Source organism: Leptodactylus fuscus, chromosome 10 (assembly GCF_031893055.1).
Source record: "Leptodactylus fuscus isolate aLepFus1 chromosome 10, aLepFus1.hap2, whole genome shotgun sequence".
NCBI classification, from domain to species: domain Eukaryota; kingdom Metazoa; phylum Chordata; class Amphibia; order Anura; family Leptodactylidae; genus Leptodactylus; species Leptodactylus fuscus.
In genome coordinates, this window is record NC_134274.1 from 8935326 (window position 1) to 9007414 (window position 72089).

Here is a 72089-nt window from a genome sequence, read left to right on the forward strand (position 1 = left end):
TCCTTGTCTTGTCACCCAACTACTGACTACAATGAAGAAACATCATACTTTGTGAAATGGCAAATCAAATTAATTTGATCAACTGCACAGCCCTACCTAAAAGAATGTTGGTATTGATGGTGCATATAGTAGTTCTTTGTATATGGTAGGTCTATGTAAGCTTGGGTTGGTTCTGGTACTTTAATTATGTAGTAAACTTAGTTCTGGTACTGTGAGCCACATTCAGACATTGGTGGAGATATGCATGAGTTTTTATATAAAAACAGGCAGAGAAGTATTGCATGCTGTACTTTTCTTTACATATCTGAAATAGCCGCTGACAAAGGCTCAGCATGGTGCGTTATTTTGTTAACTAGAGATGAGCACATTTTTCAAAAATTAAATTCTGCAGCTTTTCAAAATTTTCCAAGACTATTCGTTTGGATCTGAATTAATTTGCGGTAAATCGGGTTAACCCCTTCTGACATCCATCTTAATAGTATGGTGCTGCTACGAAGGACTACCCGCAAACCACTTGGAAACATAGTGAGCACACACGTTTGACTGTGGCATCCAAGGGGTTAAAAAACCCTGATTGGTGCTGTGTGATTCATTACCACGAAGTGTGAGGAAATCCAGATGTGATACAAATCGAATATTTCCTGAAGTTTGGATCGAATTCCACTTCGTCAGCTTAGATTCGCTCATCTCTATGGTTAACATAGATCACTTCTTTGAAGGTACTCTTAGAACTTTTTCACTAGGGCGAGTATGGATCTTGAAAAGTTTGAGAAACATTTTTACTATAGTTGGATTTTGCCAAGCTGCTGTCTGGAGTCTAAGGGTGCATTCACACTGAGTAAAGGCTAGCTTATTTTGTAGAGTAAAATTACACTTGTAAATTTTGCTATCCCATTGACTTCAATGACATTTTACAGGCATATTTTTACAGGTGTATTTTTTACAGGCGTATTTTTACACTTGTAAAAAAATATCATTGAAGTCAATGGGATAGCAAGATTTACAAGTGTAATTTTACTCTACAAAATAAGCTAGCGTTTACTCAGTGTGAATGCACCCTAAGGGTGCTTTCACACGGAGTTTACAATCCACTCACTCAGACACAAACACGTGTCAAAGTGACTGCTGTAAAACAGAATCCCATAGACTTCAATGTGTGCTGGTGTTACGTGCGCTACACATTGAAATCAATGTGTTTAAAAGCCTCCCATTGATTTCAATGGGTAGCGCGCGTAAGCCGGCAGACATTGAAGACGATGGGATCTGTTTTACGCCGCTCACTCTGAATGAGTTTACGAGTCAGAATGAGCGGAGTGTGAACTCCATGTGAAGACAGCCTAAGGGAGCCCTTTACCCATAGGTCTATATGATCTTTACTCCAGGTTACTCCTGCCTTAGTTGTCCCCAGGATAGCAATTGTGAAGGCAATGTTGATGAAAACATCAGAGCAGAAGACAGAAGGTACACAAAATTACTCAAAGGTGGGGGATCAGAAATCAGTAGTTGATCAGTCACATCCAAGGACAAGAACATAAATCAGAAAGGTAATAGAGATCAGGGATCAGGGCATAAAGCAGTCAAAGCCACAAAACTCTCAGTCAGGGAGTGCTGGAGTTGATCAAGGTAAGTATCACCATTTTAGAGTAAACCAAGTAGTGGGTTTTCACGCTATTCAGATGAACAAAAAGAGAGCAGAGATCTTTCTTTGTGATCCTAATACAGATTTATAAAACTACTGACTAAGGCTCTTGTTGACAGAAACAATTTTGCATGTAGTTTTAGATCACTAAATGAGTGTTAATTGTGCCCCATCTATACAATTTATAAAGCAACAGAAATATTCCACAGATGTTTTTCTACATGTACCCAGAACGCAACTTCTATAGAATAATGAGAGGAAAAAAAAATACAAAACATACTTTGAAGTAATATGTCAATAATTTGCAGAAGGGGAACTATACAGCACCTAACAATCGTGCTTAACATTCAGCATGATTCATAATATATATCTTTTCTATTGGCATACTACATGAAATACAATGCCATTTAATTTAAACTGTAAATGAAGCTTGGTGTGGAGTAGAGAATAATCTTTTTTTGTAAGTGCCGATAAATCCTTTTGACCTTCAATTTATATGCATCTTGTAGCACTACATAAGGAAGGGCAAAACAAAACAAAAGTAAATGGCATTTCTTTCTTTTTTTGCAGGTATTCAGAGCACATTAATTTACATTGCAACAGAAAGAGTAACATAAGTGGCCTCCATTTTCTGGTGAGTTGTATTAATTATCTAGCCTCTAAACATTCTTCAATAAGACATATACATTTTCTTTTTCAGCATTCACACCCAACAATGTAAATGCACATGCTTGAGGGTTGTGTGTAATAACTAGAGTTATAGGAGTATTTCAATGTCTACATCAATAATCTGCAGAATGGGAACTATTGAGATCCTAAGAAAAATACTTAGAATTTTGCATGCCTCTTTTGTTACCATCATAATGTATGGATAATTAGAATTGTTACATGTCATATAACCAAAAGTTTAGCAGGCCTTGCAATGTATACTTGCATACATATTAATTTTAGTCCAAATTTTATCATAATTGTACAGTGTAACTAAATAATAAAAATTAAAATTGTACTTTATAATGGAACCATTTAAAAGGGGTTTTCCCATGTCAGCCTTTCAGCCAGGCTGTATGCAGTTTCGGCTTCTCACTTCCTGTATTTCTCTCCCTCCCTCCTGCTGAATGGGACACACAGAACTTCTGCAGGTCAGATAATCTGCAGATTCTTGCACAAAACAAAGTGTTATCTGTGTGTTTACATAGAGAGATAATAGACTAGGATTTAACAGATAACTGCAATTAGCTGAACGGATTGTCCTGTGGCAAGAGCAGTGAGGGAGTGACATCACTTGTCCTATAGGCCTGTGGTTATAGCAATGCTATGTAACAATGGGGGGAATAAATTCACATACCAGGCAAACAAAGCAGAATTTCTAAAGCAATATATTTAGGAAAAGGCTTCAATTTACATAGGCTACCAGTATAGATTGGATCCTTGAGATGGGACAACCCCTTTAATATTTCATATGACGTAGTGGGAAACTGGAAATTAAAAAATTGAGATTGGGGTGGAATTAGAGAAAAACTGTGCGACTTTCTTACAGGCTTTTTTTTATGGAGTTCAAAGTACATCATTTCAAATAAAGGGAAAGTGGGAGATTTGATTTTGTTTTTATAATTTTAAAAAGTTTTCTTTTATTTTAACTTTTATTAGCTCCCCCCCCCCCCCCAGGCTCCATTCTAGGGGCATGAACAACTATACTGCAGTCTAAGGAAGATTTACTACATAGCCATTGAGGCTTGTCATAGACCAGCTTCAAATCGATTTATTCATATGACCATAATGGTCAGTCATTTATGAATGAGTCAAAGGAGTCGGAGATGAAATGTGGAAAAATACAGGACTTTTAGTCAGTGGTTTGGCCTACAACTCCAGAACCCTGGTAAGCGCTCACTCATACAGTTTCTGAATTAGACCGTTCTATAGTTCAAAACTGCTTTCATAATTCTGCTTATCGGGAAACATTATAGGACAAACGTAAAGAGAAAAAACACTACTGAAGTAGCTGCACAAAGGACATTAAAAAATCTATGCGGACTCGGTCACCGATTTCATCCTAGTACATTAAATAGGGTAAAATTGGCATAAAATTCCACAACCTTATTCACGTTGCTACTTCATTACACTGTACATTTTCTGCCTCCAAATTCAGATGAAAACTCCACAGCATATCAGTTTGTCCACTGTCACTTTTCTATATTGTGGTTTTTGAGAGGGAAAAAAAACCCAAAAAAAGTTAGTGTGAAGCAAAGCTTGCCTTTTTGGAAAAAAGAAGCCGAAACATATACATTTACTCTTAGCAAAACTCCATCAGTCTAAAAGCCACAACATTGATTTGCCACTTTTATAGCATTATGGAGGTTTTTTTGTGGGACAAGTTGTAGTTGGTGAAAAAAAAAAAAAAAAAAAAAAAAAAAAAAAAAAAAAAATGACCTAACCCCCTACCACACCTCAGTCAAAGCAAAATCAACTGCAACCTCAAGGTTCAGTTTTCCTGGTACAGTGACCTAACACTATATTCAGGCTATGGACTCTACTGGTGTTTAAATCTCTTTCCCACAGTGGATGTTTGCGATGTAGCAGACCAAGTCATATAACAAGGAAGCCTTGAAAAGAGTTTTAGCTCATTATGAGGATTTCTTCTTGTTTAGATACACTGCAAATTGCACCTGATCGATTTCCAGCAGTGCCAACACCTCCCACTGTTTCTTCACCTCGTGGCATAGGATGTAATCCTCACCTACCTGGAGAAGACAGGAAACAGACCAGCCAGTTCCTGGGGGAATCTTTGTCTTTTTACATTAATATGCAGCACAAGCCCAAAGCAGGAAAGTCTTCATTAAATGTGGCTTCCTCTATTTTGTCTAGTCATTCCACTATACCCTTTGCAAATATCTAAGCACCTGCAACTAATGAAAAAGGTGATAAAAATCTATAAATCAACATTATATAATTTCGCTTGAAGACCAAGTTCTGTTGCAGACCAAAAAGACACCATGGTCAAAGTACTCCATGCTGAGGTATCACTGTATAGAGATCTTTAAATAGATCACCCAAGTAACCTACAGATTGCAGCTTCCTTCTAATTTTCATATTCTGAGCAGATTCCATATTGTTACTACATCAAGTTTTCCAAGACTCTCAAGTTTAAGACATCAGATCCTTGACTTTTTCTCGTTGCAACTGCTGATAGTTAATTGATTTTACGGTTTATGGGCTCAAGGTGAGATAGTGAACATTAGAAAGAGAAGTCCATGCCCTATACCAATTAAGAACTCAGAAAATACAACAAATCTCTTAAGGGGGAAGGGACTAAGAGTGGGGATACTGTTACATATCTCCCTGTTCCAACTCCATTGTTCTTAGTTTGGCGTGTGGGTGCTTAGCACTTATATCATCTACCTGAGTGTCGTCTTGTGACAAAATAATATCAGCAAATTTCAACAGGCAAGGACCTCCTGCCCCTAACCTGAATGTTTGTTTCTACACAGTCACTGCCTTTAGCATTTTATAGGTTTGACCCAGCTCTCCTTTGATATTCCAATTTTCCTTGACCTTTGAATTGACGTTGTTCTGGGCATGTCCTTGTTTTGACTGAATTCTGACTTTGCAGGTTCTTGATTTTCACTCTTGCTTAATTTTGTTCTAACCCATAACTAGGTCTGAATACCCTCTAATTCAGCCTTTGTTGCTCTTACCTGTTGCCAGCTGGCGAGGACTCTGGACATAATTAGATCCCCCGATCACAGTCCTCAAATTTTCTTGGGGGGGTTCCTAACTAAATACAATTCTCTCCATCCTTTACAAAAACAAATGTGCTTTGTGACAAAATAGCATAACATTGCGTAAATGCTGCGGCCAAAGTCGCAGCATTTTCTAGAGAATCCTATCCACGCGCTGCAAAATAATACATGCATGGTTATACATGGTTATAGCAGCAAGTGGATTATATCTACAGAGATGCCGGCGGATAGAAACGCTTGCAATTTCCTGATATGTATAATTTAAGTAGAAAGTCTGCAGAAGAAAACTCTGCAAACTTTCTGTGATCAGTGCTGTGGGAAAAAAACCACAATGCATTGCCGCTGTGGTTTTCCCACAGAGGTTTGGGGCCTTAGGTGGTGGTTGAGCAAGAAAAAAAAAAGTTATTAACCCCAACTGCAAAGTTAAATTATTACATTAGACATACAAATTAGATTTAGAGCTTTTTGCACATTTATTTAGAGAAATCTTTCACAAGTCAGTGTCCCAGTAATATGGGTTCAGCACTGGATCCAATCATACTGCAATCCTCAAAAACTAATGCGTTAGTTTAGCCATGATTTTGTTTCATTAGAATCGGCACATGCTTCAGTAACTAGCGCTGTCACATCTAGCCCATATAGTTTCTGCACTTTTCCAATCATTTTATGGAAAGTATACAAGTCTGGTCTGTCAAAGCCAAATGACATAAATCTGTCTCATTTCTCACCATTTTGCTAGAATAGATTGATGGGAAAGTATATATATATATATATATATATATATATATATATATATATATCTGCTTCTAAGGCTTCTTGCGTTGCTACAGACAAGTTGTTTTGCTAGAGATGAGAATTTTTCAGAAACAGACATTTATGAAGACACGTTATAAAAATTAAAAAAGGGACTTAAAATCAGGAGTTTGCCTTACCGACTCTACTGTCTACTGAGTCTACAGCCCTGGATTCAGCGTCTAGAGTTGTTTTTTTTTGGTGTTTTTTTGAATGTGTGTGAATGAGTGCTTTGTATACCATCACATGGAGATTGTCACTTAAAATGTTCAAGTCTGTCCAAGCAGCCCAACCAGGCATGTCTGTTCATGTTTTGTTAATTCCCATTATTGTTCGATGAATATGAATCTAATGGTTGGTCATGAATTAAGTGTAGTTGTGACCGAGAAAGAGAATAAAATAGTAAATCAAAATGTATCATCCGCATTTCTCAAAACCATTCCATTTAAAAAAAAAATAAAATTCAAAATACATTCAAGATCGAGGACAATGCACTCGCTTTATCAAGATTTAAGTGATCGGAAAAAAAAAGCCATTCAATTAACAGCGTTAAATGTTGCATTATCTTTATACAAGACTAATAATTTCAATGAAAAAAAAAAAAGGATGTTCCAAGGTGAAACAGTAAAAGCTTTTAAAACGCAAAACTCTACCAAGGTGATAGCCGTCTGCTTATCTTATCTTCTATACAATGTTACAAAGTGAATGCATTTCTAAATACAAGACGGATAAATTATGATATGTGGAAATGTAAATCTGATGTCAGTGCAAGGTAAAAGCATTATTGAGACTAAAACTGTACAAATGGATACGCTAATGTATTAATTTATAAATAAGAAAAACCTTGCAGCAGAGGTCTCACCCTTCATTTACACAACATTACAATAGCCCCATTGCCATATCCTTTATCCATAAACACATATCAGGGTCACATATTTGGACAATGACTGAACATTATTAAATGCATTATTCACATGGTGACATTTACAAAGTTTTGTAGAGCATATTTGAAAGAGAACAAGAGCAGTTTTTGGTGCTTTTACATTTATTTTCTTGCTAAAAAAAAAAAAAAAAATGCACAAGAGGAAGTAGCAGCTACACTGAATGTTGCAGCTTCTCATGTTAGTCTACGAAGCTGCCCCTATAAAACCCAACCATATCCTCATTGACACCGTTCCAAAGGAGGATGGGTCACTGTCTACATCAAAACCAACACACATATCAGCTGTTAGGGATAGTTCACATGTCAAAATCCTGGTCAAAAAAACGCCTCCCATTGAATTCGATGGGAGCCTGTAATTTCCTTGTTCTGTGAGCAGTATTTTACGCCTCGCGGAAAAAAGCATCGACCTGCCATACCTTGACGCGGATTCCGTGGCTGAAACCGCCACAGCGTCAAGGCAATCCCTCTGGACTAGGCCCATTCATTTAGGCCTAATTCGGAGCGGAAAGCCTCGACTGTCGGAAGCCACATTTTGGTCCAGATTCTGACACTGCTTCCAGTGTCAAAATCTGGACCAAAAAAACGTGTGAACTAAACCTTACTATTCCCATGTTTCAACTGGGCATGTGGTGCTGTATCCTCAGGTGCTTCATGCCAATGTGTTGGTCTCAGGCAACCTTATCTTTCCTAACATAACTGAGAATAGACAGCTGGTCTATGCAAGATCCACACACTTTACTGGCCGCCCCTTTAAGCTTTTTGCATCCCTCTGACAGCATTTCTGTAAAGTTTATGGGAGCAGAAAAAGGCTCTAAAACTTGCATTGTGACCTTGACATCCTGTTCATACACAGAATCAGAGTGGCCCTCAGTGCTTTGGAGAGAGCACATAACTTCACAGTGAACCTGTCAGTACATTACATTACTCTACACACAAGCTCAATTTTAAAAATTCAATGGAGTGCATCTTTAGGAGGGAAACCAGTCACTGAATAGTCATTGCTTACACAACAAGCACACAATTCATAAATGCATCCGGTGCCACTTGAAACGTGAACTTGTACCTGTGCCACTTGAAACAAGGATTGCACTTTCCAAATACATTACTCTCGGAATATAAAAATACACTTTTCTATTTACTCTCACAGTACAAACACTAGTAAGGTATTGTATTACTCCTGATCTGTTTTTTTGCATGTGTTCTGTGAGAGAGTGACACACCTTAGGAATGTTTAATTTACAGACGGTGCTCTAGAGATTTCAGCTTTATCAGAAACATGAAGTTGTTGGAATGACATTATTACAATACACTTTAGTTCATTGCAGGAATATACATACAGAACTGCGGCAAACAACAAAAGACATTTCAGTTCCAGAATGTGTGTTTTTCATTTATAAGGGAAGTTCCTCTTATTTTTAAGGCAGCTAATGAAGAGATTTCAGGAAGCCTAAATCATTGGCAATGTTAAAAAGGAGGAAATGATTTCATTTTTTCGGCCTTTGAAGATTTGAAGGGCAGATAAGACTGGATGATACCGCAAAAGGAAGTGAATTCCCTAAATTAGTCATGCACTTTCTTTTCCTTATTACTAGACCTTACAATGTATATTGCTCAGGCTCCCTGGAGAAATAATGGGTTTACCAACATTTCTTTTAAATTATTTTTGAGAAAATAGAGTGAAACAAAGCCAGAGAAGTCTAAATAATAAAAATATCTGTTGAAGACTTCTCATGTCAATGAATTATTAGATCAATGACAAAACATTCTAATTCCTATCTTTTATAATAATTCAATACCTTATACAGGGTTTGACAACTTGTGACAACACAAACATATCAGACCTGTGGATCAGTGGGGGTCACTAACCCTAAAAATATGGTACAGATGGAGATTGAAACAGCTCCCTCCCGTTTCAGCTCGCCCTATAAACATTAACCACAATTCCTCTCAAAAAAAGTTTTGCAGAGAGAAGGAACCAGAGGCTCGGAGCCCTGTCTTAGTCATTGCCGGGGATCAAGACATTTATAACCTATGATGTTTATAATTAACACACACAAATTGGGTGTAAACTTCTTTAAAGGGGCTGCACCACTGGAGACACTTATTCCCTATCCATAGAGTCAGACGGCAAGGGGTCTGATAGCTGGTACCCCCATTAATCAGGAGAACAGAGAACAGGATGTCCCTCCGAGTCCTCCCCGTGAGTGAGACACCAATATGTGTGTGTGTTACCAACACTCCATTTACTTCTATTTTGTAAAATGGGACTAAGTAGCTGTAGCGTCAGAACCACTTTTAAAGCGGTTTTCCCATCTTAGGGCTCGTTCACGGGGGGAGGGGTGGGGGGAAATTTTGGCACAGAGAGTGACGAAGGGAGCCACGTCACTCTCGGGTCAAAACCTTCCACGACCGTCACGGCTTCCCCCTCCGGAGTCGGCTCAAATGAATGGGCTGACACCAGAGGTTGCTGCCGCCAGGCGGAAACCGCGGCTTGGCGAGCCGCGGAATCTGCCTGAAGAAAGGGCAGCTTGCTTTTTTTTCTGCTAGCAGCGACATGCCGCTAGCAGAAAAAAAAAACAAAAAAACAAAAAAAAACACACCCACTAGTGGTCTCCATAGCCTACCATTGTATGGAGGCAGATTTTGAGGTGAAATCTGCCTCCTTGCCCCCGTATGAACTAGCCCTTAAAGTTTTTCCTGTTCTGTTTCTACACCCCCGTTTTCCGCATACTTTCAAGATGTACAGTAACATTCTAAATTCATTCTTGTTCTAAACTGCCCAGTCATCTCTGGATTTACATACAGAGCTAACAGAGATACTGATCAGCACTGTTCTAGCTCTTATCAAGGCTCAGGAACTGAAAGCAATATGCAAAGAGAAGAGAATAACATATGTGTAGCCAGGACCAGGAACTGAATCAATAGCCAATCCGTAGAGCTAAAAGAGGAGGTGGTCTGGTACGACAAACAGAAACCGATCATCAATCAGGATTACCAATGTGATTTTGGGCACGGAAAAAAGAGATGGGGGGGGGGGGGACAAACAAAAGCTTAAAGCTACAAGTTTCAATATGATCTTGGAGATAGGAATACACCTTTAAGGCCATTCAACTATTTGAAACTTTGTTTTTTTCTAGGACATAGTTTACATGTTAACGTTTTACTCATAAAATTTCTCTGCTTTCCAGTTTGTCATATGACGGTTTCCTCTTACAGCAGTATCTTTGCTTATACTTATAACTCTATGCCAGGGGTCCTCAAACTGCGGCCCACGGGCCACATGCGGCCCGCCAAGCACTTCTGTCTGGCCCCACCGGCAGGCGTGAATTCATAATGAAGTTCCTGGGGAGCTCGGGCCAGGCCATGGAGCGCACTTCACTTTACCTATTGGAGGGCACCGCTCCTGATGTCTGTGCAACCTGCTCTGCCTCCGGCCCACTGTTTAAAAAGTTTGAGGACCCCTGCTCTATGCAATGCACAGGATAGACAAGTGCCCACGGGTCTCAATGTAGATCTTTGTTACTAGAGTGCAAAATATTGCAGATATAGAGGAAAGAGGGGCAATATCAAAGCATAACTACTGTACACATTTTTGCCATTCAGCAGTTTGGGAAGATGAGTGACTTACCATGTTAGGTCGTAGTGTTGTCAGTAGTGATATCGCATGCCCTTCAATGAGGCCACCAATTGACTTCAGTGGTAAGATTTGGCTGAGATTTCCACTACACGTCAGCACAGGACTAAGAAGACCGGACCACGCAGGATGGCACCAGAGCACCGTGGAAAGGAGTGTATGGATTTTTTTTAACAACAATTATTTCACTCTCTCTGGCCTATTTAACACTTAAACAGGTTGTCCATTTTTGCCTGAACAATTCCTTTACCGTCAAGTCCACGGCAGCCATTTTAGAATTTTTTTCTTATTTTTCACTCCCATCTTCCAAAAGCTACAACTTTTTAGTTCACAGAGCTATCGGTGGGCTTGACTTTTTTTTGCAGAATAAATGATACTTCCTAATGGCACCAATGAATAATCTATGGTGTAATGGGAAGCTGGAGAAAAGAAAAAAAAAAAAGGGGTAGAATTGTTTGTTACTAGAGATGAGCGAGTAGTATTCAATCTTAGACCTCCCCGCCATAGCTATGCGTGTAAGCAGCCGAACACCAAGGGGTTAAACGCATCGAATATTGCGCTTAACCCCTTGGTGTTCGGCCGCTTACACACATCTATGGCGGGGAGGTATTCGATCGAATACTACTCGCTCATCTCTATTTGTTACTGATCAAGAAACACATCCCACTGATGATGTACCAGGTACTGTACCATAAGAGGGTGCAAGCACTCAATCAATACCTTTCTATGTTATCTTTATCCATTTACGAAGCTAATCACACCTAGGCTGACAATACTACGGCTCAATGGAAATAGTAAAATATAAGTCCAGGAAAAAAAGCTTGCCTCCATGATCACTACTCTCTCACAGAACCTCCAGATATGTTCATGCTTAGTTAAAATTAGTTGCTGACTCCTCATCGAGAGTTCTTTTCATATGAATAGTACATTATTATGGTCATCTCTTTCTATAGAAGCAATGATTGTTGTCACTAATACAGAACTGAAAAAAAACAAAAAAACAAACAAACCAGTATCTGCATTTTTGGATGTGTCCACAAAGGGCATGAAATAAACTCTGCTATGGATGGATTTTGCTGAAGATTCCACTGCAAAATCCCCAAGTTTACATGTGGATATTGTCACTAGTTTGCCATTTATTTCACTCTATGCATGTGAAACCTGTGGTGAAAAATCGATAGAAAGAACTGAGATTTTGTAGATTTGATATCTGCAGGTCCATTTCGGTCGTCATTTTTCCTGTAATGTGTGGATGGGATTTGTTAAAACTGTCACTGTAATATGCTACACAAATCTGGATGTGTGGACAAACCCTTTAGACGCTCATATTGTTTCAATTGTTTACATTGTAGTGTTCAATTTTTGATTCAATACATTGTAAGTTATAAATATATAGCTCATACCCTGACCATGGTTCGAGGTATTATAATGTCTGAGATACAAGTGTTTTAAGACACCCTCCCGCTGCAGTCTCATTTCCTCTGTATTACATCTGTGGTCCCCTGTACTCAAAGTCAGAAATAGTAAGGAATCATAATTCCAATAGAGAGGCAGGATACAGAAAAGTGTATTTTAATGCAAGATTTCACAGAAAGGAGACAAGTCTGTTAAAGGGGTTGTGCAATTAAAAACACTTAAACCATATCCATTGCTGGCGCTCCAATCACTGCTATGGGGATGCAGGTGCTGATGGAGATTACAGTCCCGACAAAACCATAGCAGTGAATGGAGCATCAGTAATTCAAGTGCACTGATGCTCCATTTACATAAAGGCATTCACATGTTAGTCCCGTTTGCCTGATCACCGGAGGATTGGGCAGTCTGATCCGTGAGTTGGACCCTCATCGATTAGACATTTACCCTCTATCCTGCGGCTAGGGGATAATTGTGCTTAAAGGCATCAACTTTTTAATAAAATATATCATAAAATTTATTAAAAGACAAATGTTGTACCTAAACTTTTATATTTTTTGTTACATGAAAAAAAAAATTATGTACATAAAACAAGCAAAAATCTGGAAATATACAATGGAAAAAGTCTGATACTCATTGATGCAGCATTATAAAGTCCTGAGACTGTTCTCAGGGACATAAGCAGAAAATGTACACAAACCTGGTTGGATTTGGACCCCACCTTTAGTCACTTGATGTGGATTAGGCCATTATTTATATATTCTTTGCTGACTGAGGTTTGGCTGAGGACACCTCATTACCTGAGCATTGGTATAAGAGTCATTTACTTCTTTCCACAAGCATTTAAGAAAAAAGTTATATGAAGTATACTATTATACCACTGAAATGCAGAACCAGAAACCATAGCAGGTAATTTTTTCACAAACCTCTTGATGATCAGACAGATACTAAACATGACTTATTTCATTATCATAGAAGAACCAATGACAATGTCAAAAAGTATAATATATTAGGATAATAATGAAATTCTTAAAAATACATACCAAGGTTATACAGGGACAGATCCTAAAAGAAAACCATTGAAAACATATTTTCTCATAAAACCATGTTCACAACCAGACTTACAAACACAATTACAACAGCAAAAGGATGTTGGAGGTGTCGGAAGTGTCAGAGGTGTAGGTCCATTTGCATTGCTATGACTCCACAACACTACACAGCCAGGTGTTAATTGTATTACATGAGATACGTCTGGGGAATGTTTAATATAACAGCTTTGTGTTGGTACAGGAAATTGTTGTTTTTAAATAGGTTAAAACATTAATCACCTTGTCTTTGGTATAGCTGCATCCAGTAAGCTTCACTGGCAATCACGTGCGCAGAAATATACACATCGCCAATGGTCAGTCATGTAGGTGAGCTTTATCAGGAAGTGTGCATGGTACTATGCCAAGAGTGCAAGTCTTATGCAACCAGAGGGACTGCAAATTATCTGTTTCAGTTCATTATAGGTTATATTCTCCAAAAAGGCAATTAAAAAAACTAGGATGATTTGAAAATAATCTGTACAGTCAGTGTACAATTTACTCAACTTCAGAAAAGGCACATACAAAATTTTTCAACAGAATCTTTCTGATTTGCAATGCATGTGGTTCATCTGTCAACAAGCTTTTTTAAACTCTCATTAAAAATGTTTTAGGCTGAGCTGTGAGCCACAAAGACACCGCTGTCTTCACCTCTTCATCAGACATGAATCTTTATCCACATCAGATGAAACAGGTGATATGCTATTAACAGAATCAGTTCACATGCACACTCAATATTACCATCAGTCATGGACAGATGTCCGGTAACTTCTTCATGGGTTACACTTTTTAAAATGTTTTTATTTATGTACATTTTTCTCTATCAGTATGTCTTTGGAGTATGGGAAGAAATCCATGCAAACACAGAACATACAAGCCCCTTGGCTGTCCTTGGCAAATGGGTTACACTTGTGTGACCTACCTTGATCTTCTCTATTCAACCAAAGTTTGTGCACAGTATGGAGAAAGTGTTTTGTTGTAAAGTCTTTGATAAATACCTGACACACCTTCACACCACACACTGCTCTACTTTTGTGCAAATGACAAAATAGGGCAGCTATTTTTTGTTGCACCGCAGACACAAATGACATAATATGTTAAAAACTACACAGCAGTGAATGGGGAGAGATCGACCTCAGAGAAAGCGCTGATAAGACAGTGGTCAACAGAAATTTTAATATAACCACAGTGTGGATGATTTTTGGCTCACCTTTGGAATTTTTACTTTGCGGTTGAACATAGGCCCCTTTTTCTTACCCATTTCTCATCTTGTGTGACTGTGGAGGGTTGTAAAAGTTCTATCTTGTACTGCCCTGGAAAGAGAAAAATGGGAAATCTTTACAACACATCTGACCTTTAGAACATATGAAGCTCTCATTAACCCACCACTGATTGTTTCATAAGCGGAGACTGATGTAGAAGGGAAAGGTGATAGAAGAAATAAGGAATGTGAGCCATGGAATATAAATAACACATGAGCTGCTCTCGAGGATTTCATATACAGAGAATACACATGGATTAAAAACAGGTTAAGTAAATACAACAAGTACTTCTTCGAGACACTGAACTCATTACTCTCGATGACTGGAGAGTTGCTGTAGTGACTGAGTTACTGGTAGCATCGGAGGTCCCCAGAGGTGTGCAGGCCCTCGACAAAACCCCAAAGGTGACAGAGCAATGATATACTGTAACCACTCACAATCTCAGTGGTTGCATCAGTGCTGCAGCACTCTCACGAATTGTAAATGCCAGGGGTTGCTTTTCGACTGACTGTGAATATCTAAATATCATGGTGGATATTATAGCGTCAGTCTTATTTTAAGGGGTTACCCAAGGCCTGAGAAAAACGATAGGTCCTCAATATCACAACCTGCACTGATCAGCTTATAGCACTAGAAGTTATACACAAGGTATACAGCAGCTGAGTCAAGTGATTAAAAGACGAGCTGTAGCTCCCTGACCGCACCACTACAGTATATGGAACTCCATACACTATATACAGTTTCCGGTCAATACATTATAGCAGTGGAGTCTGCGAACTGCAGTTCTGCTCCCACTCACTTGAATACTAGCAGAATTATTTCCCATTCTACCTTGTACACAGTTTTCAGTGGTCCAAACAGGTGATCGGTACAGGCTCTCTGTGTTGGACCCTGACCAATCTGATACTTGTGACTGTGGATCACAGACAGTCCCTTTAAATACTGATGACCTATTCTTAGGATGGTTAATCGACATCAGACTGGAGGGTCCCAGCACCAGCACCGCCATGGATTAGCTATCTGGCTGCAGCATTCATGCAAACGCTGCAGTCTTTCCACGAAACAATCCTTAAGAGCAAGAAATGTGACATCACATGGTTTGTTAGGCAGAATCCGATATTGATGACCAATCTGAAAGACAGGTCTTCAGCATTTCATTGAAAGAAAAGCCTTTAAATTCTGGATACATTCATGCTATAATCTACATTAACCAAATACCCCATCCATCGCAGCTCTTTACTTAACTACCTAACTCAATGTAACTATACTGTATGCAATAGACTGCACTTATTAAAAACACTTAGGGTTCATTTCCATGAACATATAACAGCTTTTTTATTGCCTTCTGTGTATTAGTTTACTGAGCACAAGACTAGATCCCAGCAGGAGGAAGAAAATCCTTTCCCTTGGGAACAAAATATGGAATACATTTGTGTGAGCAATTTATTATTGGGATTCCAATTGTCCAATGTTCTCTTGGGTTCTTTCCCCACATTTAAGTGTCATATGATCACATTAGAGCTGTGTGACTCACCTACACCTGGATAATAATATTAACGGTCTGCTATAGAAGCCATTGTTTGCAGCTTTAGAAACACTATAGATGACTATAGGATAACATTTACTGTATAGGGGAGAAGTATTATATAACATTCTAGGCAGTGGTGCCAAAAATAACACACCAAGATTAATAAGGTGTGAACAAGCCTTACACACTCACAGCCAGCCTGCACTAGCACACATGGAGCCCTCATGGATCCATTCTGTAGAGATGTAGGCACCCCGTGGGCAGCCATGTGGTGCATCTATGAGGAATCACATCACTGTTATGAACTTCCCTAGAAGTAATGTTTTTAGGAGGGGGAATCTCTCCATAATACAATATAGGATGACGCACACTAATATATAGTTGACGTAGCTTTGCATAGGAACCCAACTGTGTTACCCAGAGTTAAATCGGCTGCAAAAAAGGTACAGTATGGTCCTACTATGTTCTGCCATGGGTGCTGTGTTATGGCTCTATATAACACAGAAGTGTATGAGATCTGAGCATATTGGCATTTATATAAATAAATTAAATATCAGTGGCCATGTACCTAGTGTTAGTAGCAAACAGATTCTGGCTGTTTCCCCCCAAAATTAGTCAAACACAGTAGTGGCTTTGGCTGAAAAAAACGCAACAAAAAAAAAGCTGCACACAGAGAAAGCTGACCGTCAAGCTTTGTGTGATTATTTTGTATCTTCAGGTACTTTTGATAGGGGAGAGTCGACATAGTGTCCTACGTAAAGTGAAGCTATTGCCTACCAGTGAAGAATATGCGAGAGTGGGCTTATGTGAGGGGGTCGGGGTGAGGCCGGGGCACACCAGGGTATATTGCGCATATACACAGATGTAGCAGAGCTGAGACACGGGCGGATCATTGCTAGCAACAATTCCAGGTATATACGCAGATCATTGCCGACAACAACACACGGATGAAGTCGTGGGCAAATGTTAGTATCATAACTGTAGTGATGCTAAGTCCAGAAGGATGATTCTGTCCTCAAAGATTTAGATTGCTGCAATTTGCACAGGCGAATACAACTGCATCAATCTGTACCTTTTGTACAATTTTCTAAAGGCTTTTGATTTTAACTGTTCATGTGATTTTTTAATTTTTTTTTTTTTTAATCAGAATTATTGGTAATAGAAATGGCAATTTAGGAAAATAAATTCTTTATTAGATTTCAGGAAGCTAATTCTTATGTTATTGGCTGAATAAGAGGAGCTATGCCTTTTGAAAAGATTTTATGTGGGTCGGCAGGAAGACAACTCCCGGATACTTCAAGGCTTTCTCATTCTATTGTAAAGGATATGCAGATTCTAATCTGCCTCATGGCGACTTAAATATTGGCATAACTTCAGAAAAATTAATTCTACAGTCAGAAGTTTGACAAAATTGATCAATAAGGATCCTCACTGAGGAAATGGCTTGTAGCTCGTGATTAAAAGTAACATGACATCAACAAATACTAATGTTTTATGCCATGGAAAGTTGATGGGGTGTCTAATGTTCTAAACAGGGGATCCAATATTACACTGTAAAACAAAGGTGAAAGGGGACATTTCTAAATTGTTCCTTATCAATACAAAGCAGCCTGACTGGACTCCATACACACAGTGTAGATTGTGGATTACTATAAATTGTATTGAAAGACAAGGACCGCCCACCTGACAGTAAAGAGCCCAATTAGCATATAAAATGAGTACTTGGGAATGGTCGGGGTAGAGAAAAAAAATTCTCTGCACTAGAATAGTTGCATGAGCAGTTATTGGAGAATGCCAAATGCTGGAGATGGTGAAAGATCCTCTTTAATATTTAAGGTAAGGTCACAAAGAGTTTTTGCAGGCGGATCAAAATCTGTTAAAAAACCCAAAAAACAAAAACCACACCTTCCAAGGCTCCCATTTATTTTAACGGAAGTCAGATTCTATCCAATTTTTCTACTATAGGATAGGGGGAAAAAAAAAAAAGCATCATGACCTATCTTCAGACAGATTCCACCTTGCACACCCCATTGAAATAAAAGGGAGGCAAAATAACCCCCCAAAATACGCTAGTGTTTCTTTGCGGCAGATTTGACAAAAACTGCTAAAAATAGATAAGTCTTTTTTTTTTTTCCTCCTATTTATTTCAAATTAATGCAAATTACAATACACTTAAAGGGGCTTCCAAGGAGCTCTATTTTACTTACTTCTTCCACATCTTTTTTCATAGTGGATCTGGAGGTTTTGGCTGGTTCTGACTTTGGATCATGTGATGGGAACCCAGCCATTGGGTCAACTCTGCCACCTTCTTCCTTTCCTGTGTCCACATGTAGTTTCTGTGCTATGGGGGCCAGCTTAACTATAGTCTGTCAGCCCCCTCGCAGCACAGCACAGCTAACTAGTGATGGGGAAAGGCGAGGAAATGGAACAATCTTATGACCCAAGGTCAGAACTAGCCCTGGACCCCGAGAACAAGCTTGAAAAAAAAAACAAAACAACTTTAAGAAGGGAGTTTAATAAATCTCCCTGGACAACCCATTAACTCATTTAATATTAATAAAGTGTATGTTACAAAGGATAATAACTAAGATTTAATTATATTTGTTATTGCTTTAACTAACAATTCATATACAAGGGATACAATATTGATGGTGATCATTAAATGACAAACAGGGCACAATTGCAATGTGACTTTCTAGGCCAGCTCCCTATCAAAGTATTGTTTTTGTATCTAGAAACGCAATGCTACACCCATCATGCTCAAAATTATGATCTCGTGACAACTTTACTTAGAATATGTTCTATTTTATTGCTCTTTGTGCTTTTTTTTGTCCTAAAATATTTCAGCATGTCTTCAGACAAGTAGAAAATAAATCCTAGCCAAATCTCAGACATCTAGAGAATTCACCCCTCCCTGGATTTTAGATAAACAAAACTTTTCTATACAGATTCTGCTGCCCTTACTGTCACGGTAGGCTGATGCCTCATGGTTGCAGTAGCATTGAGAGTAATGACCCTACACGCTGACAGAAATGATTGACAACCAGAAATGCAAGTGAGCCCATATAACAAAGCTGCCAAAAAGCATATGCTTAATATTCAAGACGCTTAAAATTGTGCTTTCGACACAGATGTTTATGGCATAGACTGCTGGAAAGTCCTGCATATTTCTAAATTTGCTTTTTTTCGCTTAAGAAAACTAATCTGCACACTGAATACTGAATATGTTCGTTGACAAACTTTAATTCTCTGTACCTTATAAATACAGAGTTTAAGCTTGACAAACATTTGAGATTTATCATGCCAGTCGTACAAGGCATGATAAAGTTGCAAATTTTTGTTCAAGTCAGGCTTTTATGTAACAATTTGTGACTTTTTTCCCTCTCTTCTTAGTGACAGTCTTTTGCTTTTATTCAATTGCCAATGACTATGACCATGAATGCAGGTTCTTTCTATGGTCTGGAACTTGTTATAAAGCCAGCCATAATTTCCTTATTGTGGCTGAGTTATCTTCTCATGCAGGAACACAGAAACAGACAGAGACTTTGCATGCCCAAGAAGCTAACCCAGCCACAATAACAAAATCACGGCTGGGTTTTTAACAAGTGCCAGGCCATAGAACTTTCTGGCATTCATGGTGGTGGTATCCACTAGTAACCAAACAAGACATGAGAGTCACCATTAAGATAGTTAGAGAAAATCTTTATGGTCGGGGCCTCACATGGTATAAACACTGCCGCGTTTTACAATCACTGCAAGGTGAATGGGATTCTAGCAAATCCCATCCAGACAATAAGGAAAAATATACGCAGTGCACATGCTGCAGTTTCCGGTTTTGGAAATGGCAGCATGTCAATTATACCCACAGTAACACCAGTGGTTTTCATATGAGTATAATGGAAGTAGAAAGTCCATTATATGTGGAGCATTGGCCTAAAACTCTGCAGTATTTGAAATTTTAAAACGTTTTAACTTTTGTCTACAAATTTAAATGTGATTTGGTTTTTGGGAAAACTCCTTGAAGGCCATTAACATAGTCCTATTATCGGGAATAATGGTCAGAGGAAGCCAGTATAAGTGGCCGGGTCCCCACATGGTGTAATTGTCTCGATTTGCCCATGGTGTTTTACAGTCAGAACAAAGTGGATAGGATTCTAGCGAATACCATGTCCACTTTGCGCTAAAAACCACGGGGCGGAAATGTGATTTCTAAAACCAGTGTAGTTTTGGAAATCACAGCATGTCAATTATACCTACGAAAACGCCGGTGGTTACCCCATCAGTATGATTGAAACAAAGTCTGCAGAATCCTTTGCGAAATTTCTGTCTAAAGCTCTGCAGGAAGAACTGCAATGCGTAGTCTCTGCATTTTTCTCCGCAGTACTTTTTTTGCTACAGCACGCCACATGGGGCCTTAGCCTAAAAGTGCAAAATCACCCAACAAGTTTCTTCAAGTTTGTTGGGCTACTGCATCTTAGGCTTGGTTCACATCTGCGTTGGGTATTCCGTTCGGGGAGTCTGCTTGGGGACCCCTAAAACGCATTGACAAGCGTTGAGCTTATGAAAGCACACAGACCCCATAGACTATAATGGGGTCCGTGTATTTTCCACACGGAACATGCGGAGAGAAAAGTAGTTCTTGAAGTACTTTCCTCTGCGCAAGACTCGTGTGGACACCGCGTGGAAAACACACGTACCCTATTATAGTCTATGGGGTCCGTGTTTTTTCATAGGCTCACTGCTTGTCAATGCGTTCGTTATTACGTTCGGGGGGGGGGGGGGGTGGCCTCCCCGAATGGAATACCGAATGCAGATGTGAACCAGGCCTTTTTCTACACATTGCTCCATATAACCTGGGTGGTATGCTGCCAACAAAAGCAAACCATATAGGATGAATATTCACCCCCATATAGCAGAAATGATCTTCTGCATTTTAATTCTGCTAAGGAGCAGGCAATGATTAGGAACGAATGCACCTAGTAATGTCCCTTTCTGATCATTGCCTACCAGGTCCATCTGTGTAAAATAACCTTTAGCCTTATATAGACACAAAATACATTCATATCAATTAGTCCTTGACTATTCATCAGTATATGATTGGTTTTCTTCTGTTTGCCAGTTATGCTTCTATAGTTAGATACAGCAATAAGCAAGAGTAATTTCCTTGGAATGTATGGCTCTCTGTAAGTTCTTATTCACAAGACAGGGTTCTTGGGCCATGTGCTAGACGTTGTATTAACAGCCTGCATACAGCTTCATAGACCTTAAGGAATCTATTCACATGACCGTTATGCAATGGCCTATGTGACCGATAACCTAACATGCCATTTCCTATTATGTTTTCACAGATCCTTTAATAGCTATGAGGGATCTATGAAAATCGATTACCCTTAGTTATGCATTGTGCAGTGAAAAAGTACTTCTTCATATCCGAGTGTAGGGCTGGGCTATTCGTCAAAAAATAACCGAAACCAAACATCAACCAGGATAACCACGTGTCGTGACCCATGTGACTGCTGATGCCCAATCACAGGCTTCAGCAGTCCCTGACATCAGTCAGAAGGCCCAAAGAGAGCAAGGAGTCACGCCAAAGCCCATGAGAGGTGAGTAACACCGTTTTTTTTTTTTCTTTTTATGTTTGATCACCTCCCTAGGGCCTCTGCTTTTAGGGTCTCAAGAATGGTTTGGTCTGAGTGAAACCACTGGGCAAATCTTGCCCAACACATACTCATACTATAAAATGGGCATGGTTTAAAGTGGGGAATTACAAATCATCAACATTATAGGGATCCTATCAGTCAGGCACAATTTTTTGTAGGCCCCAGCACTCATGCAGACAGCATTGGGGCTTCCCCAATACTGCAAGAGAACTCTTTCCAGAGCTGCCTCCTCTTCTTCAGTGGCGTCATCTTCAGCCTCTTCTTCCGGCGATGGCTCGTAACTTCTAAGGCCTCAGGCAGAGCGGACTGCGCATGCCCACAGGCCATGAGAAAATGGCCATTTGCACAGTATTGTAAGCGGCCATTTTCTCGTGGCCTGTGGGAATGCGCAGTCTGCTCTGCCCGAAGCCTTAGAAGTTACAAGCCATCGCTGGAAGAAGAGGCTGAAGATGATGCTGCTGAAGAAGAGGAGGCAGCGCTAGAGAGAGTTCTCTCGCAGCATTGGGGACGCCCCCTGTGCTGCGGAAGAACTCATTTACATACCGACAAGAACCGGGATTGTAGGCGAACCGTGGCGCGGAGAAGACGACGAAAGGTAGGAGACAAATAGCCTTTCTTAAGGCTATTGTGACATGGTACCTACAAAAAATTGTATCTGACTGATAGGATCCCTTTAATTGTAATCGAGGTAAAATGCCTGAGTAATCGCGATTACTATCATAAATACACAGCCATAACCAAGCACACAGTACGTTTGTCTGAATATGCACTAAGCCTTCCTTTTTAGGGCTAGTTCACACGTGGGCAAAGGGGCGGATTTTGACAGCGGATTTCGCTTCAAAATCCGCCCCTTTACAATGGTGGTCTATGTAGACCGCCGGGCTTTTTTTCCCGCTAGCGGAGAAAAGAAGCGACCTGCCCTATCCTCAGGCGGAAGCCGCGCGGCTTCCGCCTCCAGCAGCTCCCTCCTATGTCGGCTCATTCATTTGAGCCGACAGCGGAGGGGAAAGCCGCGACCGCGATGGTCGCGGCAGGCGGGTTTTGACAAGAGAGAGACGCGGCTCACCGCGGCTCTCTCGGTGTCAAAACCCACGCGGGCAGTTCACGTGTGAACTGACCCTTAAGCTGAATTCAGTAACACATTTGACTTAGGATATGGTTAGCATAAAAAACAAAAAAACAAAAAACTAAACAAAAAAGTCTATTTTTACAACCAAACTAGCATATTACTACAACTTAAATGGAAAGGTGTACATTGTAATAAGCCTCTATCCAACATGACATGCCTGATAATAGAATGGTGTATTCTAGACTCAGTTACATAGGGCAGACAAGCAAAAAAGCAGATTTATTTTAGATTCACAACCATTTGAGCACGGTTGGATAATTTTTACATGTATGTGTAATGTAAGATTAAGAACATAGTTTCTCACACTGAAGATATGCTGGATCCTGCTTCCTGGACATTATCAACAACAGATGTAGCTCTAGATAAATCAACCTTAATATGGATCATAATTTACAAAAAGGATATTAATACCTGCCAAAAACTTTCTTGCAGCACAGTCAAAATTGATAGAGAAGACTCCAAATCATACATGATCCCTGTGGACCAGACCTACTGATCCTGAATGCCTGTGCCACATGTGGATCCCAGAGACATTATCTTGGAAAAACTAATCCAGGCTATACCAGAGCATGTACTGTGAGATGCTCACCCCTACGTAACAGGGAAGATTTACTATACAAGATGTGACAGAATTCTGGTGCAACAAGCCATGTACTTCATCAACTTATTAAGTGTTTTACACTGTTCAGATAGGTTCATAACTTGTACGAAAAGTGCCTAAGCTTAGATGTGACATCATGCACCAAATTTTGGCCTCTTTCTGCTGTAAACAAACCTGTAACCCCTTCACACAAAATGATGTACATGTACATCATGTCGCAGGAGGGGCTGTATGAGCCCTCTCTATACACAGAGGATGCCGGTACTGATCGTGGCTGTTAACACTTAAGATGCAGCGGCAAAAAAAAAAAAAAAAAAAAAAGGCTCTTAAAATATGAGAAGTTAAAAACAGATATACAAAAACGAACGTTGGCTTTGTCCTGAAGAAGCTAAACAGGTATCCCAGAACTATAATATAGATCACCTCTCTTTTGGACAGGACATCAATATGAGATGGGGTGGAGTCCGAAAACTGGAACCCACACTGATCATCTGACTGAAGGCGTCCAAGTGTTTAGAAAAGTGCTACAGCCTTTTCATTGCTTACCAAGCACAGTGCTGTAAACTATACAGTGGCTGTGCTTGATATCGAAGCCGAGCTCCATTCATTTCAATGGGAATGAACTGCAGCATGGCGACGTGACCAAAAGGAGTGATGTCAGTGGCCTGAGAAATGGAAGTGGATCTTGCCCAAGCGTCACAAGCTCTTCAGGTAACACACTTTACCCATTAATAATCAATAAGATAATAAAAACCCTCTAGAGTAGGTCACACGGACTCTTTTGGACCTGTTTTTGAGGATTTTCTGCCTAAAACTGGTTCCAAAAATGCCTGAAATGCTCTCCCACTGATTTCAATGACATTGAGCCATCTTTTTTTTCAGCACTGTTTTTTCCAACTATGTGAAAAAAAAAAAAAGAAGAGTCTTATCCAATCTTGACAGGAAAAAAAACAAAAAAAAACAAAACAACTCTTTAGTGGGCAGAGCTATTCTGGATACTACAGGACAGTGTGGAGTTACACAGAAAGAGTAAGCTGTTGGGAACGGAGACTGATGGCAGGTAAGAAGGAGAGGAGAGACACCGTGTGTGAGCAAGAGGGGGGAATCGGGGGCAGTTAAAGTGAAGGCAGATGAAAGGGGCAATTAAACTTAGGACAGATCGAGAAATGGACATTAAACTGGGGGGCAGATGGAGAGTGACATTACACTGGGGAGCGACTGAATGAGGACTTTAAACTGTGGGGGGTAGCTGGAGGGGGACATGTCTGCCTCTAGTTACCCCCAGTTTAATGTTCCTCACAAATTTCCTTGGGGCACAAGGAGAAGGACTTAATACTGTGGGGCAATTGGAGGGGAACATTATAATGTGGGGGCATATAATGTTAGGCAATTCCACAGACTCTAATGGGATCTGTCAAGTTTATCATTGTTACCTGACGCCACAAACATCACAAGGAGGTCAATGGAGATGGAAACCTTATCTACGTTTCTAGTTAAAAAAATGTTCAAAGAGAATAACAGATAACTGTCAGACTAGGATGTTCATTCTGTGCAGTTGCACTGTAAGGACTGGTTATTTTATGTACGTTTTTGCATCCATTAAACAGATTAGCTAAACAGATGTTAAAGTTATGATGTGAACGGCCTCTACAATGAAGAGAGACTGCTATGTGTTACTGGTTATCACAATCATGTGAATGTAGGATTAGTGCTCACAAGGGTCCTGGTATATCACAATTTATGGGTACAACATTACTGGGGGTGGGGACCCAAGGATTTATTCCGTATTTCAAGACTTTAAGGAATTTTCTCTAACATGAGGGAAAACTGGTTTCTACCTCATGGGGTTTTTGCCTCCTTCAGGAGAACAGGCTAAAGTGGATGGACTTGTTTTGTTTTTTTCTTAGCTTTCCAAATTATACTACCATGTAAATGAGTGGTCAATCAGATAAGGAACAGACAGGGCCTAATAAAGCACATGCATAAGTAGTCAGCTGACAAGCCAACCATGTTAAGGCCTTAATCACTGGTCAGTGTTTTGCATCAACGATTGTAATCCAAAACCAGAAGCTGAGACTACAAAGATGTAAAGTATAAAGGGAAGATTCACACCTGTTCTGTGTTTAGGACCCATTTGGACAGTCATTAATGCAAATCACTGCAGTGTAAATAAGGACCAAGTCACACATTGTATACACCCAGCTAACCCACTGCACAGTAAGAAAGTAGTGGATAAAAATGAATAAAATTTGAATGGGCTTGAAAAGTCTCCGGCCGAGTGCGCCTGTGAGCGTTTTATGTGCTCCGCGGCGAGACTTGCAGTACAATGTATGCAAAAGACGGAAACCTGAAAACGGAGTTCAGGCACTGGTATACTGTGGGTTTACCCTGAGAGAGTTCAACCTTGAAAAAGAACAGAGACAATAATTGTAGCAGGGGTGCTAGCACAAAAACTAATCACCAGAACTTTTTGCGGCGGTTTCTGTAGGGAAAGCACAATATTACATTTTCATCCTGGAATTAAACAGCAAGTTCCCAGTGTGATCCTAGCCTGAGGCGTATTCACACTGTGCTTGTGGTGTACAGCGGAGATAAACATGAGGATTTCCAACTATTTTTTTTTTTTTTGCAGGTCCTGGTATTTTCCAATTGAAAAAAAAAACTACTTGTAGAACTGAACGGTATGGTCTAAAAGAATTTAGAAATCCATATATGCCTCAATAACCCAACACTGCTGTCACCTGACGGGCCTCTAGCTCCTGGTCCAGCGATGCCGTGCTGACAAAGGGACATGTGACTGTAGTGGGTTACCAATACGGCGGGTTACCAATACGGCCAGTGATCGGGAGAGCAGTCATGTCATCACTGGACCAGTAGGTACAAAACCCATCACCGGATTAAGCAGCACAAATTTTTAGAATATTTCGAGCAGTTTTAGTTGTGTTTTAAGTTGGAAAAACCATTTTTGGCTGAGACCGCACAGGGCAGAAATGCAGCTTCTTTTGTTGCTTTTTTTTTTTTTTTTTTTTGAGCCAAAGCCAGGAGTGGCTTGATCAGAAGATAGAAATATAAATACTTCCTAGATATTTCCTGTTCCTTCAGTAGCCACTAATTGGTTTAGCGGAGGCTACAGAAGGAACATGAAATATCTAAAAAGAATTTACGTTTCTCCCTTCTGATTAATCCACACCTGGCTTTGGCTCAACTAATGGCAGCAAAATCTGCAACAAAAGATGCAGCTTTTCTGCAACGTGTGGCCTTAACCTTACACAAGGTCCACACTATTGTTGGCTGTTGTTTTAGTTCTCAGGATAGCTATTTCTCTAAAATAGCAGTTGCAGCATTTTGTACTCTCCACAATTTGGAGACCCCTTTAGGTATACACCTCTTCTGTATTCAAACTCTCCTTCCTCATGGTTCCTGTCTTGTATAAAAATACAACTGGAAAACATAATGGTTACATACGGAGCGTATTGATTATAATGGGTTCAGATGGCTGCCCATTGCTTTTAAACTGAATGGGGCTATATGGTACTGTTAATCTACTTACCAGTCCCCAGTTATTACAACTGTGGAACCAGAGAGTTCAGACCATATCAGGACTCTCAGCTCATATGATCCAAAAGGGCCTTTAGCCTCTGAGAAGGTTCTGCTTCCCAACTGCTCCGCCCTTTCCTCCACCAAACTCATGGGTAATTATGAGTGATCAGGTGAGGAGTGGGCGGCGTGACCCCAGAGGCTGATGGCTGCTTTGGATCACATGTTCTGAGGGTCATGAAATGGCTAGAACCCTCGGGTCCATCAGCCGGAATAAACCGAGAAAGGTAAGTAAGTTAATAGTCCCACGACAAACCCTTAACAGCTGCAAACTTTAGTCATGACTCCCATTGTGTGACCAAAGGTTGCGCTGGTGCCTTGCAACTCTCTAACGTAAATGATTGAAACTGCATTGTGACCCCAGGGTCCTACAACTAGTCCCAAAATGTTTGAGCAATATTGAATTTTTTTTATTTTTTCTTAGACTTGAAATCACAGTTGCAGCACACTAGGAGCCACATTAGTTAGACATTTGTTCAGCAACTTTCGGTCACATGATGGGAGTCATGGTTAAACTTGTTCAGTAGTAGATTATATTCACACTTGTACACATGGCTATTTTGTCCATTGGACTCCATTATAATCAATAGGGTCCATCAGGCTCTATATGTAACTGCTATTTTACTGTTCCGCTTGTCCATTGTTCTAGTGTGAACCTAACTTGAGGATGTAGCCGCACACTTGCAAAAAAAAAACAGCATTTTGGCCACGGCAAAAACACGGCTGCAAAAAACATAGCATTTTACATTACCTGCAAAATGGAGGAGATTCTGGCTAAGCCCATCCACACTCTTCAGGGAAAAAAAAAACCACAATGGAAAAGCTACGATGAACTTATAGCAAGTCCTTTATACTTAAGGATACGCTGGCGTTTTCCATATAGGTGTAATATGGGCTGAGAGTCCACAGAGGAAAACTCTACAGACTTTGTAAAAAATGGGGCGGGAAAAAAAAAAATCATTAAAGTTCTCACCACGGTCCTTTCAGTGTTTTAGGCCCATGGCCTTTACTAAGGGAGCCTTCACACAGAGTATACGCTCTGCTTATTCTGAACAGAAAACTTGTTCAGAATGAGTACATAAAAACCAGATCCCATTGACTTCTATGGGTGGCAGCATACGCGCGTATCACATTGAAAGCAATATGGGGGGAGGGGGGGCTGTGTGTGTGTGTATATATATATATATATATTTTAAAAGCCTCCATTGATTTCAACGGGGAGCGCGCGCAAGCCGGAAACCAGCAATCAATGGGATCTGGTTAAGCGCTCACTCTGAACGAGTTTTACATTCAGAATGAGTGGCGCGTAACTCCGTGTGAAGGCTCCCTAAAATGGGTTTTCCAGCTTAAAGCTAAGTTCACACTGTTTTTTTTTGGTCAGGAATCCACCTCAAAATCCTCCTCCAAAAATGCCTCACCATACAGTCCGATGTAACCTGTTTTTTTTTTTTTTTTTGTTAGCGTTGAAAAAAAGAAGCGACATGTCCATTCTTCAGGCATTTTCCGCCTGAAAAATTCACTGCAAGTCAATGGGAGGCAGAAAAAGTGCTAGCGGTTTTTCTGAGGTGTTATTGACAAAAACCGCCTAAATAAAGGCGGATTTTCCGCCTCTCATTGATTTTTTTCAGGTGGAAAAGGCTTCAAAAACCTCCTCAGGAATTTTCCTGACTAAATAACTCCATGTGCAGCCTTAGGGCCCCTTCACACGGCGTAAGCGTGCCGCTCATTTAGACGCGGCGCTTCAAAACAGAGCCCACTGATTTCAATGGGAAGCGTTCTTATATCGGCATATACGCGTGCTTCCCGTTGAAATCAATGGGCTCTGTTTTGAAGCGCCGTGCTTGGACACATGTATACGTGTCTAAATGAGCGACGCGCTTACGCCGTGTGAAGGGGCCCTAAGCCTGAGTTCATACAGAGTTTTTTGGTTAGGAATCCACCTAAGGAAAAAAAAAAAAAAAAAGCCTCCCAATAGAGTGCTATCGGGAGGCTGATTTCTGACCAAAAAACTCTGTGTGAACTCAACCTTAGGCTATGTTCACACAGAGCTTTTTTGGAGAGAAAAAAAAAAATCTGCTTCAGGAATTAGTAAACTTTTTTTTTTACATGAGGCTTTTTTTTGGAGCGTTTTGTTTTCTTTGCTCCAGCACAGCATATGGACCTGTAAAAAGGGCTAGTGGTTTTCGAAGTGATTTTCTGCCTTCCATTAACTTCAATGGATTTTTCCAGGCGGAATCTGCCTGAAGATAGGTCAGCTTGCCTCTTCTTTCCACTAGCCAAAAAAAAAAAAAAAAGCTGAGTTCAGTTTTTTGGTCATGAATCCACCAAATTTTGACTAAAAAACTGTGTGAACTCAGCCAAAGCTATTGAAATGAATGGGAGGCGTTTTTTAGATAAATTCTGCGTCAAAATACTCTCCATATAACTGTGTGTGTATGTACTCTAAAACAGTATTTTGTTGTATAACGCCCATAGGAATTGTATGTTGTCAGGTGTATATATATATATATATATATATATATATATATATATATATATATATATATATATATATATATATATGGGGGGGGCACGTATGACACAAACTGGGAGGACATATTGGCACTTATATTACCACAGAATCAGACACACACCGAACTTTTAGTCCCTGACTGGGACTTGTCACTAACTCTTCACCAACTGTTTTCACTAAGCCACACTGAGACTTGTAGTCCCCCACTGCTGGACTGTATACCTGTGCTATTTTAGGATAGTATCGCCATAGAGACCCCCCCTTGGGCTGTGGCGGCAGCTTGTGGAGCTGGGAGGGACATTTACCTCACACAGCAACCCCCGGCGATGCTGACAGGACTGTGCGTGCTGACGTCACCGAGCTCTACGTACCGAGTGGAGGAAGGAGGAGGAAGATGGGAGGGAGGAAGGAGAAGAGAAGGGGGGCGGCTGTTAGAGGAGGAGGGGGAGGGTCCGTGCGGGCCAGCAGAAAATGGCGAGTCTGTGTAAGAGCCAGCAATGCTCTATCGAGAGGCGCGGTTTTCGACAGGAACTTGACTCTTGGCGGCACAAGCTCATTCACTGTGTAGGTAAGCTCTAATTCTTTTGACACCCCAAATCAAAACCGACGGGTAACCTGTCTCCCTAACAACTTAACGCCCGCAACTGAGAGAGGGGAGGGGGAAGAGACGACGAGCAACCCGGAACCGGTGTCCTCTCCTGTCAGCCGCGCCGCGCTCTCTCTTCTCCTCAGCTTTCTGAGGTAAAATAAAAAAGAGGAAAAACGCGGGAAGGGGGGCGTGTGAGGGGAGAGCGGCGCGCGGCTGTAACGGCCGCAGGGGCTGCTCGGTCATGTGACTGCGCCCCCAATCCTTTGCCTCAGTTACCTCACACTCCCCTTCCTCGGTCGGAGCCGGTTCACGGAGAGGGAGAGAGTTATAGGGCGGTAAGTTGAAAGGAAGGAACCCGAGTTGTCACCAAAATGCCTGACCCTCTCCTCACCTGAGGGAGAGGCCAATCATACGGCCGGGCTCGGTTGTCCGGCTGTTGCTGGGAGTTTGGTCAGGGGGGCGGGCTGGGGATCGGGGAGAAACTCCCGCCGCTCAGCCCGCGTTTCAAGTGCCGGGAGCGAGCAGGGAACACCCCCCCCCCTATCTGCGCGCTCCCGACTCCCCCCTCCCTCCTAGGCGCGCCCCCGACGACTTAGCTTTTTTTAATTGTCCAAAATTTAGGGCCCCCCCATAATGTGAAGTGCAGCACCCAATCATTGTGTGTGTTTATGGAGGGATGGCTATGGGGAGGGGGTGACTCTTGAGCCCTGGTCACACTTCTTGTAGGGAATCAGGATTTATTGTTGTTGTGTGGTTTTTTTTTGGGTGCAGTGACGCCCACCGCCACCCTAACATTACTGAGTGTCCATGGCAGGGGGTGAGGAGCGTTGTTATCAGGTTTCTAGGTAATTGCAGTTTCCATTTACAGCCGCTCGGGTTCAGAGATCAGTCCTAATCACACTTTTTTTTTTTTTTTTTGGCTTTTCAGTTTGCAGCTATGACATTTTTTTTTTTCTTTTTGGGTGTGTTTTTTTTTTTTTCTCTTCTGCTGTTTGCTTAATTAAAGAAACTCGATGCTGTGCGCTTTCTCCCCCTCCCTTCTTTCTGCAAACACTTTTTTTTTTGTGTGTGTGTGTTCCTTGAATGGTGGGCAGGGATGGGGGTGAGGCTGAGGAGGAGAGGGGGGTGTGAGAGGGGCCTGAGGCCTAGCTTCAGCTCGCTCGCCGCCCGATGGCTGCCCTTCCCGGAGGAACCTTGCTCACCCCATGATTAAGGATCACCCTACTCCCCCAAGATCCTCTTCAGATGAGGAATATGAAAGGAGATCTGGTTTTGGTGGCCGCAGCACGCTGGGGGGATGGGCAAGGGATGAATGAAAACTCCCCTATTACAGTAGGTTTTTTTTTTGTCTTTTTTTTTTTTTTAGTGTTCTCCCTTCCCCTTTACCGTCCCTGTCTATAGGATCGGTCGGGTTAAAAGCCTAAAATTATGGGTTATTTAAGAAAAGGAAAACTTAAGTTGCTGATTTTTTATTTATTTATTTTTTAATGGCCCCTTCATCCGCATCCCCCTCCTCGTTTGTTTGCATGGGATTGTTTAGGCTTTTTGTGCAATTTTTGTCCACCTCGTATGTTTTTTTTGGGCAGGGTATTTTGTGTCTCTATCCAGGCAGTACAGCCCATGAAGGGGGCAAGCTATTATTCCTGGTGGAAAGTTCATTCCATCGAGCATTAGTCCCGAGCTAAAAACCCGTCTCTGAAATAATTTTAGCAAAGCCCATTATGCAAATTGTGCTTTGGTTCAGATGTAATTTCATGCTGCGATAGCATTTCTTTGTCCCTTTTCTTGAAACAGTAACTGAGCACGCATTACATGAGAAGGTTTGGGGGGGGGGGGGAGCTAAAAAATTCTGTAGGTTTTAGGGTCAGTTCACACGTGAAAACCGCCTAGCTTATTTGTGCGAGGTAAAAAACCTCGAGGAGTTTTTTTGACGCTGTTTTTTGCATTCCGCGCGGTTTTTGACGAGGTTTTTGACGCGGTTTTCGCTAGCGGTTTTCGCTAGGGTTTTTTTTCCTATATGTGCTATAGAAACTGCAGGCGAAAACCGCGCGGTTTTTTGCAAAAAACCGCGCGGTTTTTGTGTGCAAAAAACCGCGCGGTTTTTTACCGCGCGGTTTTCGCCTCCCATTCACTTCTATGCAATTCTTCAGGCGTTTTCCGCCTGAAGAAAGGTCATGTCGCTTCTTCAGGCGGAAAACGCTAGGAGGAAAAAAAAAGCTAGTGGTCTACATAGACCACCATGTTAAAGGAGAGGTTTTTGAAGCGAATTCCGCTGTCAAAAACCTCCCCTTTGCCCACGTGTGAACTAGCCCTTACAGTTTGCACATGATTGATAGGAGTTGACGAAACGGTTTTAACCCTGATAGCTTTTGTGAAATATTTTGATAGGATCAGAGAAAACTGTGTGAACAGTCATCCAGGAATGAGGCTTGTAAACACGTTAGGTACGTGTCTTAAAATGCTATTGGATTTTTGGTTCCTGGGGTTAATGTATGGATTAATCAGGTTTCTGTTAACTCTTTCACTGCTTTGGCTTACGGAGTTGGGGGTGGGTTTTTGTTAATAATCCATATAATGTTCATTGCTACTGTTGAGAAATAGCCAAAAATTGCAGCTAGGAAAGAAGCGTTTACCTGACAGTAAGCCTGTGTTCATTCGCATGAACAATTTCTGAGGATTTTGGGTAAAAAAAAAAAAAAAGAAAGAAAATAGGAAGTAGAGAGCTCTATGTTGAATGCTTTGAGTCTGTCATTGCTAACCTTTGACCCTGCACATATTACAGAACTACAACTCCAAGCATGCCCCCACCTCAAGTAGCAGGACAACATGCTGGGAGTTGTAGTCTTACAAAGCCTAGAGGAGCCACAAGTTGGAGCCCATTGGTTTGGGTGCCCTTGTGTCATGACAAATAAGAAGGTGAGCTGTCACTTTATAGCATTGACTTCCCATTTTACAGGCTCTAGTAATTTTTTGGTTGGGGGGGGGGGTTATAGTTGGTGGGCATTTATTTGATTGTGATATTTTGTTCACCTATTGAATGAAAAAGCTTTTTATAGAGAATTTGCACATTGCCTATGCATCAACCCTTAGAGCAGACAAACCTTTATTATGATTTGTTTCACATGCAAGTTTTTATTTTATTTTAAGAAAGGGTCCAAAGTTTAGAATCTCCAACTATTTTATCTTTACAATGACAGAAAGCTGAAATTGATTGCTTTTATGATATTGGCGTGCATGCTGAACTTGGGTTTGTCCAGCTCATATGTATTCTTTAGGGAAATATTTTTTTGTTCCTGTTAAATTTTAACGTTTTATGACATCAGTAACTTATTTGTGTTCACATTCTATGTGTTTTTAGGTTGTATGGTTGTTGTTTTTTTTACGTAACTGTAACATGTTTGTCCCAGTACTCCTGTACAAGTTGCTATAGGTTTTGGTAACCCATTTTTATATACATTTTTGGCTGCCATAGACGATAAGAGAAACCAAACTGAAAAGTTGGGTGCTAGCAGTGAATGTGATGCATTGGCTGTCTGGTTCATGGTGACACAGCGCTGTCATCCAAGGCTAAATTCATACATGGTAGAAACTTTTGGTGGTATCCCAATTTTCTGAATAGGACTTTGTGTTTGCTGCCAAAACACCATTTCGATGAATGACATTTTGGCAACAGCCACTAGGAAATGTACCCTTATGATCATTGGGAATTCTGCAGAACTTATTGATCAGAAAAGTTACTGTGCAAATGATTTTACCAGTGATCCACATCCTATGTCTAATGTAGAATTTTAAAGGGGTGTGCTTCTTTCATGGCTTTTTAGGCTCCAAATGTAGGTGTTCACAACCCAGGTCACATGATTGGAACCAGCACCCACTGCACCGCCTCCCTTTCTGTTTCCAGTGCTATGGGGGCTTTGCTGGCATACTATAGTAAAGCCACTCCCCATACCAAGGTAATAAGTGGTGAAAAAAGGAGGTGGTGTTTCGACCTGGGGGCCAGATGCTGGTTCCAATCACATGATTAGGGGTTGGAACTACCTCAGAACCCCTTGGTGCAGAATCTAAGGCTGGGCTCACACTTGTGATGGACCCTCTCGCATTGTAAAAGAGAAAAATATTGCATGGAGGACTTTTTCCTCTGCCGTGTTCCGTTTCGAACCTTTTTTTTAGGTCAGTGGGGTCCGCCTGTGTTCTGTGTGCAACCACTGTTGAGGATCACAGTCCTGCTCTTTATCCTTCTTGTTCCCCAGGGGATGTGAACCTAGCAGAAGCCAAAAAGACGTCCCCTTTATCTCCTACCTTATCAGATGTTGAGCCTCAGGTTGGCAACCACTGACCTAAATGATAATAAGATGTATGCCAAGAGTATTTGATATATATTATATTACAAGGGTTATTCAGGATTAGAAATAAACATGGCTGCTTTAAAAAAAAAAAAAATTGCACCACACTTGTCCACAGGTTGTGTGTGGTTTTGCAGGTCAGCTTCATCCACTTGAATGGATGGGTGGTGAAAGCAACCATGTCTTTAATCCTGGACAACCCCTTTAAGCTTCTTATAGGTAATTCCCAGTAAGAATCGCCTACAGTCTACTATTCACTGCCTCATTATATATGCAGGTTAGTGGATGAGTGGGCTGTCACCATTGACAGCCAAAAGAATGTCAACATGGGTACATGACTCCTGACATTTAAAGGGCTCACCCCTTATGTCACAGATCTTAAATGTATTTTTTGGAGGGGTTGGATCTACAAACCCAATAAGCTAGGTATCTTAAAATTGCTACTAAAATCTGCGTGTGTAATTTGTGTAGATAGAGAGAGAACATTTCTGTTTCATTGAATTTTTCTGCTTTGTTGGTGTTTTCCTCCTTACAAATCCAGCAGCAGTCAAGAGCTGTTCACATACCCCCCTATACGCATGCTTTTGCATGATTTGGTATTAAGTTAATTAGTCATGGGGCTTGAATCACATTTTTTATTTGGATTCCTTGATAGAGGGCACATGCAAATACATTTTGACAAATTGCAAGCGCAGTAATGAAGATTACTTTTATTGTAATGCTGCCAGCCCGGCCATATTAGGATGCAGAGCACCCAGTGATGCTAAAACATTCAATCACTTATAACTTTAGGGAGAATTGTGCTGGTGTGATTCCTTAAGTGTTCCTGAATGAAAATCATGAATTATATATTCTTACCCTTCTAAGTTTTGTATAGCTATTAAAAGCTCCACCATGTATTAGGAGATGACAAGCATGAAGCATGTTGGATAAATGCGTGTGGCTGAGTGCTTCCTCAATCTGCTTTCGTGTAATTTTCAAAATACATTTGATCTGATTGTTGCATGAAATGGAGGATTTTTTTTTTTTTTTTTTTTTTTTAATAATGGTTAATTCTCTTGTACTGCAATGCCACATTTTTTTTTTAACACAGCAGCATCTAATAAAAGTTCTTAATCTATTGGAATATAAGAAGGTCTTTTGTAATGATTTTTGTTTGTTTCTTGCTGACGGCACAAAATCTGGTTTCCAAGTGGGAGAGCACTTGATAACAGATTTCTGCAAATTTCTAGCTGCAGGGATGAGAAGGGAGTGAACTTATGGCATATTCTTTCCCTATACACTTCAGTTTTCCTTAAAATTGTGGCAAAGCCACAGTAGAAACAAAATGCATCTGTTCTTCTTAGGCCCAGTTCAGATCATTTCATTCCCCTCTCTCGGCATGAAAAATGCGGAGAGAAAAGCACTGTAAGCAGCACTTTTCTCTCTGCGTTTTTTGTGCGTAAATCACACAGACCCCATTATAGTCTATGGTGTCTGTGAGTTTCCTAAGGTAACCGCTTTTTTATGCGGATTGGGTTTCCGTTCGAAGGGCCTAATTGAAGAACAGAAACCCATGCGCAGATGTGAATCAAGCTTTAGGCTAAGGCCCCACTGGGTGGAAATGCAGCGTAAAAAACCACAGAGAAAACGCTGCTGAAACAGCCGTGCATGTACATGCGTTTTTCATCATGTTTTTCAGTTTTATGCTGCGGATATTCATATGAGTTTTCTGTTAAGTTTTTCATCGCATTTTTGCGCAAGCTTCTCATGTGCAATAAAGGTAAATGAAAGGCTATGTTGAAAAATTTAAGGCATTATGGTCCACTGCTATTTAGGCCGGAAATGCCACGATTTGGCTGCGGCAGAAACGCCACGGGAAAAATTGCGGCGTATTTCAGTACTTGCATACCCACTTAGCGGAAAAAATTGCGGCACGAACACGCTGCGATTTCCAAACCGTCATGGTTTTGAAAATCGCAGCATGTCAATTATATCTACGGAAATGCCAGTGGCTTTCCCATAGATATAATTGTAACAGAAAGTCCGTAGAGTAAAACTCCCATGAGCTTTCTGTTCAAAACGCTGCGGGAAGAACCCCAATGCGTTCATTCCGCGGTTGTTCCCGCAGTACTTTAGCACAGCAGTTCTGGCCTGTGGGGCCTTAGCCTCAACCAAGCAAAACAGTGAGTTTTTGTCTTCGGATTTTGATGCTTTTCTGCGGAGTTTCCGCAACACATTTATCATGCTATGGTTTTCACACACTCCATAGAAATCTATGGAGGGAAAGACTCAGCATTTTCGCAACTGTAATTGACATGCTGCAGTTTTCAAAAACACAAAGGTTTTTGAAAACACTGCTTTTCTGCAGTTTTTTTTTCTGCAGAGTGGGGCTAGGATTAGACAAAATTTTATTCACTATGCTGGTACTGTAAAACGCAGCATTTTTTTTCCCACTGTGTTTCCACAATGCCCAAAAACGCTGCGTTTCCGCCCAGTGGGGCCTTAGCCTTAAAGGGGGTTTCCATCAACATAATTATATTTAGGTTTGTAGACCATTAAAAGTTAAATATTTATTCAATTCAAATATAAATAATTAAAACATTTCAGAGTTTTAATGATTAACTCAATAATGACTATCCTTTTTTTTTTTTTTTTTTTTGTTTGTTTGTTTATTTGGTTGGCAATGGATATGACCATGAATGCAGGAACTTTCTATGGTCCAGAAATTGTCAGAAACCTAGGCACAATTTCGTTTTTGGGTAGCTCGCAGATAAGGGCTCGTTCATATCTGTGCCCGGTCTCCGTTCATGCAGGTTTCCGTTTCCTACACAAAACAGAGTAGGAGACGGAAACCTGCAGGACTCTTTCATACCCATTCATTCACGGAAAGCTGAGAACGGACTCCGGGCGCTAGTGTGAACCTAGTGTAAGTGGAAGGGATTTAAAGAGAGCCTTTCATTATAGCGCTAGAAAGCCGACAGTGCACTGAATTTGGTGCACCATCAGCTTTCCCGTTATACTCCCCGACACTGCGGATATCGGTGCTGTTACCAATCACTGTCAGAAGGGCTTTCCTGACAGTGTAGCTGGGTTGTGAGGAACGCTCCTCCTCATACTGGTCAATAGCTTTTACTGTAAGAGGAGGTGTTCCTTACCGCTCAGCATGACACTGAACTGTGAAGAAGGCCACCCCCCCCAGCCTTCCCCGTACTACTAGACTTTTGACCACAGTGTTTCGGCTGCAGCCAAAATACTGCATTTTGACAGTGTGGGTCCCCATGTTGCGGAAACGCTCCTTTTTTTGTTGTTGTTGCGGGAGTGGGCTGTTCAGAAGGTTAAAGTAAAGGTACCGCCTATATATTTCGCAACCTTTTTATATCCATTCTTGACTTTGGCTCGAATAATCGCAGCAAAATCTGCAACAACAAAAGCTGTGTTTCCGCACCTCAGGGCCTCAGCCTAAATTTAGTTTCATACAAACAAATGACTTGAACTAACAAAATCCTAGTGAGGGCCTTCCACATGATGTTTACCTCTAGTTATTGTAACTAGAAGGTGTCCTCCTTAGAGAGATGGGTTCATATGCCTAAATGTTCCTGGGTCTACTTGTTTTGGAAATAAGTTAGTCTCCTCCCCCATAACTGAGAGTATTCCCATATCTAAAGCTATTTTTTTTTCTTTTTTTGTTTATTGGTGCCGCTCTTGTCTTCTGCCTACTTCGGTTACACTTTGGGACGGTTTTGCTGCAATTATATCCCTTGTGCATTGTGCAGATGCCCTTAAATCTTTGTTAATTTGTATGTGTACTGAGTAATGACACTTGCCTCAATGCATTTTTATTGGTAGCCTCTCCATGTACTTTGGGGATTGACTTATGATGTCTTTGTTCCCTGTTTTTTTTTTTTTTTAGAAAATAGGATCAAATATCCTCAGAGGGTAGTGGGGGTTGGGTTTCATTGATTTTTCAGAGCTTTTCATGCAGATCAAAAGTAAAATACAATCTACCATGTGTTGCATCTGAAAATCTGTCAAAATATATGTAGAATTTTTTTTCTTCCTCCTAACAAACGGATTCAAGGCCTTGAATTAGAAAACAGTATCTTCAGTATTTTCATAAAATATTTATCCCCCCCCCCCAAGTAAAAGCAATATAGAATATGAAGAATTGGGACTTTACCTATAGCTGCAACCCCACTTGTCAGAGTGCATGAACCTTTTAGTCCTGATTCTAAAGTGGAGATAGTTTCCATAATGTGATGTAATTTTTATACTGTATGTTTTTGTTGAGTGACTCTTCTACTCTGTACATTTAAAGTAACATTGCGTGTACCTTTTTTCTTTATACTTTGTGCAACCAGTTATTGAGTAGTTTTTTCCCTTTTTTGCGCAGAGTGCTTTTATTGGTTTTGGGTCTCTGTTTCCATAGCAGTTCTGAGTGCATTCCAGAGATGGTACAAATAATTTTAGCGCATAAAAGTACATGCACAGTATAGAAGAGAATTTATGGTCATGTACACAAACACAAAGATGTTTATGATTATATACATCACTGCTACTTGCTTTGCTTGGGGAAAAATAAATAAATATATGTTGTTGTTGCACGTATATTTAAAGGGGTATTCTGGTAATTGAAAAGTATCCCCTGCCCACAGGTAGTGCGGTTAAAGGCATTGTCCAGCCTCAAATTGAGTTCTTTGTGATGGACCATCAGTATATGATCTGTGGTCATTCGGTACCTGGACCCTGCACAGATCAGCTTGCGTGGTGGAAGCAGAACATGCTGTTTGCTTCTATTCAAGTAATATGAGTGGCACTGTAATTCCCCCAGAACCACCACTATGCAGTGGACAGGGTTGCAGCACTGCTCCTATTCCTGTCCAATAACCACTAGAAGAGGTGTTCTGCGGGGGATCTGGGTGTCACTCCTGGAGATCACATACTGATGGTGAGTATGAAAAATCAATTTGGGGTCTGACAACCACTTAACTGTGAGAAAGGAGGGAGTCTGACAATTGGAATCCTCAACATTCATGAGAACTGGATGCCATGTGCCACATATGAATGGACCAGCAAAGTTACTCATGAACATTGTACACAGGAACCTAATTCTTGTGAATGCTTCTGGGAACCCCAAAATCTACAGTTAGTCCCTATCTTGATTATAGGTGATAACTTGGTATTCCAGTAACTTCCATTTAACATTCTTTATGTACATAGTGTGATAGGGTTTGGAAAGTGCGCCCTTTGTTAAAAAAAAAATGAAAAAAAATAAAAAATAATTTGCTTACTTTAGGGATCCAAAAACAGTGCACGGACAATCTCTAAAACTCCAGGGCTGTCAGATGATGAGCCCAGGAGTCCAAGGGACTGTCCAGGTCCAGTTTTTGTGCCACAGGAGCTTGCCCCACTTGGTGTCCCGCAGCAAAAAAGGGCTGGGGGGAAACCGTGCTGGTTTTGGAAATCACGGTGCGTCCACAGTGCGGTTTTAGGCCAAAGTGGGCATGGGATTCACTAGAATCCTATCTACTTTGCTCTGACTGTAAAACACCGCAATTTTTTCTACAGCATTTACGTGGGGCCCCCCGCCTAAGAAAGCTCTGCTAACATTTTCATTCGTGGTCAGATCGTGTTCTCAGCAAGGCCAAACGTTATTCCGTTGAACACATTAATGGAAATCTTGCACATTATATTTTCAGGATATAAAAAATGGTGCTTGACATAAGTGTTCTCTACTATCCTCTTCCTGCTGAAGCCATTTTCCATTGCTCATGGTTTTTGTTTTCTACTCACCAAAAGCCATAAAATTTTTCATGTTCACCTATCCATATGAGGTCTCCCCTGTCTCCGGTGATCCAGTGCCTCCCAACTGCTCCAAAAGTTTTTTTTTTTTTTGCATAGAAAGTCCTTGCCTAATGTGAAGTCCCAGGTCCTTTACTGAGGCCACTGAATGGTCTCTGCAGTCATGTGCAGTGTGGACTTCCTTGGAAGTAAAAACAACAAAGCCTATATTATCCTGGACAACTCTTTTAAGACAGTTTGTTTTTCCTGGGAAGGGGTACAAATGGCAATAAATTTTAAGGTTTGTCCCGCAAAGTGGGCACGGAATTCGCTTGAATCCCATCTAGTTTTTATACTGTAAAATCTTGTGTAATCCTGCGTTACTTTATTCTTTTCCCCTGTTTCTGTATTGATAGCTGTTCTTACTATATTACCATTAGGTATACAGGCTCTTGTGTAATTGAAGGAAGCTGAGGCTGGGGACGTCACCTCACATACATGTATCTTGTCTTGAGTACTATAAAGCTAAGGCCTTATGTGGCTTCCCGCAGCACTTTGCACAGAGAGTTTGCAGAGTTTCTTTGTGGACTTTCTGTTACAAATATATCTATAGGAAACCACTGTCGTTTCCATAGATATAATTGACATGTCCAAAAATACGCATCACGTTTTTTCCTGCAATCCCATCCACTTTGCTGTAACTGCGAAACTCCACGTTGTTTTCTGCCACGTGCCAGTGCCCTGGCTTCAATTTGCTGTTGGTTTCATATGAAACGAGATTCTCATCGTTCATATGACACAAAGATCGCAGTTATACCTGTAACGTTTCCAGAGATATCACCACTTGGAAACCATTGGGATTGGCTTGCTTATAAACAGCTGTAGCTGTTCTCAGTCATGACCTGTTTCTTCAACCGGTGAAGTCTCTGGAAATAATAAAAGTAGGGCTGCGATCTTGGTGGTCTAATGAAAAATGAAATTCTCTTCTAGGCTTATATAATAACCATAATATAACTATTCCCTGTACAAAAGCCAACCCTCTCACCTAGAGAAAACAAGGAACGAATAAAGAAATGTAGGATTTCATAGAAAGGAGCCAAAATTTGTTATATTACATAGATACTGTCAGAAACTAAGGTTGTGTGAATGTTTTTAGATGGGCTTTAAAAGAAAATCCATCAAAGTGAATGTTGTAAAATAAATAAATAAAATGAAGCCCTTGCATTGTCAAATGCAGTTTCTCTAACTTCTCAACTTCCCAGTATGCTGTATAGAATATTAAATTGTACAATTTCTTCCGCAAAAATTAAACCCTTGTCCAGCTCTGTGAAGGCTTTTGGAAGGCAATCAGTAAAAAAAAAAAAAAAAAAGCCATTTTTTCAGTGGGAAGGGGTTAATGCACAGAATGTGTGCTACATGCAGAGAACAGTTGTGAAGTCTGTATGAAAAATAAAATGTTGTTCCAAAGTATTTATATCTTTGTATGGAAGATACATGCATGATCTCATTGCATGTATAATAAATGAATTTTGTTCAAGCTTGATGGGAATGTGTCGCCATATTTATTTTTGGCTGATCTTAATAAAAAAAAAGTTCTCCATGATGGAGGAAAGAGCATTTTACTCGAGTGCCAGTTTTTGGAAGGAAGCTCCCCGTGTATTGCTGTCTGGTTTCCAAGAAACCTAGTGATATGAACTGGAGTTAAAGCCAGACCAGAATATCCCCTCCAAAAGGCAGAAACCCCCATCCTCAATGCTTAGTAAAGGATTCACTGGTTAACTGATAGGTCATAGATGTGGGTCAGAACGGGTACCCTGTCTCTTTTAAAGGGTTTCTGTCACCAGCACAGAACCTTAAACTATAAGTACTGTCAGATAGCTGGTTTTTTTTTTTTTCCCTTGAGTCAGTGCCCTTGTTGCTGAGATATTGGCTTACGTTAGGTTTACATTAGCGCCCAGAGTCCGTTCTGAGCTTTCTGTCTTCTGCATGCAAAAGACGGAAAGCTGTCAGACTGGGTCCAGCCGTGAGCGCCGGTGAGCGTTTTATGCTCTCCGCTGCAAAACCGTTTTTTTTTTTTTTTTAAAACCGGACACAGAGTACTGCATGTCCGACTCTGTGTCCAATTTTTAAAAAACGGTTTAGCGGCGGAGAGCATAAAACAAATTAAAATGAATGGGTATGAAAGAGTCCTGCAGGTTTCCATCTCCTGCTCAGTTTTGTGCAGGAAACGGAAACTTGCATGAATGGAGACCGGGCGCAGATGTGAATGAGCCCTTAGCTTGATATACGTATGAGCTGTTGGGTGCAATAAGAGCATCACTGTTGCTCTCAGCATCAAAGAGTTGCATCTTTGCTATGGCTGACAGGGCTAGAAAGTGTACATCAGTTTTTTTTGCAGGGGAGGAAGGGACTGGAAAAGTATAGCTCTTTGATGTTACTTCCAGACGTTGAGCAGGCGAAATCGGCAGATCAGTTGCTTATGTGGTGTCATCCATAAGTCTGGGGGTCTTCAATAGGCTGCTGACTGTCGTGACAACAGTGCTTATCAAGTCATGCTTGAGCACCAATCAACGACTTTGGTAATAGCAAATCAGAAGTTTGTTTTAGGAATCAGACCAGATCCCCATTGATTTAAAACATGTCAAGTTTTATAAGGTTAATTACCATTTAAAGGGATTGATATGGATATTTTTGCAATCTTTAACAGGGTTTTGACAACAGTGTCCACCTTCATGTAAAATTTCTATATACCACAACCAACATCGACAAGAGCTTGCGCTCTCAAAAACAATGAAACAGACGTCAAGCAATACTTGCTAGTCATCCCACTAACGTGTTAGATATATACTGCAAACAGCTATTGTGCTACCAAAATCTACATTTTTGGGAGGCAGCACAGCATAAATTTTATAAATCTTCAACTAAAAAATGTATACAGTTGCATTCATTCATGGGAGGGGCTGCACTTTAACTGATGATATCTCAGGATTTATAAAGGCTACCTAGGATTTATATTGAAGCGATGAAAATGATGCCAAATGCTACCTGCTACAGATCCAGAGTTATCAGCCTTAAATACACTGTTGGAAATTGAAACCTGCATATCTCACTTTCTTGCATTGTATTTTAATGCTTTTTACTCCAGATCTTTAGCAGGTAGCACCCCATCAAAGATAAAATTCTCATCTTCAAAAAGAATCCTGTTTTTTTTTTTTCCAGCCCTTACTTTTCCCATGATATTGACAGTGGTAACAAAAATCGTATCGGGTACGTCCTTGTCTACTTAAGTGCCGCCTTGTCAGTACGTATGACATATGTCTGTGGCAGGGAGAGGGGTAAAGGGGACCTGCGAAACTGAGTCCCATCAGTCAGTTACTTTGTCTTATAACTTAATTTGCCAGATGTGATTTTCCTATATCTTTGGACTGATGTACATGATGCATCTTTTGAACAACCGCTGTGTTGCCTTTTTGGGAGACTCTCAGGCTTCAGGAGCACCAAAAGGAGGCACATAGAGTTCCCTTTATATCTGTGGTCTGCAGGCTGTGGCATAGGACAGTGACTTACACATGGCTCTCCTTTCATATAGAATGTTGTTCTCTTTCAAGACTTTAGTCTTTTCCACTGCTCCATGAGTTATGCTTAGTTCACATTTGCATTTGGTAATCCGTTCAGGGAGTCCACATGGGGACCCCCCCCCCTTTCCTGAATGGACTACCAAACGCATTGGCAAGCGGTGTGCAGTGATAGCACACAGACCCCATAGACTATAGTGTGCTTTCCATGTGCTGCCTGCACAAATTATGCAGACATGAAAGTAGACCACAAAGTACTTTTCTGTCTACATGCTCCGTGGGGACAGTGCACACGGACCCCATTACAATCTATGGGGTCCGTGTGCTTTCACTACATACAGCTTGCCAATGCATTCGGTAGTCTGTTCAGGAGGATGTCCCCATGCGGACTTCCCCGAACAGATTACCAATGCAGATGTGCATTTTAGTGCTACATGAAAATGGCTGTAGTTGCGAGGCCAATTCTATTATTCCTTATTAGAGATGAGCGAGTACTGTTCGGATCAGCCGATCCGAACAGCACGCTTGCATAGAAATGAATGGACGTAGCCGGCACGCGGGGGGTTAAGCGGCCGGTCGCCATCAAAGTGGAAGTACCAGGTGCATCCATTCATTTCTATGGAGCGTGCTGTTCGGATCGGCTGATCCGAACAGTACTCGCTCATCTCTATTCCTTATAGGAAAAAGTTGTAATTCAAGTTGTGATATAACCTTGTAGCACTAGTCTAATATCCAAATACTTTGTTTAAAGTGGTTCTTTCTTATGACTATTTTGTTATGGGAATGCTGGAACATCATTTTGAATCACTGAAGCCAATAGTGTTTCTGAACTGTCATGTTGTATATGGTGGCGTTTAAAAACGCAAAAAACCTATTTGGACTTTGTTCACACTGCCTTATTTTGTCCATTCCGATTTGGATGGTGAAATGAAAACGATGGATTCAGACTCACTACCCGGTGTTTGCCATTTTTGCCATTCACTTTGAAAAGTAAAGAAGCTTTAGTCAAGTTTTTTAACATTAGGCAGTAAAATCCTAGGATTAGAACAATGGACTGACTGATAGAAACACAACAGTGTGAACTTGGTCTATGTATATGACACACATGGACACAGGGTGAAAGTCTTAATTTAAGTACAGGATTTAGACAAATGGTGACTACATTTCCAAATTCCTTGGGATCTCTTCCAGGCTGTTTCTCAATCAGTTTTTTTTACCATTTCAGTTTTAATGTATGATGACTTTATCTCCTTTCAGTTCCTTTTTATGTGAGGTTTTCTGTAAAATAATTACTGAATAGTCTTTTCTTCTATTTTAGGTTTTGAGACTATTTTAGAAGGGCTGTTCGGACCTGCATTGCTCAATGATCTCAGCTTATTTAAAGGTATTTCCATTCTTCTTGCACCTTTTGTTACTACTTTTGAGAAGTTTATATGTGACTAGCATTTACCCGCGACTTCGTTGGCGGGTCACGGTTGGGGACGATGTTGCGGCGCCCGCGGACCCCCGCTGACTCACAAATCCCTCTTTTGCGCCGGCCCCTCTCGCACGGCACACCGCAAACTCCTCCCCCACGTGCCACTGTAGTACGTGCGGGCCACCGAAAGTTGTTTTGCGCGTCCCCGAAAACCCTCCTCAGTGTCCTCCCTCTCCCCAAAGGCTGCACACGTGCCCCTCCACCTCTGGCGGGGCCGGAGCTTACTCCGGGTGGCGGGTAAGAGACGGAAGTTGGCGGCGTTGGGAGACAGGGATGCCTAATATGTATTTAATAACTTTTGTATGTGCTCTAGGGATAGGGGTGGTGAATGTTTTTGTGTTTATCCTTGGTTGATGTTTTTACTTTTTTTTTTTTTTTTGGTAAATTTGTTTGTGCATTTCCTACACTGTGTGTTTTATGGTGTTGAACCCCAGGGTGTCTGATGAGCAACACAATGCATTACAATGCTTATGCATTATAATGCATTTCATAATACCGGGGTTTCTATTGCAGGCCACATAGCATAGCCCGCAATAGAAGGACCGGTTTAATGCAATGCATTGCAAAAGCCCAAAACTTCTGGTGAGAACACGCAGCAATAATTGACATGCTGCGTCTTCAAAACCTGCTGTGTAATACATTTTGTGCTGCAGGTTTTTTTCTGCATTATATAGAAGGTATTCACTACACTTATACTGTAGTCAGCAACGGGTTACCCTCTGGCAATTTTGTAGTGACTAGCTGGCTGTGAATACACAGTGTGTGTCTCTGGCCTCGAAGAAGTTTCTTGTAGCTCACATTAGGATAGTTAATCAATGTATAATACTAGTCAAAGGCCTTATGCATTGTACAACACTGTGCTTTGTTTTGAATGAAGGGGCTGCATCTCTCACCGATTGCTGAGGTGTCTTCATCCAGCTGATCGGCTTTCATCCCAGGTGGTATTCCCCCACCGATTAAATATTGATGACCTCACTTCTACAAAAACTCCTTTTTCATCTAAGGGTGCATTCACACTGAGTAAACGCTAGCTTATTTTGTAGAGTAAAATTACACTTGTAAATTTTGCTATCCCATTGACTTCAATGACATTTTACAGGCGTATTTTTACAGGCGTATTTTTTACAGGCGTATTTTTTACAGGCGTATTTTTACACTTGTAAAAAAATATCATTGAAGTCAATGGGATAGCAAAATTTACAAGTGTAATTTTACTCTACAAAATAAGCTAGCGTTTACTCAGTGTGAATGCACCCTAAGGGTGCATTCACACTGAGTAAACGCTAGCTTATTCTGAACGTAAAACACGTTCAGAATAAGCGGCGTCTAAAGCAGCTCCATTCATTTCTATGGGAGCGGGGATACGAGCGCTCCCCATAGAAATGAATGGGCTGCTTCTTTCACTCCGTGCAGTCCCATTGAAGTGAATGGGGAGTGCCGGCGTATACGGCAAGCTCTGCTCATGCCGGAGCGTACACGCCGGCACTCCCCATTCACTTCAATGGGACTGCACGGAGTGAAAGAAGCAGCCCATTCATTTCTATGGGGAGCGCTCGTATCCCCGCTCCCATAGAAATGAATGGAGCTGCTTTAGACGCCGCTTATTCTGAACGTGTTTTACGTTCAGAATAAGCTAGCGTTTACTCAGTGTGAATTCACCCTAAGGGGTGTGTTTGTGTCATTTAAAAACTATCCTTGTACTGACAACAAGAACTTTCATGAAAATTATCCTGGTGTAAATGTCTAAAGTGCCCATAGGCTATTGGTGAAACTTATTGCAAATGTTCGTTCCCATTTGCTTGACCTGTAGCTATCAAGCCAACTCTCTAAAAGCGGAAAAAGTATAGTATATAAGTGTATATATGTTTAGATTTGCAGGACTTTCCACCCATCTTTGACACAATGTGAAAGCAAAGTTTTATGAAGAAGTGAATAGAACGGTGTGTGATAAAGTGAACTGTAAAATACCAGCGAGAGAAGGAAGTTTTATTATTTTCATCTCAACTTCCCTCTTTAAGGATTTTACAACTGGCATTGTGGTTTTACTGTCAGGTTTTTGTGAAAGGTAATTGTATAACATGGAGCTTTTTTTGCTTCCCCCTTCCTCATGTTGCAGACTGTGAACCTGCAGGAGTATGTGATTGGTCCTTCGATGAGAATTGCCTTTTCTGCTGCTTGAGAAGAGAAAAAGTTAAGGTACGGAAAATTGCATGGTATTAGTTGTTTGCATGTTTTTAAAGGTATGTTGAGCTATATCAAGATGCTTTAGAGTATGTTCACGCGGAGGAAAAGGTCGTGGAAATCTTTTCCACCTTCTGAACATTCTGCGCGGCTAGCCACGATGGGATGCCATTGCAGGATCGGCATTCTGTCGCAGCATACCGCTTCTAATTAGGCCCAAATGAATGGGCCTAAATAGGAGCGTGTCTCGAGCCACGGACACCGCGGCTGACTCAGCCACAGAATCTGCAGCAAGATAGGTCATGTCTCTTTTTTTTCTGCTACTAGCAAGTGGATCCCATTGAAGTCAATGGGAGTCATTGTTGCTGGCGGGTTTGTGTGCAGTTGCATGTTAGTCCGTCAGTGGCTAAGCACTGTTGCTCCCTTACAAAATGGTATCATTGGTTGGCTGACTCTCTTGTGCGTAAGCCGACTATATAAACAAAGACTGGAATGGAGAGAGTCTCTGGATCCCAGCCACATGACCAGGCAAGTATAGAAAATTTATTTTAAGCCTCCATAAGCTGTAAATTTGAGCTGCAACACCCCTTTAAGTTTTATAGTTGCCTCTCAATATTGTAGTGCACTAACTAGCACTGTGGTATAAAGCCAGAATAAGGATCTATCGATCCAAAACGCTGCACGATGAAGTGCTACCGGTTAAAAACCAGTGAAATAAATACCTTGTGGAGTTTGTTGTGCTATTTACTCAAGAATTCATTTACCCATTGTCCTCTGATAGTAGAGGGTAAATCCTATACACAAAAATCTACAAGCATCTACGGTGTATTATTACTTAACGTTTCCGCAATAATCTTCCACCTCCGAATCCTTTCTAAATGAAAAACAAAAAAACTGCCCTATGATACCCAATGCAGAATGCTGAAGCTGAGCCTTGACTTTCTGCTGTGGGCTAATAAAGTGTAAGGCCTTGTACTATGGTTTCTGTGGTGATTTCACAGGAGGTAGGTTTGGAACTTTTTTTTTTTTTTTTTTTTTTTTTTATTAAAGTAATTTGAGGCAGAAAACCACCTTAAATTCTGCAGTGTGAACATACCCTTAAATGCACTCCTTATATTTTTTGAGTACTGTACAGTGTAATGCAGCATTTTTATTTTTAATTTATTTATTTTTTGTGGTGTCTCAAATCCGACTCATGACCTAAACATAGGTGTTCATGTAACTTCCCCTATTCCTGAACCTTGTCTTGTCACAACTGCCACTCTTTGTAATTTCTTGCTCTGGCTAAATGGAGAGTCCCTGCCCCAATGACTTTCATTTACTTGTCGGGCAGCATACAAACAAAACAAAAAAACAATGCCCTGTGATGTTAGATTCTACTAAAACATCTCTTACACATGGAGTCCATTGACTATAATGGGGTGTGTGTCTGTCGATTTTAAACTGACACCATTGTAGGATTAAGTCAGTTGGACATGAAGTGCCCTAAGCAGAAATTATTCTACAGTAACAATACTCTGCATCTGGACAAACTAGAGATGTAGTTAAGATGCGAAATTCAGATATAATGGGGAAAATTTATTACAGCATAACTTTGGTTTCACTTTCTCTTTGCAGTGTCGGGAGGGGTTTGCGAAACAGTACAAGAAACTTTTTTTTTTTTTTTTTTCTCAGAAAACAAGTTATAACATTTTACTTAGCAACACAGTAACTAGGTGTTGCTGAAACAGTTCACCCTGTCACCTTGTATTGTCTGTACATATTCATACAGCAAATGCCATGGTGTCACTTCAGATCACTACTAGTGGTCATTGAGAGTAGATCACTGACCTACTGTCCATGATTTCTAGTGGCCCCTATTGTTACAAGTGTCAGTATTAGAGATGAGCGAGTAGCATTCGATCGAATACTACAGTATTCGAAATATTCGTACTTGATCGAATACTACTAGCTATTCGCAGTAATTATTCGATTCAGAACCAGCGTTGATTGGCCGAATGCCATACAGTGTATAGCATTCGGCAAATTAACGCTGGTTCTGCAGCGGGCTCGTCCTTGCTAGGAGCAGGCAGCTTGCTGTTACATGGGAGCTGACACAGCGCTCCTCCTAAACACTCTCCTCCTGCTATTTGTGGACTTGGTGACTCTCCTTTAGTCGAATAGTGGTTTCACCTGAAACAAGCATTTTTTTTTCCCATAGACTATAATGGGATTCGATATTCGATCGAGTAGTCGAATATTGACGCTCTACTCGAAACGAATATCGAATCTCGAATATTTCACTGTTCGCTCATCTCTAGTCATGATCACAGCTGGTTTTCCCTTGCTTAACTGACACTTTGGTGTAACACAAGTTGAATGTAAATCTTTAAAGATCTATTTGTGTAAACGTTCACTGCCAAGTGTGATTGTGACATTGCATGAGATCGTAGCGCTCAAAAACAGTCAGAGCTCTATCTCTAGTATTTGAGAAACGTCAGGAGAGAAAGTTTCACTTTATGTAAGGGAGGGGGAACTGTAAGTGATACCGCAAACAAATATCAACTTCACTGGCTCTGCCCCCTCCCATTTATACAGGAGCTTTTGTTCATGTTATCACTCTTCCGTTCCATTTATTACATTTATTGTTTCTTGCATTTTGTTTTTTTCCTTTCGTTTTGTGTTTCCTAATAAGGGAGTGAGCAGTTACCCATTTGCCCACTCCGTGTATTCTCATCTCAGACATTTTATCATTTATTTTGTGCTCTTATGTCTTGACACATGCGCAAATCTCTCCACTCATTTTTGGTGCTTCTGAGAGTAGCCAAGAAGGGCGACTCGGCCTATTTTTGAAAGTCCAATGGAAACGTATGGGGTCATGGATCAGGGATGGTAACGGCATCTTTGTTATTCATGGCATATGCTATAAATGTCCTAATTTGAAATGCTCCTTTTATAGGTTTGCCATAATCTAGAGAGAATAAGTGTTTAATATACAAACATTCATAACACGATGTACAAATGAAATCCTCCTTTTTGTTCTTTCAGGAGCATTTAGTTGGCTTTCATAAACCAATTAATGAATCTGGCCAAGAGAACTTTCTGAAACAAGAGCAAGCAAAAATAATTCGACTAGAAAGGCAAGCAGAAGAATTCATCAATGCAGTCTTTTACAAGAAAGGTTTGTGGTACTTAAATAGATATTTGGCTAGAAGTTTCTTGTATTGGACTCTGTTCACACTATCCTCATGGCTGGTTTGTAAACTGTGACATACACACCTAATGTGAACAGTCCATTATACATTTACATTTTTAGACCATGGCCACACGTGACTTTTTTTTTTTTTATCCACGCCGTCTTGCTGTCACATCAAAGTGAATCGGATTATAGAGAATCCCATCCCCGTTTTGCTGGAAAATACATGGAGCGGACACACAGCAATTTCCCAAACACGCCGTGCATACGTAGTGACCAGTCCATTTATGTTATGCATGTTTTCTGTTGATTACTAAATCACTCAAATTTAAGTGGTATGTGGCTTGACAGAACTGACAAAATTTTTAAATAATTGTAATTTTTTTTTTGTATTGCATCATAAAATAACTTGTTTATCTGCTGATGTTTCACAGTGTGTCTTATGATTTCTTTTTCTTTTGTTTCTCTTCTACACCCCACCCCCAATAAATCTAGACAGCCCTAGGATCTCAGATCCTAATATTCCCCTAGTTGCTCGTGAGATCATGCAGCGAATGATTCGACAGTTTGCTGCTGAATATACCTCAAAGAATATATCTACTCAGGATTCCAGCCCGCCCAACAGCACAAAGAACCAAAGCTTGCCGAAATCACCCTCTGGACAAAATTCACCTCCCCCTGCCACTACCCAAAATCCCGTGCTTAGCAAGCTTCTGATGGCTGACCAAGATTCTCCCTTAGACCTCACTGTCAAGAAGCCCCATTTGGAAGAGCCTTGTGAGCAAGGTAACTTAATTTGCTGACTTGACACATTAAGTTTTGATACTATTTGATTGCCTAATAAAATACAGCACTAAAAATAGTTTAGCAATTGTACTTAGGTATATTATGACATATGAAAAGCTTTATATACAGCACAGCTCACATGTGGCGGATGTTCCTTACATCTGAATGAGTTTGGTAAAATTCTGACACAGTCTCAGTCAGATGCATTGTGTGAGACTCTTAAGATGACTTTTAATGCCTAGTGCCCTCCTTTTCAGTTTGTCCTGTGCGGATTATTCAAATCCACATTTCCTGTTTAATTTCTTAAAATTGACATCAGCCTCTCAGACTTTGCTTTGTCAGATGGAGGCCCTCATACGCCCTGCGCTTGAATTGCCCTGCCTTTGAAATCAGTATTCTGCAGTGATAACAATGGAGGAGATTTATGAAAGTGTTCAAAAGAAAGTCTTGCCTGTAGTAACCAGTCTCGGCACGTTTTATTTCCAATAGAGCTCTTGAAAAATCTGTGCTCAATGATTGGCTGCCATGTGAAGCAAAACATTTTATAGACCTGCCCCTCTGTATCCATCATATATGCTTCTGAGAATGAAACTTGAAGGACTTTCTCTTATGTCACCTTATTGCCAACATTTGGGGGAGTTTAGACACTTTTAAGATAAAAGCAACTATGTCACAATAAAGGGGTTAACCGGTTTCTAACATTAATGGCCTATCCATGGATTGGCCATCAATATGAGGTCTGCGAGGGTTTGACACCCGTGACCCCTACAGATCACTGGTACCGAGATAGCTCTGTTCACAGTATTGTTTACAGCTGAGGATCGGATGAGTGAATAGTTATAGTTAGTACGTTTGAAAAAGAACATATGACATCATGTTCAACAAGGGCTGCCTCTGGTAAGAGGATTACCTTCACTAAAATATACATCTGTCTGAGTTCTACTTTAAATAAACTAAGCAGGTTGATGATGGTGGTCACTAGAGATGAGCGAGTACTATTCAAAGCGGCCGTTTCGCATAGCACACACCCATAGGAATGAATGCGTGCCGGCTGCATCCATTCATTCCTATGGGTGCGTGCTATTCGAAACGGGAGTTTGAAATAGTACTCTGTCATCTCTAGTGGTCACCTATATTGCTTAGTTTTTGTAGTAAGAAAGGAAGTCAATGTAACAAACTGTCTTTTATCTCAGTAGATGGAGTGCTTGACTTGTCCACTAAAAAGAGTCCTTGTTCTGGTAGCCCGAATTCCTCAATTTCTCCAAGTACCTCAAACACTATAGGGAATGGGTAAGTATCACCGACTCCTCATGTACTGTGTATTTCTTTTTACTGCACTTGGAAAATCCTAATCTATTTCAGACCTACAGTGATTGTACCTTCCATCAATGAAATTCACTCTTTTTAAATTTAGTGTCGTGTTCATGAAATCATTTACTTTGTTCCCATTCATTGTATGACCAATTTTACATAAACCTGCAACATTTCAGATTTAGAATTTGAGTATTAGAATATGTTACCAAGCAGCATTTTATGGGATTATCTTATGGAAGACCAATATGAAAATTGTAGATTAATGTATAGGAATCTTGTATTTTATTTATATTTTTCCTGCAAGAGGGGTTATGAGGTTTTGGTCATTTAGCAAACATTTGTGGCTTCATAACTTCAATATCAAAAAGTCATCCCTGCCTTTTCATTACAGCATAGCTGTTATGACTGACCTTTCTATATTCTTTCTCATACACCATAATCTTTTTTTTTTTTTTTTTTTTTTTTAGACATTTGTACATACTGTATAGTTTGCATATATAGCTATATTGAACTAACCTCAGTGCAGCGGTTATTCAAATTTAATGTTTGGGATTCATTACATAGGCAGAATGTAAATGTGGTTTACCAGTGGCTGTAGGAAGCATTCATGCGTTTTGGGGGGTTCTTTTTGTTTGTTTTTTACTTTATTTTTTTAAATCCAAATCTGTATCTCGCATTCCAATGTTTTAAATCATGTCCTTTAAATCTACAATCAATCACCATCTAAATCATGCCTTTGTCACCTATCTAATCTGTTCTTTCAAGGGGAAAAATGGTCTGACTCTCGGTAAAACTCTGTAAAAACCCGCCATAAACTTCTTGACTTGTTGGGTTTTTGTGCTTTGCTAAAATATGATGCTCAGTGTTCATTATTAGACTTTGCAAAGCACGATTTGTAGTGCAAAATTCCACCCGAGAGGCCATTTTTTCTCTTCTTTAAGTCTTTAAGACAAATTATTATTTTTAAAGCAGTCCAAGCCGCATTGTCTTTTGGACATGGGCCCTTCTTGATGTATTTCTGTTTGTATAATGATGTGAGCAGCAGGCACTGTATAACTGTATAAGTAGATTTGCATTATGTATCAAGTGGCTTACTCTTTTATTACTGTACTTGTTTAGTGGTAACGTCACATAAATCACTTGTACATACACCTAAAGGGATTGATAACTACCTTCTTATTGATAACTAAAGTGCTACTCAGTGACTGTTGCGCAAGACCTTTTTGTTTTTGTTTTTTCTTTTTTTTTTGTTTTTTCTACAAGAATTTGTGAACCCAGCCAAAGATCAAGTGACAGCTTATTTTTTATATATATATATTTTTTGTTGCCCACAAAATTTCATTTATTTTCTGTGAACTTTTTTTTTAATATTTTTTGTTAAACTGACACTGATGCTGAGATAATGTTAGAATACTAAATAAAAAAAAAAAAAAAGTGATGTTACCCGAGCAAGGCCTTCTAATAAAGGAGTGGCCCCATTCACCCATCCCTCCCTACCTGTGCAAGTTCTGCTCACATCAGTTTCCTTCCATCCAATTAGGCGACCTGGGAGACCCAGCCTGCACCGTCCAGATGGACTTCTGCGCAGTGGTGATGGGGTGCCTCCAAGAAGTTTGCTGGATGCAACCAGGGAAACTTATGGCCACTCCACACCTCTAAAAGTGCCATTGGCTCGCTCCTTGCAGATTAGTGAGGAATTGCATAGCAGAAAGTTTTCAACATCTGCCAGCCATGGTTCGTCTGGACTGCAGAATCAAGGACAGCATTTGATCTTATCCAGGGAAGCTTCTTGGGCAAAACCGCACTATGAATTGAATTTTGGCCGTGTGAAATATAGGGGTAATGGCGCACTCAGCAACATCAGTGACCTGCCTGTTCTCACAGAAAATGCAAATGCTTTTCAAAAAAATGTCCAAAACAAGCATGAAATTAAAAAGGAATTGGGCCTTTCTTCTCCCGTTGATTTAAAAATTCCACAGGTCCGTGGCATGGATTTGTCTTGGGAGTCCCGCAGCGGGGATCTTTACAATTACAACTCTTTGGTTATGGGTTCACAAACTGAGAGTGCACTTAGCAAAAAATTAAGAACTATCCTTCCAAAGCAAAATCGAAGGAATTTATTGGATACTACCACTGATTCCTGGAGCTCAGATGTTGAGCAGTCTACCTCTGGACAGCCATATTCCACCTCAGATCAAGAAGGAGACCCGGGCTCTAAACAACCAAGGAAAAAAAGAGGGAGATACAGACAGTATAACAGTGAGATATTGGAGGAAGCAATTGCCGTTGTCATGAACGGCAAAATGAGTGTCTCCAAAGCGCAAAGCATTTATGGGATTCCTCATAGCACACTGGAGTACAAAGTCAAAGAGAGGTTAGGCACATTAAAAAACCCTCCAAAGAAAAAGCTGAAACTTATGAGGTTGGAAGAACAAGATGTTGCAGTAAAAAGTGAACTGGATCCTCAGGAAGAGGTGGAGGCATCGCCAAGTGCAAATGAATCTAAAGATGAATAGGCATGTTGTAAAGTCCTAAGTTTAGGAAATGAGTTGTAACCAAACTGGGCAAAGCACTTCTGTCTTCTGATGCACAGCACACTTTACACCTGCTTAACTTATTGTGAAACTTTAAGGGAGTTTCCTAACAGACCTCTACAGGTGCAAATTCTGTGCTCAAAATCAGGCAGATTTGTCAATTCCTCATGCCCGGTACAACCCTTGAATACTTTATTTGGCCTTTACGCATGCTTTTTATTTTAAATAGCGAAATTGTTACCTCAACAAGAGAACCCATACATGTCAAAATGGACTCGGTGATATTGAGCCTGCGTGTATTGCGTTCTTGATGTATATTTTAAAAACAAAAAATTTTTTTTTTTTTTTTTTTTGAACACAAGTCCACTTTAAAAAAGAAAAACAAAAAAAAAATAATTCAGGAGTTACTTAAATATATACTACCAATGTCTAGGGGGGTAAAGAAAAGAAAAAGCAGTCTAAAGATATTTAAACAATTCATTTCCTAGAAGTCTGGTTTTAAGTGTTTTATGCCAAAATGATTATTTCTGAAAAATTGAATGTACCTCATGTAACTTTTGGAGGTTGTTACTTTTTTCGGAGAATGCAAACCTAAAGGCTTTAGTTCAGAGTGGCAGTGTGCAAAGAGCACAAAAAACGTGGGTATGGGTAAGGCCTCTTGACGGCAGTACGTTTCTAACCTACAAATGAGAGAGTATTACTAGAGCTTTACATTTCTTTACGTTGAAAGGTTCTCCAGAGCAGAGCAGTGCTTGTTCTGTTCAGCCAGGAAGCATGAAGGCATCTGAACAGCTGTGTCTATCTTTTTTAAAACACAAAAATGTTGTTGTTTTTTTTTTTTGTTTTTTTTCCTGGTGGAATATAAAAAAAAAAATTTCTATGTGTGTCCGTACACATATATACTTCATAACACTCCAGCAACGTCCATTGAAAACACTTCATTTGCAACTGAAGATGGACTTAATATTCTTCTGTAGGTTTCGATAGGTTCCATGGTTAACGTTAACACTAACTGCTTCCCCTACCCCAAACTTGGCTTACCTGCCATTCTACTTACAGGGAGGATATTGTTCTATACACTACCTTCAAAACTATACCAATTTGCCAGATCAACACTAAATCTGTGTGGTAAAGTGATGGTAGGGTTTTACTGGTGACTTTATAAGAAGTAGCCTTATCACGATACTAGCTCTTTATTTTATTTCTTTTTTTTTTTCCTGGAGATGTTGGTTTACACACAGTCCTCAGAGTTCTAGAAATGACAAATTTTTAGAGAATAGACCGATATGTAAATTTTGACTTGATTTTCTAGATACTAAACTGTGTGGTTTCTCCATTGTAGGTTTTTCAGGGGTCACACGCACTTAACTACTGTGATATTATCTGGTGCATATTGTTTCATAACAGTACAACCTCATTATTATTCCTCGGATTTCAGGAATGGAGGACACTCCTTGGGTCTAGCATGTTTGCTAGGATTGATTTTTGCTGTATAATAGTCAGTCATTGTGTAAGCTGATAGTCAATCATTATCCGGTGTAGATTACCTTGCGCTGCACCATACAAGATGCAGCCTTTACAGTCTCTTCAGGTAACTCTTCTATATAAACACTCCACCAACCACACAGTTTTGTACTTTTTTCTACTTTTTATTTATTTTTTTATAACTTTTTTTTCCTTCCGCTCTCCATACATTTTTGACACTTTACTATGAGCTTGTTTTGCACCGAACCTGCTCTGTAAAGACTGCACCATTTGTAAAACCTCCTCTTATTAACACTATTTTCTTCAGTTGTAATGCTTTATACTTGTATGCAGTGGTAAATGTAAAATAGGTTTATACTTTAAGAAAGAAATAGGCAGCATAGCTCGCCACAAGATCACTGCACTGCAATGTTAACATGGATGAATTATTTGCTAGGTTTTTTTTTTTTTTTTAATATTTTTTTTTTTCTTTTTCTGTATAAGGGTATCATTGTGCATTAAAGGGTAGGCACACATTTTACTCAATGCTTCAAATTTGAAGAGGTTAGTAAGACATCCACTATTACTAAAGTAAATTGGCTAGACTGACTTAGAGGACGTTTCATCACCTCCACCAGTTTGTGTGCTCCATTTCTCAATAACTACCCCTCCGCTTATCCAGGCATAATTAGAATTTTTTTTCTCTAGCCCCCACCATTCCTGAGGTATCGGTGCAATTAGTCTTGGTGTCTGATATGTCAATGTGGTTGGTGTCAGGCAGGGGGATATAATTCTAACCTGTGACACTCAGTCTCTGGAGCTTTTATTCATGCCTGATTCCTGTCTGACACCACCCACTTGGCATTAGCTCAGTTAATATATCAGACACCAAAATTACCTGCATTGATTGTTCATATATAGTAGGGACTAAAGAAAATATTCCAAAGGCTCTTGGGTCAGTAGAGGGGCGCCTATGAAAGCATGAAAAGAACTTGAATTTGTGGAATTGGTGAGTGGTCTTTTTTTTTAAAATTTTGTCCTAAGCAGCATTGACGGACTTGCATAGTAAGTGATGTGCTTCATCTACATCCCATGGACTCGAGCATGACTGTGACCATGTGTTCAGTCTGATCATTTACTTTTACAGTGAGTCATTTTTAACTTAGGATTTATAAGGCGTGTCAACTTTATTGTAGAAGCTTTAAACAAAAAAGTACATAATTGCACGTCAGTCTCTGTGCAAAGATCATTGTAGATGTTTTCTGTAAATTTGAGCTTTACTCCCATTACATAAGTCCTATGTAAAAAAAAAATCCTCTTGTTACAACTAAGCTGCCCATTACATTCAGACTGTATTGACATAGTATATTGAGACATTATACACTGCATCCAATAACTTAATTAGCAATTTAGATCGGGGAAGTCATCAGTATTTTTAATCCTTAAGCCACAGTATGTTGACGCCCAGCAGACTGTACCGAGAATGGAGCAAGAAATAGCCAGCTCTGTTCTGTGTAGGGGCAAGACCAGGCTACTCAAGATCAGCTCCCATTTGCGTAAACCGGAACTTGAGTTACACAACTCAGTCCAGCCACTACACTAAGAACGAAGCTGTCTGCTTCATGCTCCATTCTCTATCAGGTCCCCTTCATTGTAATCTATATATAAATATATTTATTTATTTTTTCCAACTTTAGACACAGAGGAAACCAACCAAATCATCTGATTACTTAAATACGTAACATGACCTTCATGACCATTGTTCAACCTCAGGTAGCTTTTAACTGTGCTTGCATTACTGCCAAACACGTACTTTGTTCTGACAATCGAGCCCCAGTAAAAGTGTGCCTACCTATTTAATGTGCACGTGATATGTGTAGTATTTGGAGTTTAGACTAGTCTATGTAAATAGATTTTTTTTATTTTTTATTCTTAACATGTAATATATACCAAACACGTAAAAACTTTTTAACACCACTTAACTAACCTGTGACCTGAAGATTGTATTGCATTTTGTCTGTTTATAAGCATTCCACTAAGATCTGAAACAAAACTTTTCAGGTAAACTTACTTTGCGGGAGAAGTGTTTGAGCAGGCAAGGGCTCATTCACAGGGCACTTGATCTGATTTTGCAGACACGCATGTAAACTGTTTTGTTTGTTTTTTTTAAGCACTAATTTAATTTGCAATACAAAATGGCCATTACTGTTTTGTGAGGCAAAATAGGGTTTTTCTGGACCTTTTTACCTGCTACCTGAAGTAGCTTCAAATGAAAAAAAAACAAAAACTATTATATTTATTGGACCTCTTAAAGGGGTTTTCTGGGCTCTATTGGTTGATGACCCATCCTTAGGATAGGTCATCAATTGAAGATCAGCAGGGATCAGACACCAGGGACCCCTGAAATCAGCTGCTTGAAGGCCATGTGATGTCTTGTTCACCTCACACATGGTCTGTTCACTGCTCAGTCCCTTGGATAGGGCTGAGCTGCAGTACCAGACATAGCTGCTATACAATGTATTGCACTGTGATGGGCTTTCTCTGAAGAGGACACTGGGTTCCCCCAAAACCTGCGTTCTCATCAAACAGCTGGTCAGTGGTGATCTCAGGTGTTGAACCCACTGCAGATCTTTCAGTTCGTTCTACGGATAGGAAAAACCCTTTCTAAGTTTGTTGAATGTCAACGATAATGCCGTGGTAAGGGGATGCGTCTGGGGAAATCCTGCACCACGATTCTTATTATAGTATCAGACACTCCAAAGAGAACCAGGCAGAAAGGCCTTTTATCTATTCTTTTCAACAAACTGAAAGGGGTGGGTATAATCATGGTAATTGGTTAATTGAAAAAAATAATAATAATTTGCAGAGGCTTTAAAAAGAAATTGAGGCCCCGATGCCGCATGATTTTTATTTATTTTTTTTTTTTTGATGGTCCCTTTAATATTTCAGAACCCTTTTAAACAAAAAAGCTGCTGATTTTATTTCAAAAGATTTCTATTTTATCTTGTAGATTTTGTAAAGCTTCAGTCTTAATATTCAGGTGCACCTTCTTTATAACACGATTATAATTTCCACATTCCTATTTCGGTGCGCATGTCTTCTCCCCTCTTAACGCTCCGCATTTTGTTTCGCATTTAAAATCCTGTACACTAATTTTTGCTCCCTCCTTCCCTCTCCCCTAAAATACTTGGCTTTTCTATACCAATTGTGAATTGACTTACTGTGTGTTATGCTTTTTTTTTTTTGCATTACAAAGTAGTATTTCGCTATAGGTAACCCCAAATAAACCTTCCCCCGAGAAATAATCCTCTAGTTTTTAACGCTGATATAAATCGGTGTGACTGAAATATGCAATGTAACTGCAACAGTGGAAAGGGTTATAAAATTTATTATTCTGAGCCATAATAGACCCACGATGATATAGTTTTTTTTCACTACAACAAAATCTACCTTTTTTTTGACCTTTGTTTTAAGTGATTCGTAAGTGAAGCACGAGTCTGGCTTACTGTTATAACAACCACCATTTTGGAACACAAAATACCTCTTTTGAGTACATAGTTGTTCATATTCTGCTTTTTTGATACGTCTCGAATTTGCATTCTCTACTTGGTATGACTAAGATCCGCATCAGGTTTTGCCATCTTCTCTGTGAACTGTATGTATATACTTTTGCAGCACCTACTATGCCTTTTTGTAGGAGTGTCTTTTGTTATTTTTTTTTTCATCGTCCTACAACAGGAGTACACGGGCTATTTTATTTTCTGTGATAGATCACCTTACCGGTTAACAAACTGCTGTAAATATTTCAGTTCTGTACTGTCGCTTTTTTTTTTTATTTTAATTATTATTATTTTAAAGATCACTAAATTGAATTATTTTTATGTACAGATAAATTCCATACCTCAAAGTTAACTTTATTTTTAAACTCGTAGGTTAGGTTTAGTTTGAGTGAACAAATTAAATGGAGTTGTTTTAAAAAATTTGAAAAAATAAAAAACTAAAATCTCTTTGCTTAAGGGAGAGCAGTGCAATTTCAATAAAGCCGTTTTTACGACAGAGCCATATGCAGGCGAGGGAATGTATTGCTGTGTCACTGAATTGTCTAGCATGTAAGTATTAACGCATCAGATCATCTTTACCAACTATTTGGTTGTTTAGCCGTTTTAGGGTTTTTTCTTTTCCTTGCTACAGATTCTGTCAGTGGACCAATGCTAGATGTGCTTACAGGTGTATTTGCCAAAAAAAAAAAAAAAAAAGTCTATATACTAGATTGCAGCTTGTTAACGCTAAGCTTATGTAAAGTGTTTATAATCTTTAATATTCGTACTAATTTTGAAATAAAATAAAAAAAACGGGTGAGGGATAAAACTTTACAATTCATTAGTGCAGTTCTGAACTTGTATCATGTGCACAGGATGAAAAAAAAACAAAAAAAACTCTGCAATCTGGTTTGGCGTTTTACTAACACAGGTTTCGTGAATGCCGGTGTTTTTTGGTTTTTTTTCCTTTTACGTGTCCTTTTTATTTCATTTATGTCTTAAAGAATCGTTAGATGACTTTTAGAAAGCACTTGCCGGTTTCTGTTGAGTAGAGAGAGGAGCTTTTTGGCACTTTTATTTTCAATGTACTTCTATATACACTCCTCACTGGAGTTATCACTGAGATGGTCACTGTTTTTATAATACAGAATTGATTTATTTTGCTAATCTTAGATGCTTCTAGATTTCTCTTAATCTGGATCTTAAATTGGAATTCTTTTATACGGTAATTATTTTTTATCTGCTAATTTAACTAATGCACAGGTTAATACCCGGCCAGTTCAGGAGGGTCAGATTGTAGGCTTAACCAATAGTCGCATAATATTTAACAAGCCCAAACCAGAAAATATTCTATGCTATTCTGTAACCTTTACTGCATATCTACATCATTTAATAGTGTTATCCAGGGACTGTAAAAAACAGAAAATCCTTTTCTTCCTCTTGGATTCTTTTTCACCCAGATCTTGTTTTTCAGTTGCTACGGATTGAGGTCCACATTTGAGTCGATCCAACGTCTATCCTCCTGTGCCATGTTTGCTATATACCTGTTCTATAGAGGTCCGGCAGACTGGATCATTGTAATAGTAAAGCTAGCCCTATAGTACAGGTAATGACAGCGAACACAGGAGAAGAGGCGTATCGACCACGTGCTGGGTTCCAACAAGTGATCTTGAGGTTCAGGTGAAAAAGCACTCTAGAGGAAGTGGATTAAAAAAAATTAAAAATTTTGTAGTCCAATATAACCGCCTTTGAAAGGTAAATTGTCGCTACTTTTATGCTACTCCAACCACTGGCGGCATGAATTTGCTACAGGGACCCCCTTTACAGAGACAAATGTATTCTGGGAATGCTTCTGCAATTTTATTAATAACAAGACTTGGATAGAGGAGTCTGTCTCCCCACCTGCTTGGCTAATCTGCCCAGTCTCTCACACTCTGTGTGTGTCTCTTTTCTTTCGTTTCTTTTTCTTTCTTAACTTCCTTCCTTTTCTCTCTCTCTCTCTCTCTCTCTCTCTCTCTCTCTCTCTCTCTCTCTCTCTCTCTCTCTCTCTCTCTCTCTCTCTCTCTCTCTCTCTCTCTCTCTCTCTCTCTCTCTTTCTCTCTTTCTCTCTCTCTCTCTCTCTCTCTCTTTCTCTCTCTCTCTCTCTCTCTTTCTCTCTCTTTCTCTTTCTCTCACTCACTTTCTCTTTCTTTCTCTCTCTCACTTTCTCTTTCTCTCTCTCTCTTGATATACCATTCCATCAGACAAGCAGGTTGGGATATGCTGTGCAGAAGTTCCCCCCCCCCCCCCCTATTCCTGGCACATAAAACTGTAGCGAGAGTCCCTGTTGCCAGGTTTTCGTTAAATATGTGAAAGCACATACTAGGTGAAAAAAAGTTAATAATTCCAGATACCACCTCCTAATGCTGGAGGGAAAAAGAAAAGCATTACTTCAGCTAATGTACTCTTTAGAAGGGACTCCAACCCTGAAGTCTAATATTCTAAGTGTGCACACAAAATTGGACCAGGGCACTTGTATCGATGCAAGTTTTCTGATGTGATTGAACGGAGTGGCATTCACCGTTGCTCAGCCATTTTTACAATGCAGCATTTTTGTAAATGTCTTTGGGCCACAGGAGCAATATTTTGCACTGTGACCAATTTACAAAAGTTTTCCTCAACTATTTCTGCGCTTTGCCAAGTGTGAAATCCATTACAAAAACTTGCCACATAAACATGCAGATTATTTTATGCACAGCTTGTGAATGTGTTAAACACATCGGCTGGCATTGTGTTATACAGAATTACACATTTTTGGTGCACACTTAAAATCCCTAAAAATAGTCACGTGTGAACTAAACCTAAAAGGTTTAGCCGGTATGTTAACCCTTCCATGTCTTAGATGAATGCATTATGTTTAATTTTGCAATTGCGAAGCAGAAAATATAGATCATGGCCTTGCGTGGCACATCCCTTTTACCCCAAATTACAGTGAATATCTCTTGATAAATCCAGTACTTTACGCATTCACATGCGGTTAAAATACACTAAATTCCACTTTTTTATTTCTCTCTCGTAGTGGAATCAAATATTTAATATTCAATGCACATGAAAGGATGAAATTCCTGCGTTTTTGGATTTTTCCTTTTCCGTAATGAGTAGACTAGTGTAATTATTCTACCAGCATACAGCAATGTGGTTGCAGAAGCATTTCTAGCCCATGAACGCATTTGATTGTAAACTGATAATTTTTCAGGATGATAAATGTTTATATAATTTTTAAAAGTAAATGTTTTATCTGACTCCCATGTGTTGAGATATAAGTGGGACGTATTTGTACAGCAGGTCACTGCTGCTAGGAATATTAAAAAAAAAAAAAAAAACTTGTACAAAATAGACATTAATGTTCTTTTTGCATAATTTGTAGCCTCTGCTTGATAGGATTTCTGGGATTTTTTTTTTTTTTTTCTTCGCTGTTGCTTTCTGGCTAAAATGTTAAAACTTAGGAATTCAACATATGTACACACTGCTTAAAACCCTCAGGGACACTCTACTCACTACTCACTTGATTCAGGTACTTGTACGCTATACTTAAATTTTAGCAGTGATTTTTGTATTTTTTTTGTTTTATTTTGTTTCCTTAACGTGCTTGTAGCACATCCTTGATGAATGTCAAGTTTAAAAAATAAAAAATAAAAAAAAAAAAAAACCTCACTTCAGGTATCCAGGTATAACTCAGCCAAACGGTTTATAAAAAGCTGCATATTAACTCCTCAGCACACAGTGCCTCAGACACTTAGAGTGGCATTCTGTATATTCAGTGACTACTGAACAGATAGCACGGGGGTTCCTGTTTTTTTAAATGCTCAAGACCATATCTCATAAGAAGCCGTCGGCATAATCAAAAAGTAAGTTTAATATTGTATTTGCTTCTTTGGAATGGTGCAAATGAGAAGGCATTTGTATGGAGTTAAATACAATCCGATAACGAAAGTTGGCTATACACGTAAGGGTACGTTCACATATGCGTTGAAGGCTTTGTCTGGGGGCTATGGCAAAGAGTCTGTCTAAAATCGTAGATGGCAATGACTATTCAACAGGATCCCTCTGGTTCCATTGTCTGTCATTGGATGGATCCATTTTATTGTTGAGCAGAAGAACAGACTAAAAGAGTTTAAATGTGAGCCTGCCCTTAGATGTATATTGGCCAACCATGCCAATTTTGGAAAGACTGACTGACCATCTAATGTGTATGGGGGGGGCTTCCTGACTCTTGCCCTGATGGCAGATGTCGGGAAATGAGGTTCAGGCAGTTGGATTGTAACTGGCTAATCCTTTTTTCCCAAGAATAAGCCCCTGCCAGAATTGTCTGGCAGCATCTTCCGCCCCTTCTCTTACTGAGGACACATGCTGAGTATGCATTAGAGATGAGCGAGTATATTTGATAGAGTACCTCCCCTGCATAGTTATTGGTGTAAAAACAAAAAAAGCCAGGGAAGGTGGGAGAGGAATCGAATTTTTCCCGCGTTTACCGCGTGGTATTCGACCGAGTACACCAATATCTATGCAATTGAATATTACTCGCTCATCTCTAATATGCATATGTATGGGGTGGAACAGTGTCCAGCGATGGTTTGCCTGTCAGCTGTCTAATGTGTATGACCTGCCTTTCCTTATTTGCAAAGAAAAAACACTAATGAATGGTTACTCCTTCAGTTTCCCTATTAAAGCAAGGCCTGATATTCCATATTTGCTAAGATGAACTAGAATTTCTATTTCATGTGGTGACTACTTTTTTTTTCTTTAACTGTTTCTCTTATTTAATTTATGGTAATTGGATAACCTGTGTCCAAACAGGAACCCCCTCCTACACACTTATTGACCTCATTTCAATATGCTGTTTACAGTTTGACAGAATTGTATAATTTAATATTTCTCTTGTACTGTAGTTTATATTTATTTACAGATTTTTTTTTTTTTTGTACTGTGTGATTTAAACTTTTTTTTTTCGTTCTTGCTATGATCAATGTCTTATGTAGTAGAGCACTTATGATCACGATTACTTTTTTTTGTTTGATTGCACTACATAATTATTTTTTTTAATGCAGTTCTGATTTTGACTGGACTAAATAAGATATGTCTTTAATGTATGTGATAAGTACTTTTAAACTTTAAAAAAAATCCATGTGGTTCATTTATTAATTTTTTTTTATTTCGGCATTGTATGTTGAAAGCGCTGATTCTGTCGTCGTGCATGTGTAAAAAAAAATTTAATGGTTCCATTGTATTATTTGACCATGTCATTTTAAAAACTACAAAAAAAAAATACATTCCCAGCTGTAATGTTGTGTATGGTAGTTCTCACTGGATGCTAGACTTTTCAAAACCACTATTCTTCTAATAAATTTGTTGTGAAAAAAGCCTTTGTTTTATGTTTATAACAAAAAAAACTGCTTTGATGTAAATTGTTGGTTTCACATAACTGGCTTATCAGACATGTAGTTAAAGGGGACCTTTCGCCATTTATATCTTCATTTGGTGCTGCTCCACTGATTCGAGCATAGTTGGAGTTTTTTTTTTTTTTTCTCTAGACTCCACCATTCCTGAGCAATCGAGGTTGTTAGTTTCAGCATAGTTATACCCTCTACTACCTGGTGGATGGTCATGGACTGAGCAGGAAGACTGGGACTGCTCCACTTGAAAGCAGAGGGTATAACTGTGCTGAAACCGCATTGGTTGTTTAGGTAACAGTAAGGGTTTGAGAAAAAATTCTAATTGTTCTGGAGTGAGTGGAGCGGCACCCATTGAAGGATTCAAAGAGAGAGGCCGCGGTGTATATTAGACAAATCATTTCACACAAATTTGGTCTTTTTGTGTGTTTCTGTATTCTGATTTAAAAGGGGTATTCCTGCCACAGATGTTTGATACCTGAGGGATCCCTAATCCACTGCCAGTTACACATCTATTGCAAGGAATAGCTTGAATGAAAACTTGGTATAGGAGTGCAATAACACATGGTATACTCATAATTTGTAATGGGATCCCAACTGATGTTACTTTTATCTGCTAGGAATACTGCTTTAAGCTGCCATATACATTTGGTTCAATATCCATCCTGCCCGGGTGGTAGAGTCTACCCAGCATCCTGCCAAAAGTGTGCTGCATTGTATACGTTGCATGTTGTAAGAGTTTGTCACCTTTATATGAGAGATATCAAAGTGTACCTGTCATTTTATAAAACTTGGTGTACTGGGAATACCATAGTATGTCAAAAGGTTTGGTCATTGGGGGTTTGTTACACAAATCCCTAACTATATCTAAAGCAAAAGGGAAGACGTTTGACGTACCAGTTTCTCCCGTAGGCCAATGAGAAACCAAAATCCTTATGCCGTGTGCTTATGCCCCTTTTTATTGATTATTTGGGGGTCTTGATGCCCATACACAACTTTATTTAAAGCTTTTGATATGTCATGCTAATATGTGAAATTGAAGTTTGTGAAGTTTTTTGAAGTTACTTAAATACTGTATCAAATAGCATTTTGTGGATTGAGCCTACCAGAGTAAAACTGGCCTAACAAATGTGTTGTCACAATCTGGGCTGACAGTCTACATAAGACTCGGCTGCTCTGTTGTGTGACCATTATATTTTTGATCACACAAATCGTTAAGCAGCAGTGTCATTCTTTACATTTAGTGCTTTAGAAATGGAAACTTTTTTTTTTTTTTTTATTTACAAAGAAAAACAGAATCTCATGTGCACCCTTTGGCTGCATAATTGTCTTTGTAGGTTTTTTTTATTTTGCACGTCCATGTTTACACTATAGAAATTAAGAACCTTAAAGGACGCTCTGTATGCATGTACTTAAGGATGTAATGTTAATTACTGGCTTTCCAAATTTGCACCTTCTGTGCTACATTATGGAAATGGAGGTAGAGACAGGGGTAGGTATACTATAAGCATGATGTATATTTATAACTATAGATTGGAGTGTGCATAACATTGAACCCACGTAATAGCTCGGCATTGATTGCAAATGTACAGAGCTTTTGAAACCACATAGGTGTATGTCGATCATATGTAGAAGCCGCCCGAGCGTATTTGTTACTTTTCTCTCCCTTACAAAAGGGAAAATAAATAAAATCAAATTGTCCAACCCCAATTAAAATATATTCTCAAAAGAATGGAACATTTTGCATCCGTGCCTCCTGTCTGTCATTGACCAAAATTCATAGGCATGTGGCAAATAAGTGTCCTGAAACAATTGTTCATTAATCGTAATCAAGGTAGAATGTTCAATTAATCCTGATTTTTATTTGGGTTGTAACCCCAATTCTGAGAAAATGAACAGATTAAAGACTTGTACCTTTTCCAAATTGTGATGTAGGTTCTGTTCCATATCTGTAGACTTTATTATTGGGTTGCTTCAGTAGACTTTAACAATGTTCGCTTTAACTTTAGGGAAATATTTATATTAAATCGCTGAAGGGCCAGCCCATTATGAGCCTTAAAATGCTTGTACCACGTTATGAAGTTATCCCCCTGTGGATAGGAAAGGGATGACTTCAGTATCTATGGGGCTTGACCTGTTGGGATCTTCATCAATCCTGAGCATGTGCATTGTTTCACCCGATGGAGTGACAGGCCAAACGTTCATCCTACTGCTCCATTCTTTTTCTTTGGGGAAACTGGTGATGGCTAAATGGACTATATCTCTGGGTGGAACTTGCCAGCAGCTAACACGCTTTGATGTAAAGTACCAGCAAAGTGGATGACAAGTCACCTGATCTTATCTGTATGCTACAATAACAACCCACAGAGAAAACTTACCGTCTCTGCGGGTTGTCGACGTAGAGCGTGTCAATTTATGCTGAAGTTTATCCCTGCAGCTTTCAAAGGGGGAAATTGGTAGAAGACTTGTTATGATTCAAGTATGTCAAACTGCATGTGCTGTCCAACAAATTTACTTCAAAATACTATTTCTTTGCCAATTCTTGCCAAATCTCTGGGAAGCATGTTGAAAGTTATGCTAACACCTGCATCTACATTTTATGACGTAGTATATTGTCATGGAAGTTTAGATAAGACACTTAACATCAAATATTTAGGTACACAAATGTGTCTAGACAAGAACCATTGAGTACGATAAACCGAAAATGTCACATGACCAACAGAACCCCAGTTTGTTATAATTTGGTGAATTGTTTGAGTTCTACCTGCAATTTCAAGTATAGCAGTTTCAGAACCTAAGCTTACCTAGTATCAGTAGTGCTCCTCTGATGAGGCATTACCGTATTTTTCGGACTATAAGACACAGTTTTTTCCCCAAAAAAACTGGGGGGAAAATGAGGGTGCGTCTTATAGCCCAAATGTTAGCCATGTTCCTTCTGCTGCTGGCTTCCTGCAGTGACAGGAGCGTGGCAATGCTGCAGGCCCCGGCACCTCTGTCGGCGTCTAAAACCCCCTTCCCGGCATCTGCCGTTCTATTGCCGAGATGCCGGGTCTGTAAGAGTAATGGCGGCTGCTCTGCTACAGAGCGGTCGCCATAGCATTCTAATTGTGGGCATTAAAACTTAACCCCTTCCCCAAAGTGTAGAATATCTCTCTCTCCCCCCCCCCCACATACCTTTAAAATTGCAAGCTGGCACCTGTGCGCGGTGAGGTCGCAGGAGTTGACCTGTTCTGGTGACAGCCGGGAGCGAACTGAAGGCTCCCAGGCCTGTCATAGCTATATTACTATTGCAGCTGGTCCATGACCATCCGCAATAATAATGTATAGAATCTGTACTGAATTGTACTGCCGTCTATAGGACTTGCAATCAAATGATTGCAAGTTCAAGCCACCTAGGGGGAAGGGGCAATAAAATAGTGAAGAAGAAGAAAAAAAAAAAGCTATAAAATAAAACTATATCACCTCCTTTCCCTAGAATACATATAAAAGTAGAAAACTACTGTGAAACACATACACGTTAGGAATCCCTGTGTCCGAAAATGCCCAGTCTACTGATATTTTTCAAACCGCCGTGTTTTTTTTTGTTTTTTAAAAAATAAATTTCACCGTTTTGCCTCTGATTTAAATAAAAGGTGATCTAAGCAATAGACATTCCCCAAAATGGTAGAACTAAAAAGTACATCTGGCCCCGCAAAAAAAAAAAAAATGCTCTATGGATCTCCGTACAGCTGCAGGGTCACCTGTCAATGTGGCCTTGCAGCTGTTGCAAAACTACAACTCCCACACATTAAATTTTAACTTTTTTTTTTTTTTCCCTCAAAATTTTTTCCCCCCTATTTTCCTCCTCTAAAACCTAGGTGCGTCTTATAGTCCAGTACATGTTATAGTCCGAAAAATACGGTAAATCAAGTTCTATAAAATTTCTAAACAAAAATGACAATGAACTACAGTAAGTGAAACTTGTACTTATTGTTCTTAAGTTACCACTTTTGTATATACAAACTTTTAGGTAATGTGGTCTTTTACCCTAAGCACTTTTCAGTAGTCTGAAACCAGGGAATAGTCTTATCCGACTGCACTTTATAGAGGATTGTTCTAAATTATCTGGTTGATGCTTTCCAGTGACTTTAACCCCTTAAGGACACAGCCCAAATGTATGTTAAGGACCAGGCCTATTTTTTCAAAATTGACATGTGTCACTTTAAATGGCAATAATTTTGAGACGCTTTAATTTACACAAGTGATTTTGGGATTATTTTCTCGTAACACATTATACTTCATGTTAGTGGTAAACACTAATCAATATTTTTGTATTTACTTATTAAAAAAATAGGAAATTTGATGGAAATTTGGAAAAAATTGCAATTTTCAAAATGTGAAATTCTCTGTTTTTCAGGCAGATAGTTATACCACCCAAATACAGTAATAAATATTATCTCCCATATCTCTGCTTTATATCGGCATCATCTTTTGATTGTATTTTAATTTTATTTTGGACGTTATAAGGCTTACAAGTGTAACAGCGATTTTCCAGATTTACAAGAAATGTAACTGTTTGTTTTTTTTTGTTTTACACTTTATTTAAAAAAAACCAAAACTTTTTTACATTGTTTTATTTGTGCTGCAAGCACACTAGAACCAGTGATCAGAGAGGATCTCTGGTTCTATACTAACTACAGACTGCAATACACGTGTATTGCAGTCTATAGAGGAAGCTAGCTATGCAGATGCATAGACTAGCTTCCCCTCGTCCTGGCATCCAAGGGGTTAACCCTCCCCCCATCGGAGCTCGCTCCGATGGGGGGAGGGATTAAGGAGCAGCGTGTAGCTGTAAATTACAGCTCACACAGACTCCTGCTGCCGGCAACATGATTTATAGCCCGGCCAAACCCCTAGGGTGCCATGATCACTATGGATCATGGCACCTTAAGGGTTAAACAGCGGGGGTCGGTGCAATCACCGTCAATCACGTACAGGTACGTGGGAATGCGGGAACTAACCACATTCCCTGACGTACAGGTACGTGATTTAGCGTTAAGGGGTTAAGTAGAATTGTAAACTCTGCTTAACACTAACATGTAGCCATACAATATATGATTGGAAAGTTGTGTGGCTACCTCACAATTCATGTTATGTGACGATTACACTTGCGCCGCTATCCGCCCTTTGGGTTTCCGACCTAATCCCCAGAAAAACTGCGTATGGTATGGCTTGCCGGCGGTTAGTTTTAAAACACATTCATTTGAACCGGTGCCTATATGCAGCCTCTCTGTGGTGAAATCTGTTTTTGAGGTTTTTTTTTTTTGTACAGACAAAGTCCTGCATGACTGACTGTGTCCATGCAAAAAAAAAAAAAATATCACAGCTGAGAAGCTGCATATGGACACCGGCAGTTTGCTTTAAAATCCCATTCAAATGAATGGCTTTTAAAACTGACCGCCGGGAAGATGTCCCCTATGCAGTTTTTCCAGAAACCCCCCCCAAAAAAAACACTTCTAAATCAGTTTTGTTCCAACCATTCATATATAGTGCAACCTTGTAAAAGCATTCCTGTGTTTACTGTTGGTTGTTAGTCCTTCCAGTTATAAACAACTGAGCATAAATGAGTTGTATTGGTAAAAAAAAAAAAAAAAAATGTAATATTTCTTTTCAGAGAAATCTCAATTCTCCACATTTCAGGCAGGTTTACTTGCTAGATATTTGTAGATGCTGCTACAAAAGATACTCAAATAATTGCTGTTGTTACACTCTATTACGCTATACTTTTTAACACAGCTAGTTTGTAGATAAGAGGCCTCCAGGGCACAGAATAAGGCAATAAATGATTTAACCAGCAGGCAGCACCTCTCTGCTCAACCATTCCCTTCTCCGTAGAGCTGTGTGTAAGGCTTAATAAAGAATCTAATGTAAACAAGCAGCCATACTGAAGATTAGGAGCAGGAAATGGATCTCCATGAATAAGATACATTACATAGTTTTATGTGCGTCTGAACTGTTCATTTTATGAAAAGTTGTTTATTCTTGGAGGTACGCTTTAAACTCTGCTTCACACTTATTAATTTGGAGGTATTTAATTTGGAACATTTGCCTTAAAAAGTCTATAGGCAAAATGCTATAGAATAATATGTTACATTTGTGGAGGGGCACAAATTTTTAAACCAAATAGTCTTATGTACAAAATTCAGTAATTTGCTATAAAATCAGCATTTTTGGTACAAAACTTTGATTCCTGTGACGGTTTTTAGTCCGCTTTTGATAGAAAATAAAATGAAGCTTTGAAAAAAAGTTGTTTGAAGGAATTGCACATTGAAAGGAAATCCCTAAATAAAGAAATCTGCTATAATGAGAAAGCCATCTTATGTGTGGTGTGCATGGTAAATGACAGATCCAA

At 39.8% G+C, this 72089-nt stretch overlaps 1 protein-coding gene across 1 annotated transcript; it reads left to right on the forward strand.

Moving 5' to 3' along the window:
• The first annotated feature begins 29980 nt into the window (after positions 1 to 29980).
• Positions 29981 to 56072, forward strand: LCOR (ligand dependent nuclear receptor corepressor). The gene is made up of 7 exons (XM_075258420.1): positions 29981 to 30100; positions 45118 to 45183; positions 47393 to 47472; positions 50485 to 50617; positions 51128 to 51418; positions 52612 to 52708; positions 54273 to 56072. The coding sequence occupies exons 1-7, from the start codon at positions 30004 to 30006 to the stop codon at positions 55246 to 55248; spliced, it is 1740 nt and encodes a 579-aa protein (XP_075114521.1). The 5' UTR covers positions 29981 to 30003; the 3' UTR covers positions 55249 to 56072.
• The last annotated feature ends 16017 nt before the right edge of the window (positions 56073 to 72089 follow it).

Coding starts and splice junctions, on each gene's coding strand:
- LCOR (XM_075258420.1), top strand. CDS start 30,004: ATGGCGAGTCTGTGTAAGAGCCAGCAATGCTCTATCGAGAGGCGCGGT. Junction 30,101..45,117: donor CAAGCTCATTCACTGTGTAG/GTAAGCTCTAAT, acceptor CTTCTATTTTAG/GTTTTGAGACTATTTTAGAA. Junction 52,709..54,272: donor TCAAACACTATAGGGAATGG/GTAAGTATCACC, acceptor CCATCCAATTAG/GCGACCTGGGAGACCCAGCC.